This window comes from Podarcis bocagei, assembly GCF_964188305.1.
Source record: "Podarcis bocagei genome assembly, chromosome: 5".
NCBI lineage: Eukaryota > Metazoa > Chordata > Lepidosauria > Squamata > Lacertidae > Podarcis > Podarcis bocagei.
In genome coordinates, this window is record NC_138129.1 from 77,856,626 (window position 1) to 77,928,714 (window position 72,089).

The following is a 72,089-nucleotide window of genomic DNA, read 5'->3' on the forward strand; positions in this document are numbered from 1 at the left end:
TCTGAAAAAGTCGGACTAATCTTTTCAGCACTGTTTAAAGCATGGTGTTGATGACGTGTCCCAGCAACCATTTCCTTCCATCCCCCTCCCACCCCTTCTTTGTATCTTGAGCACAGCCATTGCTAAATTTCTGTATGAGCAAGTTGGCTATTTTGCTTTGAGCCCATGAAGGTTATCTTATGATTAGTGGAAATTTGTTTAGCAGACACAGAAAATGGAAGATGAAACTGCAGCAAAAGCATGGCAAACCTGAAAGGTCAATTAGTGCATAAATCTATTTAAAAAACAGAAAAGATAGAACTTACAAGCTACAATAAAAGTTATGTCTTTAAAGCTGTAGGTTATATAACAGGGTGGGAAATGTTTAATATCGATTTCCATATGTGCTTCAACAAAGCATTTACAATCTTAAATTGGTGAAATATATACACTTTAAGATATGCTACATTTTCCATAGCATTTGATTTTCATATTGTATAAATCCAAACAATTATAAAAATCAGATTATTATGCTTTTCCCACCCTGGCAGAGAATAAACATGAATTCAGAAGCACAGTGGAAGTGGAAAACAAAGAAGAAAAGAGAGAAAAGGCAGCAGAGAAAGACAGAAGAGGTGAATACAGAGCTACAGAAGTGTTTATTGAGCATGCTACAGAGGCAAGCAGCGTACACATAAGAAGAAATTAAACAACCATCAAACCTCCCAACTTTGTTAGAAAATTAATTTTTAATTGTGCCGCTTTCAAACTATACTGAAATATTACATTTCTAAAGATGTAAAAACTCAACTAATAGAAAATATACATGACCTTTTTCTACATAGATAACAGAATCTATGACTCTTGGAACTAAGTACATCAATTGCAAAAAGTATTGGTCATTTGAACAGAATCAAGACAACAGTTCGGACTGACAGAGGAACTGCTTTCAAATTAATTAATTTTTCCTGTAGATTCTGAGTCATGTTTATAGTAAAGTCAGATCCATTTCTAGATACAAAATATTTTGAAGAGATTTATTAAAACTGAATATTACAATGCAAGGTAAATTAAGACTAAAGGCACATAAACTTTGGTCCCACCTGGTTGTCAGTTTTGTTTTTGTTTTATAAAGAAAACTGCCACAAAAATTATTAATCTTCCTGCAAAAGTTTGCAATACACTTTCTTCATCCTTGAAATACATGCACCAACTCCTGAACTAGCTAGACCGGTCTGCACATGCTCAGAAATCCACAACCATATTTCAAATTGTAATTACTAACTAAAAATGGCAATATATATTTAAATGCACATAAGTCATGTCAACTTCAAAAAACATCTACAAAAAATATTCAGCCACAAACAAGACATTACTTAGTGCCAACATTTATATGATACGCCCCCAGAGTGTGTGTACAAAAAAGGTTAAGACTTAACAATGCTTTCCCCACAGAGGCTCAAAGCCCGAGGGGTAAAACAAACTAACTAACAAACCCCAAACAAAATAATCATCCTGTCTTTAAAAGAAATTATTTCTCTGCATCTTGTTAACTCTGACTTATGCCTATATCCTTGACCAAACTAAATCTGGAATACACAAGGCCATTTTACTTAATTAAAAAGGAAAGAGACAAGAGAGAAGCACAAGTCAAATGTGCTGCATCTCTCTTAAAGTAACGCAACATATTTCATAAAAAAAAAAAGATTCATGAAAGCCAATAAATTCCAAGCAGGAGAAACAAAGCTTAACCCTTTTTACACACTCCTGCCTAATACACATTTGGCATAATCCTGCAAAAGTTAGGTGCAGCGATGTCCCTCTGAAATCAATGCTTTAAAAATCAATAGATTTCAATGGGATGTAGGCAAACCTAATGTTTACTGGATTGCACCCATTAATTCCCATGTAACAATGTGCCCCAGACAACCAATTTTTTAAACTAGTAAATGCAATTCTAGCAACTCTAGGTTTTCCTTTTTTAAGGCACGTATGTTAACTAAGTTGAAAAACTATGGGATTTCCTCAGAATCCCTTTTTAAACAAAAACCTTTCATAAACATATGCAAAACCAGCAGATAATACCACTGCTTCTTCCTTGTAAATCCTTTTTTGTTTTCATTTATACATAAACAATCAAGGAATGGTAACAGCATGAAAAACAGATGTCCATCTCTGGTCCCCGCTTTCCCGAACAGTCATAGATGACAACACTAAACAACGTGATACAACCTTATTATTTTGATCTCGCACTTCAAATGGTTGATTTGGAAAAAGAAACTCTCAGATGATGATTTTCTCCAAGATTGTAATTATGCAGATCAATCAAAGCCTGGATAGCTTCTTCTACTGTTGACATCTGAAGAAGAGCCATCTTGTGATCTCTTCTGGAACAAAGCAATAAAATTAGATACCAAAACAGCACTAGAAAATTGTAACATAAACCTTGTTCTTACCAAAGGCAGCTGTTCTCTCGTTTTAAATGAAGTTTCAAAGAAAACATGCTTACTGAAAAAATTTAAATGCTTTCACAGTTCCCCCAGTATTAGCAAACAGCATGCGTAGGTCATCTTCGGATACTGATGGTCTAAACAAAAAGGGGGACAAAGGGGAGAAGAGAGAGGCGATTAGAAGCTAACGTTTGGAACTTGTATGAATCTTTCAGCCGTGTTCCCCACACTTACGGGATATTGGATAAATGAAGAGTTGCAGATGGAGGGAAAATATTCTGAAAGTTTTTTGACCCAGGCTTCTTGAAGCGATGAAGAGGTGAATTGCCAAAGTCTTTAGTCAGTCCTTGGTCATCAAGCCCTTCTCGAGGTAGCTGAACTGTCTGGTGTTTGGAAAGAGTCACGCGAATAATCTTTCCATACATTTTCTGTCCGTTCAGATGGCTCATGGCTGGAAAACAAAACCAATTATTCATTTCAGTGTTTCTTCTATTGAATTTAGTAGTGTAATTTCTAATCTGTTCAGTGTTTGGGGTGGAGCATTTGATGGCAATTTTCTTTCGATAAATTGACAAATTTAGCTATTATTGCTATCTGGAAATCTTTCAGTCTAAATTTTACTGACAGCTAATCTAAAAGCTGTGCTCATATTGCAAATGTGCCCAGCAAAGCAATAAACAAATTACTTTTTCATACGTTGCCAGACTCTAGTAAGTCATTATTATGGTCACTGAATTAATACAAATTATGATTTCAATAGGGCTTTATTTTCTTCAGACGTATGTTAAGTTTATGGGCAAGGATCCAAAAGGCCATACACATTGAGCTCCACATGCACCAGGTTTTTCAAGACCCTCACACCCACCCCCCCTTCCCAAAAGCTATGCCTTAAGATGCAGTTATATTTGATGTGACTAGGGATATATATAAGGAAGGGAGAAAGCTTCAACTTTCCACCTGTGCAAGCAAGGAAGCATTTTATGTGTACACAGGGCTCTTTGGATCCCAACCGTGGTATTCACAAAAGGAGCTCGTGTTAATAACAAGGAACTCTCTGGCCTAGCAAGTCACTCAAAAGCAAGGGGAACTTCAGGTTCAGATTTCCAAAGCAGTGTAAGAAGTTGTGATCTGAGGAAAAAAACATTCTTCCTACACAATCTCAGATTTTAGAAAGATTAGAAGCAAACGCTGAAATTTAAACATGACTTGAAGGACACCGAAAACTAACGTTTAAGTGGCAAATAAGAGAGAGGAAAAACCCACTAATCTCACCGAGCTGTGATTGGTTTCCATCAGCCATCTGTATAAGAGCACTGTCTTTCTTATTGTATAAAATCTTCACACGCTGCACATCCCCATAAACACCTTTTTAGAATCAGAGAAGTAAATCCAAAAAAAAACAACGTTTTTAAGGATAGCTGAATAGCACATTTTGACATATCAATGAAACATTCGGAACATGTCTCTCACTTCTCCCAACATTCACGCAAATGAATAAAGAAGAACAAGATTTTGAATAGGTGAATTTTGAAAAAGAAGACTTTTTTTGATAAACCCTCAAAGCTATGTGAATGATATTAAATTAAAGATCATGCAAAATAAAAAAGCATGCATTAAAAGAAAAATTTGCATCTATGGAGAGCTTTAAAAAACAGCAAAAGAAAAATAGCAAAAGATTTACTACTCAACTTTAAAGCCAAAGTGCTAGCTACAAATAAGAATTAAGGTGAAACAAATAATTAAATCAATAATAAAAGTATAGTGCTAACGATAACATACCGAAGAGGGTAAACAGACTTTGGGGCGTAACCATCTTTAGAAGGAGAGAAGAGCAAGCAGCATAAGACAAGAAGAGAGAAGAGTCGAGGAAGAGCGGAGATGAACAGATCATCCATAACGAAGGGTGGTTCCCGCAGAATGGTGAGGTGGTCATGGATCATGGTTCAAGGCGGTTAATTGGGGCAAGTTGGTCCGAGGAACATTTTGTTCAAGCACAGAAGCATGAACATAGGGGAATGGAGACAGGGGGTGTAGACAAGGTAGGCAGAGGAGAAGACAGGGAAGGGCGTGGGAATTTGGGAAGAGACAGGGAAAGGGTAGGTGAGAACAAAGGGAGAAGGATGAAATGGGGAAGGGAAACAGCAATGCAGAAGAAAAATAAGGAAGTGGGGAACAAAAAAAAATAAAATATAGGTCAGTACATAGGAAATGCAGGAATTTGGTCAGAAAATGGTTGGTTTATGTATTGTACAAGAAAACTGAGTAAAATGTAGTCACCCAAGACAAAATATGGGTAAAGTACATCCATATCAAACAGCAAATTACGTCTCATCTGAATGTGAAAAGAAAAGAAAAATCCATGCAATAGAAACTTAAAACAAAAACAAGCCCAACTCTAAACTTTAACTGCATAAGCATGGCTGGTTATGAAATGCAGGCAGGAGTTTTTCAAAATGGCACTCTGATCCAAGCAATTTAATGTGCAAGAGTGTAAATGACAAAAATGAGAAAAGCATAATGGCTCATATTTAAAAAGAAGCCAATAAAAAAATGAAACACATATTCAAAGGAGACAAATGGATACAAACTATCCCACATTTCATACCAGCTTTCACAGCAAGTCAAAGTAAAGGTACAAGATGATAAAATGCAAAACTAAAGAAAACCTCTTCGATTTCAGAGTTAAAGAAGTATTGAAGTAAAGTGTTGTTGTTTTTAGGAGAAAAGATGAATAAAAACTGTGAAGGAAAGATAAAATTATTAAGAGAGATTGAAGAGTGCTGCAGCAAGATCTTTGGGAGAACCTTCAAAGAAAAATGTGTTAGAGCTGTTCACAAATTAATACTACAAAAATGCAATGACGTGTAAGCATGAAATGAACAAGCAAATAATTAGCTCAGGCAAAACAGAACAGCAGTTTTCTTAAGAACCAATTTACAAAATGGAGCACATAGGTACTTGGAAAAATAAACTAAAAGGCATCCAGAACATGCAATATTTACCATATTTTTCTTAGGAAAAATAGGTAGCCGAATAGCAAAGGGTATTTTAAAAGATGCTGGCTACCTAGGAAAACAGAAGTATTTAACTATAACAGAAACAATTTATTGGAATCTAGTTGTAAAACAACCTTGGGTAGCATTGGGGGGGGGGCACGGATCTTAATAAATAAATAAAAATTGAAGCAAGCTCAAGATAAAGAAGCACTTAAGCAGTTTACAAAATGAAGCATGGTAAAGAAAAAAAAAGAAGGGTGAACAAGTAGGTTCACTGACCTCTTCATTTAAATTGCTAACCAGGAGGACTGTGTTGCCACCAGCTGAAACTCCAGGCATACCCACACGGCCGGCAGCTGCTGCCGCGGCGGCTGCAGCAGCATTTGGAATCCCCAATGGACTCAGCGCTCCTGGAACAGCTGCAACAGGAAGCCCTAATTTTAAAATAAAGCATATTTTACGAAACACACACAAGTCGTTCCAATATAATCTAATTTAGAAGTGTTGTGTTGGTTTTGCGCCTTTGTCCAGATCTATCCATTTGTAGGTTGACCTATGTGGAATTCCGCTTCTTTATGACAAACCAATGTTCTAAAGAATCCTGAGAGCGAAAACCTCGTTACTAGTTCACTAGCATGCGACACAGAACCTTGCATTTCCTCCCTATCAGTCCTTAGCTTACCATTTCAGTTAACACAAACACTATCCTGTAAGAAATAGCTCACTGAAGGTGTTTGTGCTTAATTTGCCCATCAGAAATCTATGGCAGCTTCAATGGCACATGAAAACAAGTCACACTAAACAAATGGGTCAAACACTTTCAAGTTCAGCTACTCAATAAGGCTTGCCTCCAACATGTCTTTAACTATAAGAAAACAAAGACAAGAGAAATACATCTGACCTGCTCCTTTGATATTTTGCAAATATCTACAGATAGTGAGGGAGGCTTATAGCCAAAATCAATCAAATAATAGCAATAATAATAAATTTATTATTGATACCCTGCGCACCCGGCTGGGTTTCCCCAGCCACTCTGGACAGCTTCCAGCGCATAGAAAAACAAAATAAAACATCAAACATTAAAAACTACCGATATAGGGCTGCCTTCAGCAAATGTCTTCTAAAAGCTGTGTGGTTCTTTATCTCCTTGACTTCTGATGGGTCTAAATCTTGAGTCTAAATCCTGTGAGGAACATCATTCCTCCTACCACTAAAATCATCACAACTTCTTGCAACAATATACAGTTAGAGAAAAGGCCCAGAGCCACAAAGCACCAAATCTCAAGTCTAGACAGTCACTCCTCTTAACACAGAAACCACAACTTGTTAAATCAAATGCTTTCTAAAAGAAAATGCTGTAGATAGGAGCAACAAGTAACACCTTGACACACCTTTCCCAGAATCCTTTATTCACAAGCTACCTGTGCTGGATGTAGAAGTCATGTGTACCTAAGGTCTTATAAGAGCTGGTTGTTCAATACAGTCTAAATATTATTCAATGCTGCAGAGATTAATTGAAAAATGTGCATGTACTATCAGCTGAACCCTTTGGAGATTAATGGGAGAACACCCTGTAGCAGCGCTGTAGCTGCTTAAGAGCTGCTAGGTGCACAATGCCATCTGCAGCACTCACCTCACCTAAGGATGTTTTAAAAATTAACAAAACAAGCTTTTTACCAACAAAACAAAACCAAACCTGGAACATTAAAGCTTCCATATAAAGAATGTGTGCTTGTTCTGAGAACAGACCCCATTTCTAGTTTTAAAAAACCCAGTTACAGCTGTTGTCATTCCTCTGCTCCATCAACTCACAAGAAAGCGGAAGTACAGTCAACTTCACCCAATGACTCACCCAGCTCTCCCTTACCAAGAGCTCTCCTGGCTCAAGGTGTAGTTTGGAAGAATATTACCACCTTCATTGTGGCTGGGTGATCCTGGAAGCTAATGTGACTTGTGAGGATGTTTAAATGGGGTAATTTAAAGGGTGGTGCTTTTTTTGGAAGACTGCTTTAAATTACTCCTAATCTTCCTCTTTAAGCACTCTGCCAATCTGTAGTGAGTGAATACAAAGCATTTTTCCCAAAAAAACTCACTCAAAGGTGATAATGATCTCAGCCTTTAGCACTATTACCCTTTTCATTTTAAAGTCGTTTTTTAAAAAAATCCCTTTTCAGCCGCTATGATTGTATGAAAGGGTGCTAAAAAAAGTCTATGGTTTTATTGCAAATTACCCTCTAAAAGTTACTCTTTTTCAACTCTCTGCCATACTCCTAATTTTATTGATTAAAATGGTTGTGTTTTTCCTTCTACTAAAGGCCAGAGAAGAGCAAACACATGCAAACATTACACAAGATATGGGCACAGCCCCCACTCCTTTTACACATAGTATTTCCGTAAGGAACTATGTGTAGGCAAAAGCTTCTGAACCACATTTCTCGCGTTATGAATTCATTTTTTAAAATTCAAACATAAAAACTTAAGAAGAACCCTACTGCTCCCAGTGGCCAACTATGGCCAACTAGAACCTTATGTGAAGTTCACAAGCAGAATGGAAGTGCAACAACACACTGTCTACTGGTGTTTCTAACAACTGGTATTCAGAGGCATGCTACCTCCACAGCATCAGAGGAAGCACACGCATTTTGCAACTACTATCATGACAGCATCTCTCCAGCCACACTGGTCTGGCGCCAACACTTTCCTTTTCTCACAGACACCAGGTTACGGCTTCCCTTTCCCCCCATGCATCTGATGAAATATGATCCAGCTGTATCAAAGCTTTATGTTAGGAAGGAATTTTTATTTTTTTTTTGAAAATTGTGCTGCTCTGGTTTGCTGATAAAGTTGTTTTTTTGTGGATGCTGTTGTTGTTTTATGTATTGATTTGCTACATGCTGATATCCATTGTTTTTAACCATGTTGAATAAATTTACTAAAGCCAATTCAACGCTAATTCTTTCTTACATCTAGGTATTACTTGTAGCATAAGGACTCACAGAGAAAACTGACAGCGATTGGCTTATTCACAGAAAATACAGGAGTGAATTCTGGTGAAAGTATCCAAATGCAGACAGAAATGACTCAAATGCATCTTCAGTTCTAAATTTGCGAACTTTTAATTCCCAACCCATCCCCTGGGTTAAATTAAGTCACCACCATCATGTTATTGCTCTTAAGATACAAAAATAGACATAGTGAACTTCTGGCATTTCTCCTCATCCAATTTTCTTTAATAGAGTACAAATTTTATATCATCAATAGAAATCAAGCACTTCTAATAGATTGAAAGTGAGTTTTTCTATTTGTAAATTGGCCATCCTTTTTAATGAGCAGTTATCCTTTTGTATAAGAAAAAATTGTATGAGGAAACACATCATACGTATACATCTGGGCCAATGATATCCATTAAACTTTAACCTTTTAATCCTGGACACTCAAAAAGACCCAGAAATAGGACCAGATTGTATATACCTCAGATGCATTAAAGAATGAAAGTTAAGAGGAAGTATGAATAGCACTGCACTAGTTCTGAATATTATGTTACATCAGGAGATAGCAGACATGGACAGCAGAGTCCCAAAGTTGTTGGGGGTTTTTTAAACTGAGGGATTGTATCTAAACTTCACACGGTCAGGAAAATCACTAGCTCATGTGCACCTAGGTATTTCTCAAGAGAACATTCTTGCTTCTATATTTAATGGGGCCTGGCTGATAAATAAAATAAATAGTATCAAATTGCATGCATAATCACCTATAGCCATACTCACAGTTCAGTGCATTTCCCCTTGAAGCAATATTCATCAGCACAAAGCAAAAAGTAAATTTAATTGTCTTTCGACAATACAATGTGTTGCCCCAATGAAGAGAAAGAGTAATATGATTTCAGCAACAAGGTTGCCCCCACCCCACTGCTTACACCACAGAGAGGTAAGCAAAAGGAAAATGAGAAATAATTCTCAACTCTGCAGCAAGAACATATATAAAGAAGTAAACATAAGAATTACATTTTCAAACCTATTAAAAATGCCTTGATATGCCACTGAGCTTCACTGTAATACATATATAGAGACTGTAAACCTGGCAGTAGATGACATGAGAGTGGCTATAACTTAACGGTAGAGTAAATGCTATACAGAGGTGGTTTAAAGTCATGTCTGAAGCAGTAAGGTTTCATCAGTTCTGTGATGGGAAGACCACATTGCTTCAGTTTTCATAAAAGAGGAACCGTAGCGATATAGGAGTTAATGCATCTGAGATTGAGGAAAAGCCAGGTGCTCTTGCTCTCAACTATGTGGGGCCAAGCAATCCCCATCCAATAATAGTAGAAAAGGCCTTACATGAAATAGCACGTGTATTAAGATTCATTTTATAGGTTCTGGGGGGTACCCAATGAATATAAAACATATGTAGTAAAGAAATGGAATAAAAGAAGCTGAAATAATGGGCAGCCCTGTTAGCTTCAGTAGCAGGTATTCAAGTTAAAAGACTGGGAGGGATACAGGTTAAAAAGGAGTGAGGAATCAGCTAATGTGAACAGAATTTGTTGAAAGGGAAGAAAAGTTTATTGAAAGTAATAATCAACAGGCATATTCTTCAGAGCTCAGGGTCTACTTTATTCAGTATTCTCATTAATGATTGCATGGATAAAAAGTTAATACAATCTGCAGATACTATCTTAGAAGACATTGTAAATAATGAGAATGGAGAGAGAAAGAAACAAAATCATACCTAGAAGAGAGGTCTCCTTGGCAAAGGCAGCAGCAATAGCAGGATCCAAAGCTGGCTGGCCATCACCAGAGGGAAGGTCAGGGCGAGTATAATCCCTACTTTTATCGTTATTATACTTTACATTCAAGTTGACCAATTTGGAAAAATCAATCCGTAAGGTACAACAGGCATTATAAATATTCTGACCATCTAACGCCTAGAAAAATAGGAAAATATTAATGAAGATCACATGACAGATGTTACAGCTGAGGTTTAAGCATATATACCCATACATCCACTGAAATTAATATAAAAATGTTTAATATGCATCACCGCATATATGGAACTGGATACTATCAAATATTATATTCAATAGTAGTTGGACATTATTAGCTAGATAATGCTGATATAGTTGGTTTAACTTTGTATTATTTTTTTATTTTACAAAAAGCGGGGATGGAAGGTAAAAAGAGAGCCAGGAAATTACAGACTGGTTAGCCTAGCTGTTCTCGAAATTTTACTAAAACCATTGGAACTAGAATTATCGTATTTTTCTGTGTATAAGACAATGGTTTTTGCTAAAAAAATAATTAGTAAAAAATTGGGGGTTGTCTTATACATGGATGGCGAATGCACAGGGACTCAGGTGGCCAGGGCTCAGGTTCAGACTCTGGCATAGGCAGCCTGGGCTTAGGTTTGGGTTCTGATGCGGGCGGTTTGGACTTGGGTTCTGGCAAGGGTGGCCTGGGTTTGGGTTTGGCTGCGGGCAGCCTGGGCGCAGGGTTGGGATCTGGCTCAGGCAGCCTGGGCTTGGGTTCAGGATCTGGCCCAGGCAGTCTCGGCCTGGGTTCTGGCCTGGGTGTCCCGGGCTTGGGTTTGGGCAGCCTGGGCTTGGGTTTGGGCTCTGATGTGCATGGCCCCGGCTCAGGTTTGGGCTCACAGCGGCCAGCCTGATGCCTATGGAAAACATGTAAGCACACTCTCCCCTCCTGCAGTTTCCAGCAACTGGTGTCAGTTACGAAGTTTAAAACAGGTATTTCCTTCCTCAAATCTAAACTTCAGTGATCATACTTTCCACTGAAACAGAGGTGAACTACAGATACCCCATTTCATTTCATCTGAGGGAAGGAATAGGTCTATCAGTGCAAGCCTTCCAGGTGAGTGAAACACCCAATGGCACAGCTGGATGACAGTAGTTTTAAGGGCAGAAACTGATCATCTTTCCATATCCAACTCCTGCAAGGCTTCAATATAATGTATATTATAAGTATGAAAAAACATGCCCCCAAAATAAGCTCGAACAGATACCATACAGGCACAAAAGCATAAAATATATGTTATGTTGTCATGTTCCCTATTAAATTGTAAAAATAAATATAGAAGTTCCTTTCCAACCTCAAAAATGAGGAAACAAGAAAAACTTGAGCTCACAAGTGACTCTAAATGAGCATCCATAAAAGCATCTCACAGCATGCATGCACATAATTAGCATCTCTTAGATGATGCAAACATTTGCCATCTGTTTTGAGACCTCAAGGAAACCAATCCAACCTATGGAACACAAGCTCTGACACTATGAATAGCTGTGGTGATAACGCTTTTCCCTGTCTCACACCTCTTCTCAAATTTCTCTCTCATCTCTCTCCCGTCTTCAACAGTATCTTATCACCACCTCAGTCAAGAAACACCAAGCAATGTCAAAGTATATGGACAGCAGGTGTACTAAAAAAATGAAATGGCACTGTCCTCCAGGCACATTGAAACCGAGAACAGAGTGACTGGATCGAGGAATGAGTTTATCTGAAAACAAAGTAACACACAACAATGTTGCAACACTTGTCAGTCTGACAATATTCCTGTGAAGAGAACTAATCAAGGCCTTTCTTTCAGAATTAATTGGCAATAAGCTGTGCTGCAACATATAGCTGATTAATCAAACTGATCACTTAAAAACTTTTTGATTAAGGAAGAGTTTCCAATTAATTGAGCAGATTAAAAGTAGGAGTAAACTAACACATGTTTCTGTTAAATCCAGATTTTAATGTATTGCTGATTATTTTTGATGGAGACATCTGATCTTATATGTAAATACAAATTACTTGCACACTTGATCTTAAAAGCCAACGTTTATCCACCATGATGGTATGCATACAAGAGCTTATTTATAACTCGGTGTGTTTTGCAAAGGCAGAAATTTTAAGGCAATGGCAACTTCAGATGCTTCAGCTACAATAACAACAGTCTGATAGGGAAATAACCCAACGTGAGCCAATGTGAAATAAAGAGAATCATTTTATGCCAGAATTCACTTTTTCAACCTGAATAGCAAGTCTGAACATCATAGGCACTTCATAGCCAACAGTGATGTTGACAAGGCTATTTTCATCAGACTCCTTAGGAAATGCTACTTCATCTAGGTGCTTGATTTTCTTAAATTGCTCTTTAAACTTCCTTATTGAGCCTTCAATTTCTTTGAAGGCCACATTCCGATTCCCTATAAAGAGCACTATCTGCAAAGTAATTTTACCATTAACCTTTATGGCAAAAAACTGAAAATTTCATTTAGCTTCTCTTCTGCAATAGTAGGTTTTTAAACTGACCCTTCAGAATGCTGGATATTTTATCACCCAAAGGCACATCATGAACCGCTTTAAAAAGCATCTTAACAATGTATTTAGATGTCTAAGGTCTGTAATCTTATACATATTTTCTTGGGAGCAAATCCAATAGAATTCAGTGGGACTTGCTTTAGAATAGACACACAAATGATTGCATTGTAAATTATCTCTTCACATTTCTGCTTCATAGCTTTACTTATCAATTCAACGAATGTTTAGATTGTTTAATGTTTATAAATGCTGACTAAGACTAGAAAGCAGGCTGTAGGATCTCCACCCTAATTTAGATTATTTTCTAAATGTAGCACATAAACAAAATTCAGGTGCTCAACCTAAATCAATGTACCAACTCCAGGCAGTTAAGCATTAGGTAGAAATATTAGATATGAAGTTCCCTGCCACAGCATTTTCTTAAAAAGGACCTCTGTCACTACTTTCCATTAGTTTATTTCTCAAAGCCTTAAGAAAACAGTTAAGAGAAACTTAGTAATTTGAAAAGCATAACATATTCATTTTGGTCCCAGGTTATTTTTGGGTGAAACAGTGATGATACTATTGATTTAGGAACAGAATGTTTACTCACAGGCAGTAAGGTCCTGATGTTCATTTAAAATCTCAAAAGTTACTTATTTTGTCCACACAAATACATTTTTGACAAAACAAGTGCTGCCAGCTATACGTAACCCTATACTTATTAATAAAGGCTAAACAGAATTAAATATACTTACTAGCTTTGCTTGTTGGGCATTTACTGGATCACCATACTGTAACAGTGCTTGAAATTGATTATTTTTTGTGAATGTAATTATTTTCAAAACTGCACCAAATTTAGAGAATATCTGTGAAAAACAATCAAAAGTACACAGGTACTCAACTTTACAAGTCACAAAACAAAACACACCCACACAAACCACTAAGATGTTACATCATGTATCTGGTTAGTTTCAGAGGGGCAGCTGCAATGGTCTGTTGCAGCAAAGAATCTTGGGGCACATTAAAAAAATGAATATTTTTGGACTAGAGGATACTTCATCAGATGCAGGAAGCATTATGCTCACTTGGCAGGTGTATACACACATGAATTTAGAGCAGGGTAAGATTTATTTATTTATTTATTTTCCTACTGAGGGTTGCATTCCCTTGGGTAATTAGTTAGGTACATTTACTCATTCATTCAATTTGTGATAAATGAATGAAACAATCTAGGCATCATACACTTTTATTCTCTTTTTTGGGTGGGTAATGTTAGAACCACAATAACCTTAAGCAACAGCCAGCGTAAAGACCCAGATACAAAACTTGAAGAATAAAATACAGCACTGGGATGACACAGCTTGAAGTTGATATCATGGGAGTCAAGCAAACCAGTCAAACCAACCCTTCATTCTTGTTAACTTTGCCGATGCCACCAAGCAAATTGTACATTAAAGCTTTTAATGCAGTAGTTTCAGAACTGGGGTTTGTTTGTTTGTTGGCATTTTACTTCCATCTAGCCACAGCATTCCCAATCCCTCCACCTGTACCTATGTGTATACACCTGCCAAAAGAATGACATATCCAAGTATAGCAACAAAAATAAACACTGCCAGGAGAGACATGAAGAGCTCATGTCAGAGCTCTTCAATGGGCAGTCAGCCAGCACCCAAAAGTCCTATTTTTTTCCACTGTGCTCATTCTAGCAAATAGGTGAATGTCAGGCATTTACAAGTGGAGCTGAACTGAATTTTCACCTTCAAACATTTTTGAGGTCTCCCATTTTCCACTTACAAAAAAGTTTAACAGGACTTCTCTCTCCTTTATGACATAATACCAACCAATCAGGGATCACAGAATGAACACATTCTATTTGTAGCCTCCTCTTACATGATGCTCCAACTTGTTTCCCACCTAAGGAACTGATCAGGTCCACCCCTGCCTAACTGTAGTAAAGCTTCAGGATCAAGTACCAGACTGAGCCCTTCGTGCAGTTACCATGATAAATGTCAAAGACATTTGGCCCATTGTTTTCTGGCCACATGAAGATGTCACAAGGCCAGTCTGCAGCCCTGATTCAGCTCTAATTGCACCAGAAGGCACATGTAGGTACACAATTCACTAAGAGCAGTCAATTGTCAACATACAATATCTGCACTCACGAAATACACCCAACCCAACACATTGTATTTTGCAATGCTGTTCTGTAGCAGTTTCATTGCAACGGTGTGGCAAATTCAGGAAGACTCAGGAATATGAAACTCATGAAAATGTGTATTTCTGAAAACATTCATGAATCTTGGACCATACGGTTCTGCTGAATTCTTACAAAAAGTTTATACTCCCTTCCACATCTGGGGGGCAAAACAAACATTCTACATAGATCCTGAAAGTGTATTTCCTGGCCAGTTTCTGTGGGTTGAATTCTGCAGTAGAACCTCCCCTTCCCTCCGCCCCTCTTTCAAATATGCTACAGAAGGTTGGAAGAATTCCCCAGAGCAGGTTTGGGGGGAAATGGAGGGACACAGAAGGAGGAGAGGGAAGGTAAGTTCCATTACACAAACTGAAGTTGTTTTCTTTACTCAATGACCATGTTTACTGACACATTTGCTTTGTTCTCTGCTCAAAAAATCCCCGTAAAAAGAAAGACTTACTTGGTGAAGAACATCAAGAGTTACAGGATAATACATGTTATCAATAATTATTCTAAGGACAGGACTCTGAGCTGGCGTTACTGCACTCTCGCTAACTGTGGTTCCACTTATGGGAGTATTTGTTGTCTGTACTGCAGTCACTGCTTGTAGAACAGCTTGAGCTCGCTACAATAAAAGAGAAGGGAAAGCATTCAAAATGAGAATATGTGAATTAGATTTAAAGATTAGTATATTCCGTAGTTGCTTCAATGTACCTTTTAAAAAAGTCAATGACAGAATGGAATTTCTAAAAATATTTTAGCTTTTATTTTTGCTCTCCATATGACAGTATGAATACTTTCATGCACAACATCTTGACACTCTTTATCTACATTAAACTGGATGTTGATAGTGTATCAGAGTGTAATAACTTAGACTAAATTTGTTAATGCATAGCAGATGTATATTTTTCTGAAATGAAATCAAGATGGAAGAGGAGAAATATGTGCTATTGCAGGACTTACCTATCACTTCTAAGCATCAGAAACAACAGTACTCTCATCAGCTGAAGAGAAGCCAGAGATGGAATAGGTATTTCAACAACAAAATACTGTACATTTTGTTGAAATAAGGTGCAGCAGTTGGCCACAAGCAAGCTCTAGAAGATTGGGGTATATTCTAGATGCACAGGAATGTAAGCTTAGCCATTTTTTTTTACTTTCTTTTTCCATTGATGGGCCCGAGACCCATTATTCCCCACCTTTCCTCTTCAGTCCAACCAGTTCCAAAGATTGGAAGGAAACCTCCAGCAAAGAAAGTACTACTGCTTGCTGTTGAACAGGAAGAAGTAAATAAGAAGACTGCCTGAGAACATAAGAGTGCAAAGGAATCCAAGCTTCTGTATTCTGAATAATCTATTTTCTCACAGGAGAACACTTCTGGATAATGTATCTCTCGGTTTTAACAAAAAGGATCCCTCCCCCATTTTGCAGTTAGTGTTTTAGGTTAACTTGACAATTCTTTGTACTATAAAACTTAACTGGAGTCAGTCAAAAATAAAGGTCAGCTTAACCAAGTGTTTGTCAGCTTTGAGTTCAAAAATGTTGATGGATTACAAATTCTATCACCCTGGTTAGTGAAATCCAGTCAAGAGGGGCTGACTGAATGGGAGCAGGGCATGGTGAATTGCATTTTTATGTGATGGAGTGGCACCTGCCACCCTTAAACAGGCAGTGGCACACCCACTCCTGAAGAAACCCACCTTGGATCCTATGGTTTACAACTATTACCTGATTGCAAATATCCCTTTCTCAGGTAAGGCAGTAGAGAGGCTGGAGGCCAAGAACTTATAGGAATTCCTGAGGGACATGAATAGTTGGATTTGTTTCCATCTGGGATCGGGTGCAGTTGTGGGACTGAATCAGCCTTGTTTGCCGTGATGGATGAAATAATAATATTTAATATTATTACCAATAATATTATTATTGGTAATAATAATATTACCAAGAGTGAATGGGGGTGTTGCTTCTCAATCTCTCAGGGCTTTTGATCCCACAGACCATGGTTTCCTCCTGGAACACCTCTGTGGTGCCTACTGAAGTCTATTATATTATTATTTCAGAAGGCATTTTAACCGATTTTATAATTTTAATGGATTTTTTCCTTTTTGTATTGGATCCTCAGAAACCACTTAAGAGACTATTGTAGTTAAACAGTGTGTAATTAGTTTGTATGAATGAATGAATGAATGAATGAATGAATATTAGGTACTATTGTTTTATTCTTTTATGAATCATCTCCCATGAGGCATCCCAAAGTATTTTGACAATGCTTATTAAAGGTGATTAAAAGTTCTATTCCCAGTTCAGCTCTAGTCATGCAAACCTAGTCCTATGCAACAATAAATGACCCTGGATGGCAATGAAAATCTACATATGCATCAAATATGTGTCCAGTCAGCCTAATGATGACTGGATGGACAGCATAATCCATGTACTGAGTCATGCAGGTGTAATCCACTGTGATGCCTTGTTACTTTTTATATATTATCTCTAAGTGTACGATCCTGCCTTTATCTGCACAAGGTAAAGATCTTGTACAGGATCCTTGCCATTTGCAGCTTATATATTGAAGGTATACGTTTTTATTTCTTTAAACTCCCCTTTAGTTTTAAACATTCACCTGTTCGCCCAGAATAACTGGGTTTAGGCTATGTGATGAACAGACCAGAAGTTTTAACACTGAAAGTCAATATTTATAACAATCTGTTTATAATTTCAGATTATATGATTTTTGCAAGTTAGGTGTGAAACATTTTGTTTGATATTTACTTTAAAATGTTACCGTTATTTCAAAGTACTATGTACTAGTTTTCTTCCCTATTCTAAGTCAATAGGCTTTATCCCTTCCAGTTAACACATGGGCTTTGCAGAGGATTTAACCTTAAGTCTTCCCTCTAGTCACTTCTTCAGCTTCAGCCTTCTGTGGTTTCAGCCCTGGTGTCCTGAATTCTTTCTCCCTGATGTCACCAGGACCTTTTGCCTCTCAGCCCTGCTCCAGCTGCTGCTTCTCCAAACTCTGAACACAATCTGCAAGTAGTGTGTCTGCACGTTAATTCTCTTCAACCAAAACCATTTAACCAAGCAAAAGCTACTCTCTGATAATTCAACAGCTCACTGATTTTTAAACCAATGAGTTTGGAAAGTCCACTAAGAACCTATCAGAGCCTGACCTTTCTGATTCCAATATCTGACATAAGAGCAATGGTCTTACACATCAACTGACAAAAAGCTCACGGGACACACACAATCACCTCTTTAGAACTGTACTTCGCTAGCTGTTTCTTGGCAGTTTGCCAACTGAAGGCAGCCTGAACACTGCATCTAAGGTCTCAGTGAAAAGTACACTGTTATCTACCAACCCAATAAATGTACATATAAATTCATTTCACATTTATGCAACTTTTACCGTTTCTGCGTATCAACTTTATACTCAACACAGTGACAGAACTCCCACTGACACAGTGGAGTGAACTTACACTTTTAAAGTCAATCAATTTATTGTATATATCCAAAGACCTTTACAATGTACAGCAGAGGCTAAGAACAATGCTGAAATCACATAACATGACCTATAAAAGGTAAAACATAAAGATTTACAGCATGAGGTTTTAAAATTAGGAAGCATTAACGTATATAGAATGGAGCTTCTTAGCTGCCAGAGCGAACTTGGTACCAGATATGTAATCTGGAGATATTTATCAGCTAGGACAGGGGTTGGCAACCTAAGGCTCATGGGCCACAAGTGGCCCATGGACCCCCGCCATCTGCTTGAGGACCCCTGCCGCCCACTCGGTCAGCTCCCATGTGCCGCGCTAAACCGGTGTGGAGCAGAGCGGGGACTGTCTTCCGCGATGCTGGCCGGCTTCCCATTGGCTGCAGGAAGCTCCTGCAGCCAATGGGAAGCTGTGCATGCCTCCTCCGCGCCGGAAGGAGTGCCGGAAATAGTGTTTGTGCATGCGTGTGTGCACACTCCGGTCCACCGCAGTGTCTGCGGGACCGTGAACTGGCCAAAGCCACAAAATCTCTGCCGACCCCTGAACTAGGAGCTCAACTGTCACCTCCTGTGGTGATCGGACTGAGAGACAGTCAAGAACAGGTGATTTTTAAAAATCTCTTGACATTGAATATAAGGGGCAAAGCAGATGGTAATGTACAGCATCCTCAACCAGACTGCATCCATAAATGCACCTGAGTTCCATGTGGAGTTCCAGGTATCTCCGCTCTAAATACGTTGAGGGTATCTTAGTCCTATGCAGCTGCAGGGAAGTCAGTGTCTCAAGGTAATGGGGCCTTGAGTGGTTGATATTGATTTAGGGGTCACTTTTAAAGTCACTCAGATGTTGACTTTAGGGGGGGGGGGTTATAGTCTTTTGAAGCAAGGTTTGACAAATGTTTATCCAAGAGTTGTATCCAATGTAGCACTAAGTTAGTCATTTAGCAGTGTACTTGTTCCTTGAGCAAAATGTTTTGTGTCATTGGAACATAGTTGTGCAAGAGAATGCATAAGCATACTGCTGGTAAATTTTGGAGAAATAGACTGCTCAAGTTTCCACTAGTGCAACTGTTGCATTGGATTCTATTGTAGTGCAGCCCTAAAACTCCTAAGAGCCCTAGAGCTAATGAATACAGAATCTTGAATATAGCCCAGAAAATCCAGAGAACTATCCATTCTGCATCTGGTAACTATGCTGGTTCTAAGTGCTCACTCACTCAAACAGGGAGTATGCACACACACAAAATCAGAAATGTGTGTGAAGTACTTTCTTAAATAATGAATCTAAAAGTAGTTAATGGCAAAATTAGTAAGTTAAGATCTTAATGAAACTTCTGTCCATGCATACAGCCCTTCACAGCAGGAGCAGACAAACCAGGAAGTCTTACATTAACTAGAGTTTCCCTTTTCAGACAAATCAGGAAACTATGGTTAACATCAGCAAAACCAGGATTGAAGTCCAACTTCAAACCATTTATTCTAAAATTTATTATTACAATTATATCCCACTTTTCCACTAAGAAACCCAATGTGGCACATGTGCTTCTCTTCTCTCTCTATTTTATAACCCTGTGAAGTAGGTTAGGTTGAGAGAGAGAATGTGTGTCAGTTGTCTAAGGTCACCCAGTGGATTTCATATGACTCCTGGTTTACCAGGACCTATCCCAACACTCCACCCACTCTTACCTTCATTATCTAGCTAGTTCTGCTGCTGTTAACCAAAGTTTAATGGTTTGGCCAAAAAGGGACACTACAGTTAATGAAATCCTGGTTTGCTCAATCGCATGAAGGGGCTGCATGAAAATGCCAAAAGGCTTGTTTATATCTCAGTTTTTTTCTTCTTAAGCTGAAATATGATAATCAGAATGCAGTCACCATTTTTAAAATTGTCCATACTTTTGTCAATACTGGTTTTTTTCTTAAATAAAGCATAGATTCATTTTGCTTGAATGTATCATTATAGAGATGCTACAAAAATGTATATAAATATTCTCATTATTATTATTATTTGTCACAGCTTAAACAACACACGTGCATATTTACGCATACCAGCATAAATAATTTTAAATAAAATATGCCAGAAAGGAATGCCACTCTTATTTCATATTTTACTTCCCATAAAACACCCCAAAGTGGTTTAACAATAAGAACACCAACAATAAAATAGACATGTTTTATGATCTAGTGGGCAGAATGTAAATAAAATGATGTCTTGTTACCACTGAAATCAATGGAACATAATCTTTTTGTTTATGTCTTAAAAACTTTATTTTATGAATATTGTTTTCCTAATACTTACACAAAACCTTTGTGGTAGCAAAATGGATTTATGTTTAAGAAGTCAATAGGAGATTCCCCCCCCCCCCGCCCCTGCCTCTGGCAATATTATAAAATCATACTGAAAAAGCTGTGCTTGGCATTATGCCACATTTCATTAAAAGCAAGATAGCTGGATATCAATAGGTAAGTCTTACTTCCCAGTAAATGTTCTTTGGACTGAAAGGAATCTTCCGGAACTCTCACTTTAGCATTGCCATTCGCTCTTTCTCAATCTTTAAAAACCCATTACACGGACACTCTTTACATCCTATATGACTGAGAGTCAAGTTTGATACAGTAACAATAATAGGAGTTCCTTCTTCTATCTACTAATATGCAAACATTTCTTTAGTTCAATATGATTGGGTTATATCAGCTACTACAATGGTGACTACAGGGCTATGAATGGGAATCCTATGTGAGGAGGGAACCAAAATATACTAAAAAGTGCAGTTTGTTAAAGTACAGTGGACCCTCTAGTTATGTACCGCTCTGGATACGTAAATTCCGGGTTTCTTCGTGCATGCGTAGAAGTGCTCTGCACGCTGCATGCATGCACAGAAGCGCTCAATCATGTCGCACACGTATGCAGAAGCAGCGCCTCTGCCTACAGATTTTTCGGGTTGCGGATGGACCCCCAGAACGAATTTACTTTGTATCTGGAGGGTCCACTGTACAAGGAAAGGAGAGCTGATGACACAGTAACGCTTTAAGATAAACAATGACATCTGTACTAGTTCACAGTGCTAGTCCATAAAGGCAATGTCCAATGAGTACAGGGCAGGATGCAGCACTTCTAAAAATTGTGTTGGCCTCCTATTATGGAATAATTAAGTTCTTCAAATTGCAGCACATTCTCTGGCTGCCACACTTAAAAGTGTCATTCAACCGGATGTTATCAGAACAGAATTCAGTAACCATCACGAAGACAGTTTGCCCTGCCCCTGTTACGTAAAATTATTTTGTAACTCTAACAGCTCATGAAGGCTTATTGCCAACAGGTCTTCCCAGAAAATACACACTTTCTAAGGATTACCACCACAGGTAACAAGCAAGTTTTTAACACCTATGGAAAACTGGCTAAAAAGTTGATTGGACAATTGTATTTCAAATGAGACATGCCCAGTCTCTAGGCAAGGCTTAACGAAGAGAAGACTAGAACAGAAAGAGTCCTAAAAAGTGTTGCTTGTTATAGCACTGTTAGTATGATCAAGGGAAAAACCACAAGAAACGAACATGAAGATATTACCATTTGACATAGCATAGGTCAGTGCAGCTTTAACATCTTTCATAGGAAATGGGAACATCAAATGCTTAAAAAGATCTTTAAAGTTAGCACCTGTAGGAGCAGTAGTTTCCCTGCTCCAGTAAGAATACAGTCTTGATCTGAAAGAATAGGTTTTAACGTCTTTAAGATCAAATGACTATATTCTCAGTTATTTCCTGGAGTGAATATGAATATATTTTGCAGTGACTGCATTATGGGAAGAGTGGATCAAATAAGGTGAGGTTACCAGTGCTATGAAATTTAAATGGATTATTTAAACATACTGGAAATAAGACTGCACATTATCCACATAAGAAGGAAACAAGTTCCTTTTATAGGTGAACTCAAGCTCTTGAGCCAAAATTAATGTCTAAGATGACTTGAGGAAAAAATATTTAGGAAGTTTAACTGTTTAACACTATTAGGCATTTGCACTATTTGCCTTTACCATAAAATAATACCAAATGCAAATCTCCTACGTTAATCAGAATGGGGGGGGGGACACTGATGATGGGGTGTTCACACACAGGGAATCAATACAACATTAACAACTATAATCTTGAGAATGGGCATGTTACCTGATTCAGTGTATTGTCGGTCTTTAACTCTTTATGGTTTGAATACTGGATATAAATGGGCTGATTACGAAGGTGAGGTGTCACAGCAGAGTAATAATTGACCATAGTGATTGCAGCTTCTTCTGTTGCCAATTCCAAAAAAGCCTATAAAAATATTAAAAATGGTTTTGTAGTATTTGCAGTATACATAACTATATTCTGTTTCTGAATTTGCCAGGTTCTTTCATAATGAGACATTTAAAACACTTGCCAAAATCATTCAGAATCCATTACACATTACAGATCTACAGATCTAACTAAGCAAGGACTAGGTCAGAATGCGCCCCAACTGTCCACAAAATGCTACAGGTTCCCTCGAGGGCAAAAGCAGCCACAGCTCTGATGTCTGTTTAAGGAAATGAGCATGTACAATTTTTTCAGACATACCCACTTGAAGCAAACTTGGAGATATTTACAATCTGACAGTTAAGGTTGTCGACTTGCTCTTATCCATGGGTTGTTGACAACCAAAACATGGCAAACAGTTTTTTAAAAAAATGGCAGAGGGGAATCCCAAGAGCAATTTTCAGAAAGAAAAGCACTTTTATGTGGGTTCTCCTCTCCAAAACACAGATGACAGGAGGACCAGTACCAGCCTGGCTGAAGGGAGAAGCATAGAGGTCTGAACAAGCAGCAGCGCTCCAAGCTCCATAACCTTAAAAAGCAAGTGACTTGTTACACCTATCAGCAGATCACTGTGGCTATTTGAAGTTTGCCAAACCTGATCCTAAATGAAAGGGAGCACTGCTCCACTATTCCAATTTCTGAGAGAAATATGCAGGATCCAGCAATATGTTGAAAGACATGGTAGCCAATTACCTTCCCCCGACCCAATAGAAAGTATTCATTTTTCCACAGGTTTCAAATTGGTAGATGACTATTTAAAAGCCTTCATATAAAAACCTCCAGTAAACTGTGTGGCTGCGAACCACAGGAGGCAATTGGGCAAAGGCTATTTTCAACAGACAGCATCCAATACTGTAGGAGAATTGATCTGGATTTATATCCCTTTACCACAGGTTATTAAAGGCATGCATGATCTCCTGACTTGGCTGTTAGAACTCCTGACCAAGAAGTCAAAAGTTTATAATGTGCCTGTCAGAAACGGCTTAAAGCAGGGAGGGGCTGACTCCTGGTCTGGGGACCTGATCCAGGCCCCCAAAAACAGTTTTTGAGCTTCCCAAGACCATGCTGATTTTGACTGCAAGAAAAGAAAAGAAGATACAGTGCTGGGCTGGATGGGAGGTTTAAATCTGCCCATCAGTTCAATCATTTGGTGAGTTGGGAAGGGATAAGAATCGCCTTCCTTAGCTAATCTGCACAAATAATGAGAGAGCTTTTAGTGGCCTTTGCAGAAGCTATTATGGTGAAGAAAACAAATGTTTCCTTTGGATCATGTACTCCTTTGGATCATTGGGTATATTTGGGGAAAGAATATGAAGGACTATTCTATTCGCCTAAAATGAGTCTTCAGGCTGGTTAAAGAGTTAAGTGCTCTTTCATTGCATCCTGTAATAACTATGTAAAAACACTATTCAGCAGAAAGCATTCCCCAGGCTTCTTGCTCAAGAACATCCTCAATAATCTTGCTCAACAAGATACATCCCATCTCATAGTTCCCAGAGTCTATTGTTTCCTGCAAACTCATGTATGTAATTTTCGATTAAGTAGCAAAACAAGATGGATAGTTGTCTCATCCTCATTCTCCAAGTTTAGCCCTTTGAACAAATAGCAGTCCCCTAAGAGTGTAACATGACAATCCAAAGCCCGGTTGCAAGGCATGACAGCCACCGCCACATCCACAGCCCCTTGGTCACACTGGCCAGGGTGGAAGGTGGGAGTGGATAGGAAAGCCACCACACCAGCACTCAAGGCTAGATCAAGGTTGATGGTGTCAAGGGATGGCAGTGGGGCCAGCTTGGGCATAGCAGTCTTGAGCTGGTTCTGTCCCTCCCACTTCCTGCACTTCCACCCGTGTTTGGCAGGCAGAACAGGGAGCTCCACACTGGCATTGTGACACTCGTGTCACTCCACAGGCAGAAGCTTGTAGGGCTGGATTACAGCCTAAGTGGGACTTATTTCTGAATGTTTAGAATTAGGCTGTGAATGTGATCCCATGTTAAGGAGGCAGGAGAAGCTCCTCAAAGGTTTTCATCTTCTTAAGTCTTTATTATCAAAGCAGAACTATAATCTTTGTTATATCAGATTTGGTAAAGCACTATCAGAATTTACAGTCTGAACAAATTAGGTTTCTTCAAATGAAATATTTTTAGGTAAGATTAGTTTTCAGACACCAAAACATATTTTTTTCACAAAACACATTGAAAGACACACTTTTTAAAAAAAAAACAAAAAACAGAAGTATAGGATGATAACTGAAGAGACACTGCGTTAACCAGTATTAGGAAGAAAAGCAACCATCAAGCCATATTTAAGAACCTGATATGCTAAGCAAAAGAGCAGCTTGGCTCTGATTGTTGAGAATCTGAAGTGCTGCTCTCCCTCCTGCTATTTAGGTGCAAGAAAATGGAGGCAGGGCAAGGAAGAACTGGTATTTACTTATCTGCCCCTTAATGATTGCCTTCCTTTAAAGTTGGCAGGAGCAGAGAAAATGAATGAGTTACAGAGATATGAAACAGAAAAAAAGACTTCTCAAGAGTTAGCTTGTATCTCCATCAGAACTCTGAGTCTTCAGAATTCTCAGCAAACAGGCAGCTCTCACACTGGGGAGTGTAGCATCAGTTAGGCTCTTCACGATGAGTTTCATTGAGCTCAATATGGATTGGGTTCAATCAAATATGGATATGATTGGGCCACAGCACAGGCCACTGCTGCTGTCCCTCTCTAAATTGATGCCCAGAAGGTGGTGACAGTAGCAGAGAATTTAAACTTAAGGCCTGTTCATTACTGTATCTGCAGAAACATCTATTGATGCAGAAACGTGGGAAAAGTAGCTCCCAGTGCCAGAAGACCACTGTATTGGTAGTCCCCCATTCTAACAAGAGAAGGCTTGGGAAAGGTGAAACTGGTAGTGTGGGGCATGGTCACACAAAAACAAGCCCTTTCTTGGTAGGCCTGAATGGGCCTGTGTACAGCTTGAAAAATGAGACTTGGGGGCAGGGGGAAGAGACACATTTGAGTCCACCATTTTGAAATCTACCACCATAATCAATTTCAAGGGGAGATTACAATGTGCATAATTCTCTCCCACTGAAATCAGTATGAGCTAGATGTAGTTACCTTTAACTGAATTGTGCTTAGGACCCAAACCTATGTACTGCAACACAACAGCAGAAGATAGGATCAAGTGAATAAAAGCAAATGTCCAACCAATGGGTACTGATGCTTAAAATCTGGCCTTTTATCTCACTCTTGTAGAAGGTGTGTGTGTGTCCATGAACACTGAATCCTGCACTTATTAACTTGAAATATTTCTCCAAGCCTGGCTAGTAGAGTAGGCTCCGTTGCTGGGATATGGCCTCAACTTAAGGCAGACAGAATATTTAGACTGATTGGTGGGTAGATGTTTTCTATACTAAAATAGTAAGACAAAATTAGAAGGTACCTGGTTCTTTCCTTTCAGCATGAGAATGTTGGTTACCTTACCAAAAGGTAAGCCTAAAGCAATAACTTCTGTTTCTGTCACTTCCCCTGGTAATTTCCTGATATGAAGAACACGAGAAGGAGCCCCATCCATTTTATCTTCACCTTTGAATTTCTTGTTGTCGTTACCATTGGCTGAAAGACATTTTTTTATAATTCATTTCATATCTGAAAGCTACCCTATTTATTATAAACTCATCAAGAAAAATACAATTTGTGCATGCATACAGTTTCCAAATCAGTATGTGAAATGAGTATTTTTTTTCTTTCAACCAACATTTTAAAAAGATTAACTGAAGTAAAATGCAGCTGCTAATGTGCTTCCTCACAAAGCCCTGCAATATTTGGCAAATCAACTTACCATGGATTTTTCCTGCAACCATTACATAATTAATTGCCTGAAGCACTGAGAAGCAAAGATAACTGTACAATAACTGATAACCATTTCAGGTTATCCTAAACTATGTGGTAGGAAACACTAATGTGCCAAGGGATAACTGGTAGTACACCTTAAAAAATAAATAAAAGCACTGGTGAGCCCAAAAGGCAATAATTCAGCAAGAAAGGAGCCTCCTCACTGTATTTCTGCATGGCTGACTGCTCTAGTCTTGGTTTTCTTTGAATTAACCTTCACTGCTCCATGGGGTAAGTAGTCCTGCTCCATCACAGTTATGGTGGGATCTGCATCATCACAGTGCAATCACAGATAATTACCTATCCTTGAAAGTAGCTCATGGGGTCTTTATATGTTACTGGTGTGGCCTGGCCTTTTTCCAGTCAGGAACCACGCAAAAAGGAGTTATGAGGGCAGACAATTCTCATTAAACTAAGAAACTTGCCTGGGCTTTGAGTGTGATATCTACGTTCAATTTTAATTGAGGTTTAAAAACAAAGTGCTTTAGCTCTCAGATGTTTCAGAAAAAATGTGTTAATTCATCCTATGTAGTCAAGCAACATGGACAACCACTGTGAAGACCCTATTTCTTTCCAAACAGACATAATGCATTGCTTCCACCTTTTGTTATCTGTTAGATAGAACAGTACACCAAAAGTTTAAGAATCCTTAAATGATACTAAAAATACTATTCAAAATTCAGGCTGCTATCCTAATGTGCTACTCAACATGAGATGGTTGATTTATGTTGTGAGCAAGGGATGTGATCACAATTAGCACAGAGAAAAAAAGCAGATATTAATAGCTACTAGAAGGTGAAATCAATTACTTGTGGGGGGGGTAGAACTGGCAATTGAGAAAAAGGCAATTAGATTAGAAACAACAAAGAATGCACCGGTGAAACAGAGAATGGTTATCATAATGTAGAGAATAGTTAACAATGCAAATGTTCCCTTATTTCCTACATTTAACAGAAATAATGTATTAAAATCGAAGTGAAGAATGCAATAATACTGTCCTACAAAACCTAGCAGCATAGCTATTATCAGGTTTTAAATTTGATCATTCATTACAATTAATTACCTGAAGCACTCAAAGGGGGATTAGACAAATTCATGGAAGATAAGGCTGTTAGTAGCTACTAGCCATGATTGCTATGTACTACCTTCTGGATCACAGGCAGTATATCTCCAGCTCTACCTACCAGTGACTGCATTAGATAAGCATTTGATCACATTCCCAACACATACATATAAATGATGAATTGCAAAAAATACTTCCTTTGAAGGAATGTACTTGTGACAATAGTTACAGCAGAATCCTATAATTTTTTTACTCATAAGGCAAGTGTGCATAGGACTCCAGTCCTAGTGATCTACACTAAACTGCAGTTTCTCTCTCACCTCTTCCTACCCCAAGTTAGCCCAACACAAATGCAAGGAGGGGCATATTCATATTGTGAATGCCACTCAAAAAGGTTGCTGCTTATACAATTTTCTTTCTCCTAAGAGCAAGGGTGGGGAACCACTTTTTAACAGGCAGGCCAGATCAAAAAGTGGCCACTTGTCTTTTAGCAGGTGGGGGGCTCTGTCAATCGCCTTATGTCATAAGGTGTTGGGGGATTCTGAGTCCGCTTGAAAGCAGCAGGCTTTGTATACCATGTCGAATTTAAACAGGGCCAGATGCAAGCCCTGTTGCAAAGAAACAATTGGAAGAACACTTGGGAGCTCCTAAGCAGAGCCAATCTAAGCAGGACTTGCATTGGGCACTGAATTTGCTTCCATGTAACTAGTTTAACTGTAAACATACAATGATTGCCAGTTAAGAAAATAGAAAAAGAGAGAGTTGTAAACAGGACCAATCACTAAAAGAGTAGTAACTTCCACTGCAGCCTTTTAGGACACTTTTTTTTAAAAAAGAGAGAGGCTAAAACTACATGTAGTGGTTTCAGGTTTTTCTACAGATAAGGGGGGAGCAAAGCTGGTAACTTAAGCAAGCAGCATTAGTGGATGGGTGGTTAACACTCCCCCTTCATGCTGGTTTTGTGATTCCACCAGTCCCCATGGATGGAAAACTATCAATCACCCACTTTGTGCCTCCCCCTTCCCAGCACAGGTGCTATAATAAACATTACAGACCCTACTTCAACTGCATTTTCTTAGAAAACGATCATTGCAAGTGGATAACTACACACCAGGGGTGTAATAATAATAATAATATTTATTTATTCATTCATTCATTCATTCATTCATTTATACATACATACATACATACATACATACATACATACATACATACATACCCTGTCCATCTGGCTGGGTTTCCCCAGCCATTCTGGGCAGCTTCCAACAGAATATTAAACTACAATAGTCCTTCAAACATTAAAAGCTTCCCTAAGCAGGGCTGTCTTCTAAAAGTCTGGTAGTTGTTTTTCTCTTTGACATCTGATGGGAGGGTGTTCCACAGGGCGCGTGCCACTACCAAGAAGGCCCTCTGCCTGGTTCCCTGTAACTTGGCTTCCTGCAGTGAGGGAACCGCCAGAAGTCCCTCGGCACTGGACCTGAGTGTCCGGGCAGAACAATGGGGGTGGAGACGCTCCTTCAGGTATACTGGGCCGAGGCCGTTTAGGGCTTTAAAGGTCAACACCAGCACTTTGAATTGTGCTCGGAAACGTAAGACACTATCCTCTTTCAGTATCCTCTCAGACTTACCTCCTAGCAATATGGGTGTAACGTTTGACACAAAACAAATGGGTTAGAATAGCACCTGCAAATTTTGCCTCCTATCTTGGTTTTTGTGAACCACCCTGAGATCTACGGGTGAAGGCCAGTATACATATTAAATAAATCACTAAATAAATATATATATATTAATTAGATAGATAGACAGGCCAGAGGCTTCCATTCTGTTAAATGAAAGCTGCTAAAAACACCCTACTGATGTGTTTTTAGTTTATTGCTGGATCTAATTTTTTAAATCTTTTAATTGTTTTACTAACTATTTTATTGTTTTACCCTTTTTGTAAACTGCTATGAGGGTTTGTTTTGTTTTTACAGTCAAGCAGTAAATAAATTTTATGAAATAAAAAAACACTCAGGAGGTACGTACAAACTGTAAGGGGGGAACGAGCAATTATCGGTTTTCTTTTCCACCTCTGCTCATGAGCTTGCTAGAATTTTATGCTTGCTGTTTTGGTATAAGCATGCACTCAGTCAACCTATATTTTAAGAAGAAAAGTTAAACCAGTTTTATTGTTTTATTTTTGCTATTTGGGTATACCTAATTACTACACACTGCTTTAAAGACCAAAGCAGACGTAGAAAACTTTATTGAGCCATATTTGATTTAGTTCCAAAAGTCCATAGTTGGGGTGGAGGGAGTCGTCTCTCAGGAGAGTTACCCAAGGCAGGGAAAACTCAATAATCACATATAAGGAGGTTAATTGCGCCGGAGTGTTTAACTGGAAATTCCTCCATTGCTACCCTGTTGGTCGCAGCAAGATTACTAAATTCTCCTCAACAGTGAGTAAACAGGACATCCTACTTGTTGAAATCTACCAAAGATTAGGAAGAATGCAGGCACAACAACTAAAAATAAGCAAACCTGAACTAACTGAGAAATATAGGCTTCAACTTGGCAAAGCTAAATACTGAGAAACTGCAACTCAGATAAGAGCTGAAACCAAAGGAGAAAGACAGACACACAAGACCAAGTTGCTGAGCCATAAACTGCTACAGCTTGTACAAGAGCACGTGCAGGAGGAACAGAAGCCCAACTTAAAAAGAGATACTGTGCCTGCAAAAGGTCCTGTTCACTCAAAAAAAGTTTTTTTGAGTTTTTGTTTGTTTGTTTTGTCTGCCAATGCAACATCTGAAAAGCATATAGTCATAAATAACCAAAGCTGTTACATATTGATGGAAGTAGATATGGGCATGATTTAATTCTTCCGCAGTCCTGCTTTCTTTTTACTCATAAAGTAATCTTTATGTAATTATGTAAAGTCATCTTTCAGACAGCACAGCCTGTCTGAAAACTTTGCTGTCATGGGTGGCTTCTGTATATTGCAAGAGGCTGACCTTACTAGACAGTATACTATGTACAACTCAGTTTACTTGATTTTCCTCTACCAATTCAAATACCAGGGAGATATGGAAAGCCAAACTCTGTACTTCAGGGTTACAGTGATTTGTAAAAGAAATAAAAATTTATTTATCGTAAAGTTACTACTCAAAGCCTATGATAGAATATTCTAGCTAAGTGGAAGCCAATTATTTATACTCATTTTCAATAAATGATTCCCAAAATTATATTTATGAAATGCTAATTTAGTATGTTAAAAACAGCCATGTATCAGCATTGGTAAACTTTTACTTCAGTTGAACCCTATGCTCAATGTAGTAAGTGGTAAGGTCATTCAATAACCAGACTATAAAGATAAAGAAACCACCTTGCAAATTGGAGTGATAATTGAAGAGTATTCACTTGCTAAAGAAGAACTGAAGAATGTAACTTGAAATCTATACAGTTTTCTGGCCTATTTAGTTAGAATAGACTTTTGCAATGACACACATTTTAAGCTATGTTTAGCTTCTTCTTAAAAGATTAGAAAGCTGCATTCTTGATGGGAAAACAGTAATGATTGTCCTTTATCACATTTTAATTCCTTGTACATTTTTATTCGATTTTATAAATAATATACACAATCATAATTTTCACCTAATTAGCAAGTGTGTCATCCACAGATATTGTAAGAATTATTTCTACCCCTTCATCTAAGTCATTGACTGATGAAAAATGTTGAAAGTGGGTAGGACAAAGCCCTACAGAAGAACCCTCCTGAAAACCTCCCTCCATTTTGATGAGGAGCCACTGATGAGCACTAAGTATGGTTTTCCAACCAGCTGTGAATCCTTCCGACAATACTATTACCTAGCCCACATTTAAGCCACATTTAACAAAATTATCAAGGGGTACTCTGTCAGTCACTTTGCTGAAATCAAGATAGATTACACCCACAGCATTCCCACCATCCATTAACCTGATTTTAAAGAGTGATAAGATTAACAAGATTTATTCTTGACAAATGCTGGGTTCTACTAAGGACTTTTAAACTGATTCCCTTCTTCTCTGTTCTAGTATCTTCCATGGTCTCAGTCAGAAGACATCAGTTGAAATACCCTCTTATACTACTAAATCTGCTTCCATGAAACACCTGTAAATTGTTTCAGGAAAGGATAATTTACATCACCACGTTTGTTTGACTGTCCAACCACAATTTTATTTTTTCCCTCCATTTATTTTGACCCAGATGGTATATCCACAAGGCTACCATGTTCACTCTCATGAATTCTCTGCAGATATGACCATCTTTGACATATAATGCTACTCTCTTTCTGTTGTACCTATTCTTTTTTGAACAATTTGTAACCTTCAATTATTACATTCAAATCACATGAGTTTCCCCACCAAGTCTGTTATACCCAGCATATTGTATTTATCTTCCTGTATTTGGAGTTCAAACTCATTTATTTTCAATATGCTGCATATTAGTGTATAGTCACTGAAAGACTTGCAAATTCTGCTCCAATCTCTCTCCTGAGATTTTAGAGTTTGCTAGTCAGCCACACAATTCCCCCTGTTCTCCTACAGCACACAGATCCCTATCTTCAGTGCTTACCTTTTGAACTTACCTATCTCCAACTGCTACAGAATTTAGTTCAAAGCTCTTGATCAGGTTCATATTTTTTCTTTTGCCAGACACTTTTTTCCAGTCCTAGTAATTTGCAGCCCATCTCCTTCCAGTAGTCCTTCTTAAGGAAGCTTGCACCAGTCCCAGAAACAGAACTTCTCCCATCAACTCTAATAACTTGAAGTATTATTCTCTCTCTTCATAGCCCTCCACATTTTATAAGTAGAAATGGCATGACCACTACTTAAGTTCCAAGTCCTTCACTTTCATCCCCAGAGCTTCATACATACATATGATAGTCATAGTTGTGCTAGGCAGTACTGTTTGATCTCACATGGTGTGCAAGAAGGAATAATCAGCAGTTTTGGTAAGTCTGACAAACCTGTCCCTCACTTCCTGAATTCACACAATGGGAAGGCAGCTTATGTCACAAGTTAACAGGTCTGGTACATTCACAAGCCACTCTGTACCTCTCAGTAGGGAGTCTTCAACCACCACCACCACACTTCTCTTCCTTTTTCTGCAGGCTATGACTGTCACCTTTGTTCTTGAAGCACTGAAGAGTATTCCTTCCCACCAAGAATATCTTTCTGTAGCTATCCAACAAGATGTTCAGAGCTGTTCTTGTTGAATTAATACTGAAAGTTATTTCTTAGCTCTATTGTTCAAACTTTGTCTTCTGATTCTCCTGCTCCGGTCTTTCTTGCAGTTTCTTCGCAACTCCGGTTGTCATCTTCTACTCTGATACTCTTTCTACTTTTGTCTTTGTTACAATGCTTCCAATTTCCTGCTCAATATCTCCTTCTATTCTCCAATGAGGTATGGAAGTATGGAAATTTGCTCCTGTTATCCTCTTTTCATCCCTTCCAACAGAGCAACAGGGTTATACGTGCAGCTAGTGTGGTCTATGGTGCTTTCAGGCAAGAAACTCACATTGCAGGCCACCGCCATTAGAGTCCTTGCTGTTCATTTTCTTGGCTCTGGTGCATGTTCTAACACCCACCTCCACTGATGAAGCAACCTTCCTTCATCAATCGTTTATTGCTTGAAAGTTACCAGAGTTCCTGTGGTGAGCTGCTTAGGAGAGAATTTTAGCCTGCTAATAAAATGAGTGGCTCCATTTAGCATGTGGTGATCCCTGGCATCATCAGCAAAGGGCGCTGGGAAAGCCTGCAGAGCAACTGTTACCTTATCAGACACCCGACCACTCATGGCAAAGAGTGAATCCAGTGTTGCTTCAGAGGTTACAAGACTGCAGTAGGCCTCACGGTGCACAGCAGAAAGACTTCTGTATTAGTGTGGAATTTCTTGATAACATTTTCACTCTCACTTTTACAAAAGGTTAAACAAATCTCTGCCTTATTAGAAAATCAAAAGTAGGACCACACAGAGAGTCTGTTCTAAGTAAGTCTAGGATCTTAACTTATTCACGATGCTGAGGATCTTTAGAGAAATGCAGGGAACTTTTCTTTCAATTTAAGGAATCTGAATGTGCAAATATTTAAACTCATATCACATGTAACAAAATCCAATATTGGAAGTGTCAATATTGTTTCTCATCCAAACAGGAACAGCAACTTTCAAGATCACAAATATACTAGAAGCAAGTCAACCACATCAAACCCCATACTTTCATTATACTTCATATATGACCGTTTAAGCCTGTGATAGCCAACATGGTACCTCCAAATGTTGCTAGACTACAACACCCATCATATCTGACCATTGCCAAAACTAACTGGGTTAACTGTGTTTTAAATAACATTGCTGTATACCAACAGCATTAGAGTGCATCATGTTGGATATTCCTGATTTAAGAGCAGAAACTAAATGCTTACCTAGTGGTAAAATCTTTAAATCACTGTAAACAAAGCCTGGTATAATTTTTAAGATGGCTATGTGCCAACAGGAGGTTTAAGAGCTAGTATTTATTTTTATTTTTGTTACAAGAAGCTTCCTAAAATCACACCACAAGTCCAAGAAAATAGTAGCCTGGCATATGTGACCAAAATATCAAGCATGAATGCAAAGGAGTGGGGGCTCTTTTTAGGCCCCTTTTGGGGCTGGGGGAAGGTCTCCTCCAGAGTAACATCTGACATGTACGGAGATTTTATTTATATATATATATATTCAAAGTGAGCTACTCTTTTGGGCATTAACACAGGACTCTTCTTTCCAATTAGTGCTGCACTAAATACTAACACTTAGATTTTAATGTCAAAAACCTTTGAAAGATGCAAAATCTTCTCCAGACCTTCTGCCTTTTATTATTATTATGTTGTAGAGATATTACGCTACTGCTACATCATTTGGAAAAAAATAACTCTTCTTCACCAAAAAATAGGAATCAAGTGCTGAATGTGATAAAGCCAAAGGTGATTGGCTACGTTACTGAGAGCAAATGAAGCAGTATTTTGACTTCCGTTTGGATGTCCATGAAGAGGGGCAAAGAACTTCCCAGCTCCCAAGGCAATCTACATTTTCAGCAAAAAGTTTGCTTCCTATCTTGATAGACTGAAGAAATACTTCCCTCTCACAACAAACATGTTTTTTTACCCTTTTACCCCACTTCATCCCAAAAAAGTCACCCAAGGATCCGCTCATGAAGGGGTTCATGAAAATATTACCAAAATTATTTCCCTTGCCCTTCCATTTCAACTTGGAACTAATTTCAATACTTAAGGTAAAGGTAATTTTAAATATATTGCTACATCATTAATTTTGATCCCTGCTTGGAATCTTATAAACAAGAAATGTGATTACAGTGCTCCATAATTAACATTTACATAACTCAAGTTTATAATTAGCAACTTACCTAGCAATTAAAAATTGCCTCCAGGCTACTGCACTGATGCAGGGATATAGCTACATGGCTCTCCTACTCTAATTCTATTTTAATATATTTATATATGATTTCAAAACATGTATTACCCACTCTTCAGCCATACCTCCCAGAGTGGCTAAATAAATAAATAAATAAAATACAATAAAATCTGACAAACCCAAATTTGATGAACAGTTAAAAGTCCAGCATAAAAAGAACACATTAATTACCATAGATTCCGGCATATAAGACGACTTTCTACCATGGAAAAGAGGTTAAAAAGTTGAGGGTCATCTTATTCACCGGGTATGGCTTCCTCCAGGCGTGGAGCCCACCGCTGCTTCGGAAGCTGCCAAAGCTGCCGCAGCAGCAGCAGTGGACGGCCCGCTCTAGTTTAGTATCGTTGGACAGCTTCACCGGGCAGCTCCCTCCTGGCGCAGAGCCCGCTGCCCACTGTCACTGCCCAGTGAAGTGTATAAGACTGCCAATTTGGGGAGTCGTCTTATATGCCCAGTTGCCTAATACGAAGGAATCTACAGTATCTACTGGCTAGTTAAGGTGACAGAAGAGAAATAATACTCAATTTCTATGACATTGTACAACTGTATCATGAAGGCTTGAGCATGGGAATTTCTCTTTCCCTCATAGTATTGGGAGACAAAGGCTCATGAAGAAATAAATAATAATAATAATAATAATAATAATAATAATAATAATAATACATATATACATATATACATACCCATCCCAGCCACTCTGGCAGGTACCCCCTTCAGACCTATCTGCAAAGCTGATACCAGTATTCAAGGGTAACTATTCACAATAAGTTCTATTATGCACTTAATACAGGGGTCAGCAACCTTTTTCAGCTGTGGGCCAGTCCACTGTCCCTCAGACCACGTGGTGGGCCAGACTATATTTTTGGGGGGAAATGGACGCATTCCTATGCCCCACAAATAACCCGGAGATGCATTTCAAATAAAAGCACACATTCTACTCATGTAAAAACACCTGGCGGGCCCTACAAATAACCCAGAGATGCATTTTAAATAAAAGGACACATTCTACTCATGTAAAATCATGCTGATTCCCGGACCGTCCACGGGCCGCATTTAGAAGACGATTGGGCCGCACCTGTCCCACAGGTTGCCTACCCCTGACTTAATACATTCTTAAGCATTGTACAATGATTAGAACAGATCTTACAAGCTGAGACATATGACACTAAAGCAGGTGTGGGGAGCTTGTGGCCCTCCAACTGTTGCTGGACTACAACTTTCATTACTCCTGTCTACTGTCCATGAGTGGGAGTCCCTTCCCTGCACTAAGGGAAGGCAGGATGAGGAGTGGCAGTGAAAATATGCAGATTCAAGTGTCAGTTACTAATAGCTATATGATGACTACAAAACAGAGTCCTTGCAGGGAAGGAGACATATGACAGTTGATCCTGGCCTGATTGCTGGAGGGGGCTTGTATTTCCCCCCTCCTCTCCTGCTACATCCAGGTATAATAGTTATGGACAGTGGTAGTACTATCAGTAGTTCAAAAAGCCACCCAAACTAATAGGATATAGCCATTCTTTTAGCAGAGGAAACTTTATAACATTTCGTTATTTGAAATGGTGTTTCACCTAGGGATGGAGAGGTAACCTGCAAAGAGGAATAGGAGACCTGGTACAAACGACACGTGTTGCTCTGACTTCCTAAAGCAACACAAACCTGTCTGAAAAAAATACGGGTGGGTGATAAATCAGGCATGTCCAAAATCCGTTTCGGGGGCCTAATACGGCCCACCAGTCCATTTAATCCAGCTCCAGTAGCAGTATATGTCCTGGGGATAAAATCCTAAAAAAAACTTCAACGACTTTGGTCGGCCTTCAGGCATGTTCACTTTTTTTAAAGTTATGCAGACTTGGACTCAGACCTGGTGTTGCACTAAATAAGAGCTCCTATCATTTAAAGAAGGGACCAAGATCCTTGGTGGAAGACGGGGGAGGTAATGTCCAGTGATTCTCCCTTTCCCCTGCAGTCCTTTATGCCTCCTCCCCACAGTATTACAGAGGGTTCCCCAACCCTCCAGAACAGATTTTTAGGGGGAAAGGTATAGGGGGGCCACAGAAGGAATTGGTGAAGACTGCCTTACCACCCCCATCCCATTCTGCCCATGTGAAAGTCCAGCTGGTGTAGTTCTGCTCTGGGCAACTCCAAATTCCATGCATCAGAATTTTATTTTTTTACAAGTACTGTATTAGGCATTTGATATTTAAAAACTTCAGTGCTCAGATCCTAAGAAGGCATAATAAACATTGTTTGTCCAGATGTTCATTCTTCTTCTGCAACATGGATACATTTTGATGCTACAATGAAAAAAGTCTCCTTTCAAAAAGCATCACTTACCAGTAACTACTATGCTGCTCATGTTAGAGTTCGGACTATTGAGTACACTGCCTGAAAGAAGCTCGTCAGATCCTCTCTAAAAAGAAAGAAACAGTAAGCACTTTGCCATTTAAAAATGCAAACACTAATATTAAGCATGTAAGTTGGAAATATCTTTTTTTAAAAAAATGAGTATCTAGGAAACCTAGTTAGAGGCCTGATTCACATCAAACAAAAGTTTAAAACAAATTATTGCTTAATGTGAATGAGCAGCACACTAGTGCAAACAACTCAAATATTCCTGAGTACTCCTCCCCTCCTCCTGCCATGACATGGACAAAACAAACCAGAGCTTGGCTTGTCATCCAAATTAAGACTCCTAGTTTGTTTCCTCCTAAACAAACCAGAAGCGATAACCAACTTCTCACTGCTTGTGGTTTTTATGGTGGGGGAAACAAAGTACGAATTCAGGTTCAGACATGGGAAATGAGAACCTCAGGAACTTTTGAGCAGCATGCAACAGCACAGAGCTTGTTCACGTTAAATCACAGTTTGTTTTAAACTATGGTTTAATTTAAATTAACTTATTCACAAAGCCTCCCAAGTGGATACTATCACTTAGAAATGAGCCCCAAAGTAAAGTGATAGCTAGTAATGTTTTTGTGACTGGCGTATGTTCTCAGTAGTCAGCCCCACTTTCACATTTCGCATCAGCTGAATTTCCAAATTGTTTTCAAAAGGAAGCCTAAGTACACCAAATACGACTGAAGTTGGTTGAAGGCACTGCACATTATGGACGTCACCTATGCATCCAGCAGCAACGCTGAATGTAAAATAACATCAAAGTGTGAAGCTGATCCTTCAAGAAGCCAACCCAATTCAGAACAGGTTCAATATTGCTCCCATGGAAAGATATGCCATTATCAGCTAATGACACTTCTCTCTTATCTTGTCAGTTTACTAATGAGCATGCTATGCACCTATTCAGGACACCTATGCCCACATCTGGATTTAATGAAAAGAAATGAGAGAGAGCTTGGTATCAATCATATATTGATTGCAGCCATCAAAATGAGTTCTGCCAGTAGTTTCATGAATGTGTTGAACAGTGCAAAGCACAATACAAAACCATGAAGGACACCATAGAATAAATGCCATGATACTGAGCTACAGTATCCCACCATCACTTTCAGTTCCTTCTTGGTGGACAGATTCTGGTATAACTCAGAACTGAGCCGGAAAACTGCTCCAGGACAAGCAATCCAAAAGTATGTAATTGGTAATGGTATCTAATGTGACTCTGAAGTTATGGAAAATCAACAAGGATGCTTTCCCCTGGCATTAATCATCCACCAAGCTGTCTCAAAAATGAAGCAGAGGTCAGAATAAAGTACATCTAGAAGATCAGGATCACTCAGGAATGCCCTAGAGCTCAGCAGCCACTACCTGCTTGATCTCTTGAAAGGCAGATTAATCACCACGCAATAACTGGGAGGGGGGGAGGAGGATCACAGGCCAAATATGAAAGCCAAGATTGATCCTCAGATCACAGGTTCACCACCCATTTCCATAAAGCCCTAGCCAGCATGGTTCATAGTTAGGAATGACAGGAGTTTTAGTCCAAACCATCTGGAGGGCACCACCTGGGGGAGTACAATCCCAAATGAGATTGAACACCGCATTAGCGGTCATACCAGTCACCTACCAACAGCACCTCCATCTTGTCTGAACGGAGTTTAGGTTGTTAAATTTCATGTAAACCACTACTGTCTTCAGACACAAATTCAGTATTCCCGTGTCATCTCATATGCATTGATAAATGAAGAAAGAGCCTAGTGATAATCCCTTACCCAAAGTTATATAGAGCATAAGGCACAAAAGGAAGTCCTAATGGACTCCAGAATACTGATGCAATGGCTCAGAGCAATACCCCCCAGCACCACCTTCTGGAACTGTCTCTCTAAGCAGGAAGCAAATTATTGAATCATGGCCCCTCCAGTTCCAATACTAGGTAGCCCCTCCAGCAGTATACTATGTTTGATGGTATCAACTGCTGAGAGATTCAGACATACTAGCAGGATCACACTTCACTTTTCCTTCTCCTAATAAAGTTCATATAAAATAACAACCAATGCAGTTTTAGTTCTGATGACAAGCCAGAAGCTATACCGAAGTCAATCTATTTCATCATCATTCAAATTATGCCTGAATTTTACAGTCACCACCCTCTAGCCATAGACAAACTTTGCAGTACAGGGAAGGTTTTATTTGAACAACAATCATGACTATATTTGGTGTCTAGAAAGAGTTCCTTTGGAAATGGCCTCAAACCCACCTCCTTCAAAATGACTGCAACTATTTCTTCTCACAAAGAGGTATTAATTACTCCCTGAATCCAGCTGGTCAACCCTCTCCTTGATCAGCATAAATGAGTCAGGAGAGACATGGAATTGAACAGACAGGCTGAATTTAGGCTGTATTCCTCGAAACACCTCCGTATCTTGAAATTTATCCCCAAAAGAGAGGAAATTTAAATTGTATTCCCTTCCTTAAGCACCATAATAGAGTAATAAATTTGGTTAGGTACTTAGCTAGTGCCAATAATACGCTGGGTACAGTCAAAGATCTGATTCTACAAATATTAATCTTATCCTTGCACCCACAAATATGTAGTATCTTAGCAGGACATTCTTGTCTCCTAGGCCTACACAGAAAATATCTGTTCTAGATTTGCCACAGTAGAGAGATTTCTTTTTATGCCATCTGTCCACATAGCTGAAACAGGGCCATAAATTCTCTCCAATTCTCTGAGCCTATCATAGTAGGTCAAGTGATGACTCACCCTTTAATCTCTTTAATTACTAGGAAAGCATAACACAGGCATTTAGATTTTTGAATAGCAAGAAGAAGAAAAACTTTGAATTCCCAAGTATTCAAAACCTTATCACCTCATTAAGCCATTAACTTTGGAATAAGAATAAGAATAGTAATATGTTAGCTAGGGCATTTCTACACGATTAAAGAACATTGCAGAAATACAGAAGGCGTTAAAAAAAATCTGTGGTGCAACCATGCTGGGAATACTGTGTCCAGTTTTGTTTGCCACACCTCAAAAAGGAAAACAGGAAAAGGTGCAGAAAAGGTAACAAAAATTATTAAAAAAACAAAGAAGGGTATCATTGGACTTTAAAGACTAACAAGTTTATTATGACTTAAGGTCCCACAAGAGTCTTTATTCTTGCTCATTTTACAGCAACAGGCTATCATGGCTCCAGAGATGGAGCAACTACTCTATGAGAAAAAGTTACAGCAGTTTTTTTTAGTTTTAGAAAAAAAGGAAGCAAACAGAGGACATAGTAAGAGGTGCATGGTGTGGAAAAAGTGGATAAAGAGAAGTTTTTGTCCATCTCACATAAATACTAGAACTCAGGGTCATCCAATTATGCTAAATGTTGGAAGATTCAGGACACACAAAAGGAAGTAATTTTTCACACTGCGCATAATTAAACTATGGAATGCACTACCATAAGACATTATGATGGCCGTCAATTTGGATAGCTTTAAAAGATTAGGCAAATTAATTTATGGAGGAAGGGACTTAAGTGGGCAGAGTGTTCTCCTGTTTATATTCTGCTTCCCATTGGTCTCTGATTGGCAGCTTTGAGAATGGGAGGTTGGACTTGATGGGCCCTTGGTCAGATCCAGCAAGGTTCTTAAGTTCTTATGAAAGGCATGAGAGTAGTCACATAACTTTGAAGGTTAAAGTAATTTTTTGTATATTACTTTGCCTCCGGAGCCATTAACTAGGAAGGAAAAGTGATTATTATTTTTTTTGTTAACCTGCTCTATAATGCTCACTGGCAGTGATCATATAGATATGAAAAAAATCATTTATAAAATAGGTTGTATCTCGTTACAGACAATTTTAAGTAAATCAATTCTTATTCATTTAAGCTGCCCTCCTAATGCTTTCTGTAGACTACCCACAACATTTCTTTGCCTAACAAAAAAGATACGATTATAGAGTTCCAAGAATTTAGGTAAGTTGTTTTCTTGAATGGAAACCTGGACCTGAAACATATTTTCATACACTTCCACAGTACAGATTTTGACCTTCCTTGGAATAAAGTTCTTGTCATTATCTCCCATGCCTCAAAAATATTTTTTTAAAAATCAAGTGGGTTGTGTGTTCCAAATATTTCCAAACAAATCTGTGTAGGTGGTTTCAAACAAAAAGTGATTCAGTCTACAAGTCAAATACGGATTTACAAAACTAATAGCCTAGTTTCACTAACAGAAATAACTGCAATAGAATATATGGTGAAGCACTGTATATTTGTACAAATATACCTGTCCCATTATAGCAAGGACCACATAAATCAGCAAAACCTATAATCAGCTACTATTCAAACAGCAATTCCTATACTGATAACTGGAATAGGCAATATACATTTTGTAAAGCAGAACTGTAAACCAGCAATTTCTTGTGCTTTTTGCAGGCAAAAAATGGAATCATCACCATAGCCAAGAAGTTGCCAGATGGAAACCCCTAAACCAAAATCAGTCTAACAAAGGCCAGCTTTCCCCCCAGCCCATACAGTCCCTCCTCTAAGACTTCGTTGCCAAGACTCATATCCAGCTCTAGCCATTTTAAACATGTTCCAAGGAGGAACAGCAATATTAGGTTGTTAGGTACACAAAAAGTACATCCTAGACTCATGCTTTTGGAAATATTCTAGAATATTCGCAAAAATCATTTAGGGCCTATAAAATTTTGTCTATAGCTCTAGTTAGAAGAGTTCATGCAAATTAAACTGTATGACTTGCCTTGAGGAAGAAAACTGTGATCACTTCAGAAAAATGTGTGCACCCAATGAATCCATACAGCCAGACAGATTTTTAACTCGCACTGCCCAATTTTCACTTTATGAAAAGCCATTTAACAACAGAGCTCCATTCAATTAATTGGTTTTTTGATGTCAGTCAGCTGGTCAGCTACAAAGCATGCCAGGAAATGTTTTGCTTCCCACTACCATTGTATTCTTATAAGTTATTAGTTAATATGTATTACTTTATTTTGAGTCATTTCCAGTTAAGAGGCGCGGTTAATGACATGCTTATTCTGCTGAAGAAGCCAGCAAGCCAGACAGTCCTTTGACCAGAACTGTGCTGATATCACCAATGATGCTTTTGACAAATTAATCTATCTCCTCAAAACTGTCAGTTCAACTCTGCAAAAGGCAAAATGCCATCTGGAAGAATGACAGTTTATATTCTTCTTAGAGGCAGTTGTGTTGAAGAATATAAGATGGGTGCTCCCAGAATTCAATTCCATTTTCAAAGTATATATGCTTAGCTATGAGAGATTCTACTCCTGTTACTGGTCCAAATATGTTCACATGCTCCCAAAAGAAAGGCATATTCATTTTATAAGCACAGCACTGTACCATAGCAAGCTTTATCTAAGTCAGGTATGGGGTAGAAGACATCTCAGGATCCACTGGTAGATGAATAATTTACAGTGGATCTAAAGGGTGTCTGGCTATCAAATATTTAAGAACAAAGGAAGCTAGGGAAAATAAGAGTGATTTGCATGTGAAAGGATTTCAAAAGCAATTCTGATACTGAAAACAAATTCCTAGACTGAATGTATGCTCAGAGGTACATTGTTGCTTAATTCTTTCTCTTACCACCACCGTTTTTCAAGCACTGATGTAGTATGGTATATGAGGATAAAGTACAAAGCACCTGGCCTTTACCCCATGTTAATCCGAACTTACAATTTTACAGGTTCCGTGTTTCAGAGCAGTAGTCTTTTAATCAAGACTACCCAAAATAAACCAGGATCTCAAATACCCCAAAATTCAAGGTTATTACTACTTGTTCTAGTATAATCTGTTCTCAGATTAGACAGTTTTGAAGATTCTTACTGCAGGTCCAGTGCAAGCATGTTTTTTATCCCTGTGAGAATTCTTTGAGATTACATGTTCCCTTTCCATTTCATGGCCTGCTTTTGCTATGATGTAACATTAGCTACATTGGTGCAAATACATAATTAACATTAACCAGAATCCTTCATAACCAGGGTTTGCAAACCCACTTCAAAGCTTGCATACAAGAGCCACCCGGTTTAACACTAATGCTACATAATTACTATTTCATACATAAGGTTAGCTCACATCATTTAATACTCCATGTAGAAGAAGGCACACAATACCAATTACCATGGTTTGGTCCTTGGTCAAACCATAGCTTGGGTTTGGATTAAATGGTAAACTGCAGTTTGTGGAGAATCCAGAACCCAGGATTAAGTAAAGAAATCATGACATATGAAGGGAAGCAGGAGGGTGCCTTGGAGGTGTCTGCTCATGCATGTAATGTCAAACCACAATTTGGCAATATCAGAATCACACATGTAATGTAATACCACAGTAAAAGCAAGCCACAAAAGAAAGGAGACATGAGTGCACAATCTACAACATATAGTGGTACCTCTGGTTGTGAACGGTATCCGTTCCAGAGGCCCGTTCACAACATGAAAAGAGTGCAACCTACAGCGGCGCATCTGCGCACATGCGGGTTGCAATTTGCCACTTCTGCGCATGCGGGTGACGTCATTTTGCACATCTGCACATGCGTGAGCTACGAAACCCGGAAGTAACCCTTTCCAGTACTTCCGGGTCGCAACATGAAAGAACGTAACATGAAGCAGACATAAGAACGTAACATGAAGCAGACATAACATGAGGCATGACTGTACTTCCAGTCTGCGGTCTAGAAACTGAGAACATTATGGCTACCTTTGGGTCAGTGATTAGAATCCTAGACCTTTGCAATGTTCATAATATAGCTAGAATCTAGATCCTTTCAGTCCTATTTTATGAACTCTGCATTAAATATATTAAAAACTCTCCAATTCTAGTTCCACTTAAGTCACACAGTCCCTACAACAATTACCCTGCAAAGGGTATATCATCACCAGTATATACACACACATATATACTGAAGGAGAGGGCAGTGGACTGTTATTGTGAGAGCATGGGTTATACCAATCCTGCAACGCAGCCCACAAAAGGGTCCAGGGAGTCATAAGGTTTTTCACTATGAGGGCAGAGAGGTCTGCCCTTGGAGAGGGAGATGTGATTTCCTAGGCCTCCAGTATGAAGTAAGGGAAAGGTACGTAGCCAGTTGTGTTCTGACAGAGCATGAACACTGGAAAGTGCAGAAAGAAAGCATTCCAGAAGAGGCTGTGGATCCACATCTCCTCCATTCCCCAGACACACACCTGGAACATGGGACAAATTACACAACTAGCAGAAAAAGGAAAAGGGAAAAAAAACCACAGGTGTGGCCGAGCATGGAAAGAGGCAGTTCATCCACTTTCAGTTATGTCCCCCACCGACCCTTACAGATTGCTCTACACATATTGAATTATCCAAGCACAGGAAATTGAACCTATGTTGCTGTAAATCTAAAATCTCTTTTGATACCCACATTTGAAATATCCTGCCTGGCCGGACAGAATGTTGCCAGACTGAGATAAATTGATCAAAAGACCTACGAAAATATAGCCAGTATAGGACTCATGAAACGTGTATTCTTTGCATACTTTAGGATTGTTATTGGAGTAGAGCAGTGTTCTTGTGTTCTTAAGAGCTGCATGGCAGACAGAAATCCAACTGGTTAAGCCCTTTCTGGGATGGAAATACAATTATGGGAAAAGCGTCATCTGTTGACATTCTGTCAGTCAGTCATTGTATTTGTGTATGGCCCCAAGAATGATTTTTTTTGGTGGGTCAATGACCCTTTATAGAAAGAAAAAGTTTCCCATCATGGCCTTATACTTACCAAACAATCAAATTCACATAGTGTTACAAGGTCATCTGACATGGTTAAAGTTTTCCCCACTATGGCAAAATGTATTCAATTTCTATTTAAGTTACAGTAATTATTTATAAATTTGTATCTATAAATATAAATTAACATACACAAGTTATTTGCAGATTGGTCCCTCTTTTGTGGGTGGGGCTGAGGAATCAATCCACGTACAGTGTACTAAGAGCAGAAAATGCTGCTGGCACCGCTGACCGAAAGTGACCGGGACAAATAGTCAACATGACAAATTAACATTTCATACCAAATTTAGGATTATTTATTAAATTCATAACCTACCTTCACACCAACTGCAACATCAGTGACAATGCTGAAAAAGAAAATAAATTTTTAAAAGGGGGAATTCACTTTTATTTCTCTTTTCTAATGAGAAAGGCATTCTCTTTGAAACCAAACATTCAATATATTTTAAATATATTGGCATTAAAATGCTTACTTGTAATAATTTAGACTTGCTCATGACATACTGAAGTAACAAGGTGGCAAGAACTACCTTGGTGCCACACATACAACCAAACTTGGATTGGTGATAATGGGAGCCAAAAAGGATAAAGAATAACTTTTGTTCATGTTTTCTTTACAACCGTAAAACCACATACAAGAGAGCAAATCTGACCTAGGCAGATCTAATCAAGCCCAACAGACCAGGCTTATAAAACTAGATGTAGAGGAAGTTCTTTTCCATGTCTCAAAACTAGAGTCTGGAGTCACTGAAGCTGAATGGTGAGGAAATCAGGATAAGCAAAAGGAAGTACAGTGGTACCTTGGTTCTCAAACTTTATTTGTTCCAGTCCATTCAACTCCCAAAACCGTTCAAAAACCAAGGTGTGGCTTCTGATTGGCTGCAGGAGCTTCCTGCACTCAATTGGAAGCCGCACCGGACGTTCGGCTTTTGAAAAACATCTGCAAACTGGAACACTTACTTCCGGGTTTGTGGTGTTCGGGAGCCAATTTATTCGACAACTAAGCCATTCGAGAACCAAGGTACCACTGTACTTCTTTACACAGTACGTAGTTAACACTATGCTACTATGAAATGTGATGATTACTTCAGAAAGGTATTAGAAAAGTTAATGGGGGGGAAAGGCTATCATGGCTACATAATGGCTATACAGTGGACGCACGGGTTGTGAACATGATCTGTGCGGTATGCACGTTCACAACCCGCAGCATTCGCAACCCGCGTCTGCGCACGCGCGGGTTGCGATTCAGTGCTTCTGCGCATGCGTGACCGCTGAAACCCGGAAGTAACCTGTTCCAGTACTTCCGGGTTTCGGCAGTCCGTAACCTGAAAAACGCAACCTGAAGCGTCTGTAACCCGAGGTATGACTGTATGCTACCTCCAGCATTTGAGGCAGCACACCTCTGAATACTAGTTGCTGGGGAACAAGAGTGAAATAGGAGTACTGCCCTCATGTTGCAGGCATCTGATTGGCCAATGTGAGAAAAGGATGATGGACTAGATAGGGCTTTGGCCTAATCCAACAGGACTCCTCTTATGTCCTTAATGTCAACAAAGAGTTGCACAGGCAATTCAGCAAATGTATTTTAGCAAGGCAGGGCAAGAAACTTCATAAAGCCTAGAACTAGATCCCAGCACTGAATGTGGATGTAGCAAATAGCTGCTCAAGAGAATACAACTTGTGCGTATAATAATCTTGCCCGCTGCCCATCCACCGGCTTGGTTTCGAGTTACATGCAAGCCTGGGCCACAGAAGTTGACTAACTTTCCCAAGTCTTAGCAGGGCTCGTCATGCTCCTGTTATGATCGCCAACCATCTTGCTGTTATCTTATTTCTTTTATATGTATAACAAAAGCCAGTGAAACCATTTTATCATGTACACAAGAGCTGCCCAGCTTCATTTCAAAAGCAGATTCAAGTCTGGCGAAGGCAGTAAAAAAATAATAATCAGCCCTCTATTTACGCTGTCACTGAGCAGGGCCCAGAAAGCGGGACTTCCCAGCTTCCAATAAAAAGAGGGCCTTGCCTGTGATACGTCCGCAAGCTGCCCACCCAAGCTCCTCACCACCAATGGAGGGAGGCCCTTTGCCTTGTTTCCATATGGCTGACGCCTGCAATCCCTGCCTTCCTTTCCTTCAGCTTGGTCTGCCTTGTCTCCAGCAAACACAAAGGCATCTTTTTTTTCCACCTTGGGAGGTTGGGAGAAAAGAGGTGGCATGTACACACACAAGGCCCCAATGGAAACAAAAGAGCCTCCTTCCTCCTGCTTCCTTTGCCCCAAATGGGGGGCATCGCTGCTGCTGCTGCTCCTCTGTCACCCTAACCCAAATGAAACAATGGGGAGGGGTGAGCTCGGGAGGGACGGGACGAGGGAGGAGACAAGGGAAGGGAAGAAAAGGGCGTTCCCCATGGGGAAAGGGGCCAGTAACGTGTGAACGCGAGGATGCCACGGGTCGCGGAGATGTAACAGGGGAAAGAAGGGGGGCCTCTTCCCACAGGGGCCTTGTCTAGCCCAGCATCCCAGCGGGGATGCCTCCTTCCAGAGGCCCAGGCCTCTGTCAAAAGGCAAGACCGGCCCCCCAACCACCGCCCCTCACCCGGGGCAGTGACAGCCGCCTGGCCAGGCGCCTCCCCCCGGGGAGAGGAAAACACCCACACACGCCCCTCTTCTCCCCTCCTCCCGGGACCCCCAGGCTTTCCTCACGCCCCGAGCCCGGCAGGCGGGAAGGAAGGAGCTCGGGAAGCGCCCCTGACACGTAAGGGATGCCCCCCTCGAAAAAGGGGGAGAAGGGAGGCGGGAGAGGCGGCGGCGGCAACAACTCTCTCCTCCCTCTCTTCCTCCCGGTGGCGGCAGTGGCGGCGTCGGTCCCTCACTCCTTCCCTCACTCACCCGTCCATCGCCGAACAGGACAAAGCGCTGGCGACCAGGGCAGGGAGCCGCGCAGGTAGCGAGCAGCGAGAGAGCGAGGGGAGCGAGAAAATGGCGGCCGGGCCCCAACGGAAACCGCCGAAGGTTGCCGAGCGCTCTATCTAGCAGGCTCCGCTCTCCCGCGGAACTCCTTTGTTCTCAGTGGGCATGCGCGAGAGGCCTCGGGCATGCGCAGTCCGCGCGGCTGAGGGCTTTTGTGTATGTATATTTCTTGCCCTCAGAAGGCAAACGGGGGTGGGGGGAGGTGGCGAGAGAAATGGGACGCGCGCACACACACAAAAAGAAAAAAAAGAGCGGGATTTGTCTTTCTTTCCCTGCGTTGGGCTTTGAAGCACGAGTTAAAAGGGGGAGGGGGAACCTGGGGGGGGGGTTGAGGCACAATTTCCGAATGAAATTATTTAGGATCCCTGCACCCTGGAGTTTCATCTCTGTGTATATTGATATGCATCTCTTTGTTAATAATGATTATTTGCACGGGGAGAGACTCCATAAATTGTCTGACTTTGACCTGAGGGGGAAAGAAACCCTCTCATACACTGGGCCTCCCCCCCCCCTTTTGCCTACTTCAAGAACTATTTCCCCCCCTAACTTTTCTGTTGATTTTGCCTCTCAGTGTGTGAATAGATACAGCATTGACATTAGTGGGGTTTACTTCCAGAAAGACAAGTTAGGAATGGGAAATAATAATAATAATAATAATTAAAAAGGTATGGGTAGCAAGATTGCCACCAAAGTTACAGGTTGAGACTGTGCACACGACGTCTCCATTTTCACTTAAATTTCGTTTTTGCAAATATAGCAGTAAAACAAAAGACAGGAAAATCATCAGCTGACATGAACAATAAAAAAATACTCCTTTGGTCCTGATTTAAAAGTATAAATTAATATAGGCAGCCCATATGTCTGAACAGGTAGCCAGATGAGATTGGTGTAGAAATGGCAAGGAGAAATTCAGAGCACTGAGTAGATGTTGGGTATTTTTCCTTTCAGCCTTGCTGCATAAGTATCTTTGCATCCATAAGGGCTCACAGGATCCATTTACGTTGCGCATCTGTTAGTGCGCACGCCACAGGAATGCAACTCCAAGACTGCATGTGCCAGAGATTAGAGACTTCCTACTTAAGTGATAAAACATGGAAAGCAGTAGTGATGCTGCAAGCCTCAAATTTCCCAGGGACAAAAACGTCCCTCAAACAGGCTGGCTCCGTGGCAGCGCCTTGCTTTGACAAATAAGAATAGGGGTCGTTCTTCCTTAGCTTCGGCCTTTTTATTATAAATATATATTCCTTTGTATATTAATAAAACAGGATGGACCAGAAAGGCAAAAAAAGTAAATCCACAGCCCATACAAATATAATTAATTAACTAATTACCTTTCTCTTACTCCCAATACAGTAATAATATTCAAGCAGGCAGGCCTTCAGTGTACTTGACACATATGTGTGTGTCTCATCCTCTGGTTACATATTTTTAAACCCTTCTACCCCCACGGCCTGCACAAATATCTTGGGGGGTCACATGGTTACTATGCCTGTGTTCAGAGTGCACTATATTCAGCTTTCTGACATTTCCTTATCTCTTTGTTTCCACATTTTATTTGATCTCCCGCACAACATAAAATCCACAGCTAGAACCTGAGTGGAAGTTTAGTGCTAATTCCCATATTGTTTACGGGGGGGGGGGGAGTCCATTTGCAGCCCTGGAAACCCATAACATTACATGAGTTTTGCTCCCGCAACAAAGAAACTGGGCATACTGCATAGTGAATCACAAGGAAACAAAAATATGCATGTCCGGAATGGGTTGGGGAACAGCAACACATCCAAGGCTGTTTGTTTTTTTGTGTCACACCATGTGTACTGGTGTGAATGAAATCTAGGGCAGCATGGAAATATATTGATCAAAAATCCACAGTTCCATAACACAGCAGGTAATACAGTGTAAAAGAAACATTAGAAATTGGGACAGAAGCACTTGCATTATAACAAGTAAAACTAACACAATAAACTCAAAATCGAAATGCAGCCTTAATCTCTTCAGAAACTGAAGCTTGTCAACAATGCCAACAAAGTCTGGTAGCATTCCAACAGAGGCTCCAAAATAAGGACAGTCCCTCAAAACATATCCTTGGAAATAGAACACAGTTCAAAAAACTGGTTTCACTTTTCACTCATTTCAAAACAGCTTTCCTCTATCCTTTGGAGTCTTCAGTTCTCTGTTAGATGACTAAATAAGAAATGGGCAAAGAAATATTCAGAATCTCTGGGCTCTGCGAAATGTGAACACCTGCAAATTTCCAAGGATTCAAGAATATATGCACAATGTCTCTGTTGGATGTTTGTTCCCAATAACCTGCTGGGTGACTGCACAGTCAGGAGTTCAGCAAAGCGATTAAACTTCCCACAGCAGACAAAGTGTAGCAGAGTTTTACTCAGTAAACATGAAATACACCATACACACACTATATACAGTTGCTTCAAGAATGCTTCTCTCTCTGAGCCCAGAGAGGGTTTTCAGCTATCAGAGTCCTTGCTTAAAGTTCCCGGCAAGTCCATAGTTGCCAAAGTCCTACAACTTCAGTCTTCCCAGTTCTCCAACAATCCTCCACATGTTCCCACTACTCTCCACAACCAGAATGCTGTAATTGGAGCTTCTGATATAGGCCAGTCAGCACAACAACAGGGATAAGACAGTCAGGAGTGCTCTGCAGCTGCATCCTGGGGGAAAATATTTTGTACTAACTTGTGGGAAAATAACTCATTCCTTAACAGCCTCCTCTTCCACTTGAATCAGCTTTGAGTCTGTACAGTCAGACATCGTTCCTATCAGCAAATCACAACCATAGTTCCTTGATGTGTACTAACAGTGGAAGGGATAAGTGCATCTCCTTCAGAAGTGGTAAGCCCTAAGTTCCAAGGTTATTGTATTCATTTACAAGGCCTTAACAAATCAGGTCCAGCGTACTGTACCTCAAGAACCACCTGGCCGTGAGGAAAAATTGTGACTAGGGTAATCGCCCAGAGTATCTTTTGTTCTAGAAACAAAGCAATGTCCATAACCAAGTGTAAATCGTAAAGTGAGACGGTCTTTGGAGAAGAAAGCTTCAGAAGATATAATCACCCCATAATACAGGAGTTGCCTGTGAGGTGCTCTACAGAAGTCATTGGACTATAGCTCCCACCAGTCTCAACCAGCATGGACAATAGAGATGACGAGAGTCCACCATGTGGAGAGCACCACCCTCCATAATGCGAGGACAGCACTTTGCCTCCATGCAACAGGTTGTGCAGTGATAAACATGGAATATAATTTGTTTTTATGTCGTAGGTGTATATGATCATATGATGTCCTCCTGATGGCAGTGAAAGTAGTTGCGCCATTATGCACAATATAATTGCAATGTTTAGCCCAGTCTACACATATAATGTGCCTTACAAAATACTGTGGTTTAACTGGATTGTGGATCATAGTCCATTTATGCATTAAAAGCTATCCTAAGCATAAGCAGAAACTATAGTATTTCATAACATATTATCTGAAACAATAACAGATTTTACACAATTTAGTCTGTATCTCAGCCAACATCAAGATATTTAAGAAATAGAGTAAACATCTAGAACTCTGTAAAGAAGTAGGATAACTAAAAGTATGATAGCTGTAGGGTCCACAAGGATTTTGAAAATTTTGTTTGTTTTTTTCACAGTATACCATAACAGTGTGATCCTGTGCACACATTTGTTAGTAAGCTCCATTGAGCATAGTAAAATTAATCTAAACATGCATGCATAAGATCAGCCTGCCACAGTTTGGAATTTCATATCACTTACTCTGGAGTAGCCCCACTGACCACAATAAAGATGATTAGGCTACAATCACTTGCAAACTTACCCAGGAGTAAACACAGTGGGACTTTTGTATAAATGTGGTTAGAACTGGGCTTTTAGAAAGTTAGTGATTTGTGGATCATAGCCCTAATTCTTAAGTGGGCATATTTGCATTTTAAATGTATCACGTAATTTGTTCAGGTTCAGGGAAACACATTAAAGACAGAGTCATTAGCAAAGTTGAGTTAAATGTGCTGGTTTAAACATGTTCAAATTAGATGAGGTCTAATGGGATCTTTCATGTTAACAGCTACAAAATGGATGTCACCTACTAGAAATATTTGATTTTCTGAAACACTCACACTTTCCTTTTTCTTCATCCAAGAGGAAAAGACTCTTCAACCCTGTATAGACAACCACATGTCATAAGTGATATAAAAATACTACATATCTTCAGATGTCGCCAGTTCTCTGGTACAATTTTCTGCTTCTGTCATTCTGGGTGTGGTATGGAAAGAGAAGACAGTCCAATTCAAAGGTGCAGATAAAAAGTAAACTCTGTTCTCTTTGCTCAATACCAGAGACAGGGATGAAATACTGATGGGATGCTGAGTGTGCCTTGTGAAACCTACTGAATTTCTTTGCCTCTAGCTTATCTCCCCACAAGCTCCCAGAGCTTGCATACCAGGAGAGGGGGACCTTTTCAGCTCCGCTATATACCTAAAGATCTTGTACGCAAAGCCGACATGTTGTGAGTACAGGAAAGGGTTGCGCACAGATAAGTCTGCTGCAAGATACTGAGCTTACCGGAGAATAAATTCATGTCATATCTGCAGTGGAAAATGGAATGGGTAGAAGCTAAGTATTGGACATGGGGAAAAAAAGGGAACTCTTAAGGAAACCATGACCCCCTCTCCTCCTCCAGGAATATCCACAAGCACATGCAAGTATTTTCTCTCATGCCATTTGTAAAGTATGCACATATGTCCTGCTTTAGTAAATAATTTATAGAAATTATAATGTGCCTTTAAAATGATGGTAAATTCTACATTCCTTCACTTGATGGTTCGAGACCCGTATGAAGCATACAGTCGCTGAATAAAGGAGTTGGATGTGAAGATCAATGATGATTATTAGCCTGGATTTAAGGAGTTAATGCACATCACATTGCTATCTCTGAACATTAAGCTACAACCGAGAAAACATATGGAGTAAGAATTTCTGGACATGTGTGTTCATCCATCTCCTTTAAACCTCATTGCTCAGTACTCATAATCTCAGCCCAACTAGGGGTTTTATCAGTTTTGTCCCAGTAGTCAATTGGCACAATTGACAAGCTAGACGGTTTGCTCCATTAACAAAGCCTTTTTTATTTATTTGATTTGCTGGCCCTGTAAACCAGGGATCAGCAAACTTTTTCAGCAGGGGGCCGGTTCATTGTCCCTCAGATCTTGTGGGGGGCCAGACTATATTTTGAAAAATAAAATAAAATAATGAATTCCTATGCCCCACAAATAACCCAGAGATGCATTTTAAATAAAAGCACACATTCTTCTCATGTAAAAACACCAGGCAGGCCCCACAAATAACCCAGAGATGCATTTTAAATAAAAAGACACATTCTACTCATGTAAAAACACGCTGATTCTCGGACCGTCCACGGGCCAGATTTAAAAGGCGATTGGGCCGGATCCGGCCCCTGGGCCTTAGTTTGCCTACCCATGCTGTAAACTAACCATTTCCAAAAGTCAGCTTTGGTTTTGACTTGCCTTACTGGACCCAGCTGTGCTGCTGCTTAAAGGAGACGTTACAGGTGAAAGCCTCCATAAAGGTCTTCTTCTTTCAACGTTCAGATCAGAAGCTCTCTTGTTAGTGCAAGGGATCTGAAATGTCAAAACAAGTCCTATAGGCTATCCTCTGGCATTTTCTTTCTTAGCAGGTTATGGTTTATTTCCCTGAAATAAAAACAAGCCATTCTCTGGGACAATAGGCCGCCTGCCCTTGTCTATCTACAGGTCAAAGCATGTAACATTTAACTGTTCATCTTCCACCTTCTCAGGCTTCTGGAGGGTGGGTGAAGATATCCATTCCTTTGCCACCAAGGCTATTTCCTTCCCACTGGTTTCAAATATTATTATTTTTAACAAATAGAACTGGGAAACAATCCAATCCTCTGCAGTGTGAAAGGAGCCCCAGGACATTGTTTTCAGCCTTCCCTTCCCAGTACAGATGCTTAAATTCAAATTCTCATTTCTCAGTCCCCTAGATTGGTTTTTCTTTGTCTCACACATAAAAAGCTCTCGGTGACAGCCTAGATGTCTGTGTTACTTTTGTTCACGACCAAAATTCTCAGAGGTGTTCTCAGAGAAGCAGATGGCTGGACAGAATGCCACTGAGCACAAAACCCCCCACTCTCTTAAAGAAGGAGCCAGTGGTGGGATGCTTTGTGACTGTTCCGAAGCCAAACAATTGAGGAATCCATTTCATCTGGAGATCTCAAAGCCCATGTACAAATGTTGGCTCCGTTTGCGGCGCCCCTGGGGAAATGGCAGAAGCTTTCAGAGAAAAACAACTATTTTGGAGAATTCCCAGTCTCCAGCCTTCCTACCATCTGAAGTGGCTAGCAAGCCAGCAGAGTTCCAAAAATGCTATCAATAAGACCCAATTGTTCCCCGTGGTCAGCCTTCTGTGTTCCATCGCCAGCATAGAAAACTGCCATGGCATACAGTATGAGTTGACTGGACCATGTAGGCTGAATGGAGGATCACCTCCAATCCAAATTACAAGGACTATCCCCATGCATACTATGAAGCTGCCTGATTGCACTTCCCCTATTGAACTTCAGTAGAGGGGATACCACAAATGCAAACCCTTTCGTCTTTGTAGAGATGCATCTTCCATTTTAGTGACCGAGGAAAGGAAGTTCTGTCTATGAACCTGTGATTTCCCTATATAAAATGTTTGCAGGCTATAACAGCTACAAGAATGGCTAACCCCCCCCTCTCACACACACACACCTGGCTGGCCATGCCCCACCCCACCCCTAGCTTTACACCATATCAGCAATGTATCTAATAATACAATGCCATCCACAAAGAGAGTCACCCTTGTTGGAATGGGAGATGCCCTCTCTCGGTCCCACCCTCCTCACAGGCACACTTGGTAGGGATGCGGGAGAGGGCCTTCTTGGTGGCTGCTCCCAGACAACTTTGGAACTCCCTGCCTAGATGAGTTAGACTGGCTCTCTCCTTATTGTCCTTCCGCCGGTAGGTGAAGCCTTTCTTATAGCAACAGGATTTTGGAAACTGGTTGTTTTTAATGAAAGGGCTGGTGTCATGCTGTTTTTATTGGAATTATCTGTATTTTTTAATAGATCTCTCTCTCTCTCTCTCTCTCTCTCTCTCTCTCTCACACACACACACACACACTTTTAATTCGATTAATGTTTATTTTATTTTTTTAATGTTGGTTCTTTAGCTGTCTTGCTTTTAGCTGTTCTTCTTTTATCTGTAAGTTGCCTTGGATCCCTGTCAGGGACAAAGGTGGAGTGATGATGATGGTGTTGATATAATGAGCACAAACATGTTTTGGCTCCTGGAGAGGAGATCTGTCCCTGTTCCTTTTAGTTTAGGGCAATGCAGTAACTAAGCCATGGTTTGGCTTCAAATGTTATCTGAACATGGGACTATGGTTAAGCTCTCACCTCTTCAACCTAGATCTGTAACCATAGTTTCTTCTACCAATCATCGTTAAAGAGCAGAGAATTTAACCACAATCCAACATTTGGATGACACGCAAAGCCAAACTCTGACTTAGCTGGTGCTCAGCACCAAACTAAAAGGACCTGAGAGGATCAAAGAAGGTACAGTCTCCACCCTGGGAGCTGGTACAATGTGCAAAGCCATGTTTTGGCTTAGTGCTACATGCAAATGAGGATGACTCTCCGCATGTAGAATAAAGTGATGTTTAAAAGTGTTTTTGGAAAATAATTCATATAAGCTGCAGGCATTCCACATCAGATCAACGTGTGTTCACCCATCATTAGAGTCAGTGTTGTGTCATGGAAAGAAGAAACACCTTGGTTCAAATGCCTTAACCTTGGGAAAGTCACAGCGGATGCATCTGCATGCAACAATAAGCCAGATTTTTTGGGCTTATCGTGACTTACTGTGAACAAGCAGCTCATACTTCCCTGGTGTAACTGTGATAACAAACCCAGAAGTTTTGGCTCCCTACTCCATCTGAATCTGAGATCGTGGCTTCTTTCTCAGCAAGCCACAAACACTAGCTGGCCTTAAACACAATTCATTGTTGACTTACAGATTCTGACCACAATAACCCAGAAACCCTGGTTTGCTGAGATCTGTGAACACAGCCTCTGTTTTGGAACATTCTGCCTCTGCCTGCTGCAAAGTTAAAATGGGATGATGACTTGTATGACACCTTGCTTCCTTGGCATAAGAGCGGAATAAAAATGTAATAGCTAATATTATCTGGCCTGTTCTCAGGCAGCTCCTAATTGTAATTTCTGGAGATGGTGTCCCATATGTGAAAAGGACGTGCCATGCTAATGAGCTATAACCAAATTCAGACAAAGAGGACTATATTTTAAAGTGTCATTATTCTCATTCTCAGTATGAATAGTGGCTAAGCCCACAGCACTCCCATTTAACCACAATGCAATTATTATCACAATGCTGGTTTTGTGGATTCTCTTCCACATTCTGCAAATCATCAAAGACAATCAATGTCAGTGAAGGAACGATCACCTCTCAGCAATGTGAACGTATTCAAAGGGGAAATCCTTTAAGGTGTAAAAAGAGAGAGAGAGAGAGAGAGAGAGAGAGAGAGAGAGAGAAGAAACTCAACTTCAAAGAGGATACCCAAGCAATGTGACTGTGTCTGAAGAAGGAAATAATCAAAGGCAATGAGACTGTTTCCTCTGCAGAGTGAAAATCCTCAAAGGGGGATTCCCTCTGGAATGAGGATCTTTGAAGGTGAAATCCCTTCAGTGATGTACAAACTTTCAAAGCTGGGGGGGGGGTGAATCTCAAAAGTTCTTACTATTCAATATTCCTCATGGAGGAAATGACAGCATTGTCAGCCTAGAAAAGACGGCCTTTCCTTCTGTTTTCCCCTTGCAGGAGAAGATTGAGATTTAAAAAGGTTTGTAATCAACAGAGCCAAACGATTGCCTAGTAGATAAGCAACATGTTTAGGCTGGGAAACATTGGCTGCCATCCCAAATGCATTTGTACCAGCCGAGCTCCACTAGATTGAACAATATATTCCAGCTAATAGAATGAATTCCACAATAGCAATGGAATTGGGCAGAGGAATGAATGCACTGCTCTAACATTCCAAGGACTTTTAATAAAATATTTCAACGGTCCCGTCTTCTTTAATTATTTCTGAGGCACACTTTCCTCACGTGCCCAAAATACCTCACAGACATCATTTTAAGGAGGTTAGGACGGGGACTCTGAAATGACCAGCACAATTCTGTTTTTCTGCTGCTGCACTTCTAAACTGTTCGGATCCCTAAACTACACCTGCAAAACTTATGCCTTGAATTACCAGGTGCTGGGGACAAATATGGTTGAGTTGTTGGACTTAATGATCTGAAGCACCTGGATGGCAACAAGGTGCCTGCCTAGGTCAGGGTTGGGGAACCTTTGGCCCTCCAGATACCATTGGACTCCCACTTCCCATAAGCACCATCAGTATAGCCAATGGTCAGGAGTGATGGAATTTGCAGTCCAGGAATATCTGGAGGATCACAGGGTCTTCACCCCTAGTCTTAATGGATATTTGGTCTGATCCAGCAGACCAGTCATGCTTGATTGGGGTCATGCAGCCTCTCAGGGGGTGACTTACAAATCTTCCAAGAGAAGGGGCATGTTCAGAACTTAGGAGGAGAGCCAATGAGAGCCTACCAGGATTTTAGACAGTCGCTATACTCTTGCAATGGTCCCTGGCAGCTAGCAGAGGAGAGTTTGGTATATATGCTTGGTCCACCATGAGGATAAAATCCCAGATCCTAGGTTGCTCTCCATGACTGTCAGGATGTTGTCAACGGCTCCTGGCTGGTTGCCCAGGAAAGTATAAAGACAAGGGAAAGTTTCCTACAGTCCTTTTTTATTTCAATCTTTACAGAGACAGGCTATAGAACCCAGCCTCTTTGATAATGGTGTTGTCCCAAGTGAATCTCCACCCTACCCCCCGTCTCTCCCACTTCGTCGTCATCATCTCTTCTATGGGTGCTGCAAAGTGCCCTTTGTCTTTGAGCTCTTTGCTCTCCTACTTTTAAGGCTCACCGGGTTCTGGGAGATGGAGGGTCTGGAATGCTTTCTAATGACAACGCATCAGCTGGGTGTTGTTCTGGCTGTCCCATGATTTCCCAGCTTTCTCCCTCATCTGCCTCTGAGCTGTGACCTCCCTCAAACCCCTGTTGTAAATCTATACTGTCTTCCTCCTCCCTGGAAGGCTCAGGATGGGGAGCGGGTCTCCACCATTCCTCCCCTGCCCAGTCCCTGACAATGACCCCTGTAAAAAGGGGGTCACAAAACCAAGAGGAATCAAACATGAATGCCTCCTTTCTGCTTAGGGTAGAAGAAGAAGAAGAAGAAGAAGAAGAAGAAGAAGAAGAAGAAGAAGACACCACGTATTTGCAATGAAACAAGGGTTCATCCAGACTTGCGGTTGTCTTGTGCCTAGAAAGCAAAGGTCCAAGCAGTTTTGTGCCTGATACCCTCTCCAGTCTAATAACCTCCAGTTATTTCCTCAGCCATCTCAATCAGTTTAGTCTTCTGTTAGCCATCTCATCCTCAACATTAAGAGCAGCAAAGCAACTCTGTGTCTGTATTGCTTCACGGACCTTACATTCACCTCAGCATCAATTTAGATATGCCCCCTTCACTTTGTCCTTTGAAGGTGTTCCCCTTCTGGTCTTCCTCTGGCATCAGCATTGCACTCACAGTGTCCAATGAGTTTTCCCTGTAGGGACAGTTAATTCATTCCTCTTCATAAAAACCTTTTAAGTAGACAGATGGAGCAATAGTGCACCAATGAATCGGCAATAAGCTGAATACATCTGGAGACGTTCATATATTTTGGTATAGCAGATCTGCTCTGGGGAAGCGTAGCTTGTATGATTAACTGTTGGAGTAAGTTCATTGGTCCCCTTAAAGGAACATAAATACCTGTGGAATGCCCCGCTGAGACAAGTGGTTCTAGGAAAGCACACTTCAATATGTTAGACTGTGTCATAGTTAGCAAAACATCAAAGCCAAGAAAGCCACTGTTTTTCTAGAATTATTAATTTTAGAACCTGGGGCTGCAACACAACAAATGCAAATTATAATCGTGAGAACAACTGACAACATTCCTAGACCTCTTGTTGCATATAATCCTTGGAATGGGTTTCCTGAGCCCCCTGTCCTGGCAAAATCTAGAATCCCACTGAAGGACGAGTGGGGCAAGCGGGGGTGCAATGGTGGGAAGGGGCCAGCTGGCCCTGCTTTGCTTTCCCCTTCCCACATTTAGCAGTGAGGCTGTGTATACACTTACATACCTTTAGAGGACATTTACAGAACATTCTTTTCCTCAAAGAATTCTGGGCTCTGTGAGGGGTAAACTGCAGTGCCCAGAATTCTTTGAGGGAAAGAATCCGCTTTAAAAATATAGTGTGATAGAGCCCTGAGGTGGTAAGATCAGTGCTTTTTTCTGGGAGGATGCAGGGGTACGCATACCCCATAACATTTTTTGAATCTAAGTTTAGCCTCATTGAGGGGCAGTATTTCAATAGGAGCAGGAAAACTGAGAGTATCCCTGAACATTTTTTTTTTTTTAAAGCACTGGGTAAAATGAACCATATTACTTCTGGCTGCATGAGGGCATCAATTTGTTTGCTACAGTTTTAAATGCTTCCCTATTTAATTAAAAGGAAAACCAAACAAAAACAAAAGCCCACACTTCCACCCAAGTAGAAGCAAGAGTACTGTCTGAGCCAGCACCTTTCTCCTGTGTTGGGTTTGTGTGTTTCAAACTTGCAGGGAGCTTTTGTAGAATTATAGAATTGGAAGGGACCCCAAGGATAATCTAGTCCAACCCCCTGCGATGCAGGAATATGCGACTGTCCCTTATGGGGATCAAACCTGCAACCTTGGCATTATCGGCACCACGCTCTAACCAACTGAGCTACATTTCGCTGCAAAAATGAGAGACGGCGTTCCAAAGGTGATGTATATCCCTTCAAACTAATGTGGCACAGTCTACTACCTCATTCTGGCAAATGGGTAAATCAGGCTCAAGAAATAAGCATGCAGATGGCAAAATTTTCATTGAAGAAATGTGCGTAGTATCGGGTCCGTGGGTGTGGGTGAAATAGGCCCTATTGATAACCAATTAATATGAGACATCTGTGATCCAGTTTGCAAAACACTGTTGCTCTCGCTAGCCCGCTTATGGTTTGGAAAGCAAGGGATGAAGGGATATCAATTAGGACAGGCATAGGCAAACTCGGCCCTCCAGATGTTTTGAGACTACAGTTCCCATCATCCCTGACCACTGGTCCTGTTAGCTAGGGATGATGGGAGTTGTAGTCTCAAAACATCTGGAGGGCCGAGTTTGCCTATGCCTGAATTAGGAGAAAGCCAGGTTCATATTTTGGATTTGTTCTTTTATCACTGCAGATATGCACCATGCCTGCAGATCAATTTCACATATGGATTTTGGCGCGATTCACAACGCTCAGATCACAACGCTCAGATCCTTCAAACCCACATTCGGAGGCCATGGTAATGTATCAATGAATTACAAAACTACAAACACTGCAACAATTTCAGGAGCAATTCTCCCCCCCACCCCACACACATCTGCACTCCTTGCTTTCCTTTCATTATGTTTGCTGATTCTATAATAATTCTTCATCTAATGACACATTTATAACAAGGTTAGGATTTGTCGGAGTTAACAAGATAATGGCATTAATGTATTGGAAACAGTTTACTGGGATGGCAAACCAATGCAAGTATTTAGTTAGAGATTATGTCACAGAGATAAGGATAGTGTGGGCCGACTCTCCAATGCGCTTCCCTAAACGATGAGCTGAATAGCAATAGTGAAACAATGTAATGCTTCTATAAGTCATGAACTCATTTCACCAGAGATTATAAATTCAAAATTTGATCTTAAGTATGCTCGCTGGGAGCATAATTCCACTGAAATCAATAGAACTTGGTTCCGAGTATGTGTGTGGAAGACCGGGGTGTTAGCTTTGCAGCTCACCTTGTAAGTATGGCTGCCAGCTGATTAAAGATTTTTAATCAATTATCCCTCTTGCTTTTAACCAATTAATTAACTGATTAATTTACAGATGTAAATTATTACTTCCCAGAGCCACTAGGCTGATGAACATTTTGTATTAATTATCCATGTCGAGCCTTATGCTTAATTACTTAATCTAGAATTATAGGACTGGGAAGAATGAGAAGGTCATCCGTTCCGATCCCTTGACTGGAGGCAAGGCAGGATCTTTCGCACTTCGGTCCACTACAGATTGATACTCGAGACCACAAGCTGTCACAGGCAGAGAGCAGAAGGGGACGAGGTACGCCTTACCAAAGCTATCTGTAGAGCAGGGATGGTCAGTTTATACTAGCCTTGTTCAACCTGGTACCCCTTCCAGATGCCTTGGACTACAACTCCCATCAGCCCCAGCTGGCAAGAATGACAGGAATGATAGAATCATAGAATGGTAGAGGTGGAAGGGACCCCAAGGGTCAACTAGTGCAACCTTCTGCAATGCAGGAATTTCAACTAAAGCATCCATGACAAATGGCCATCCAACCTCTGTTTAAAAACCTCCAAGGAAGGAAAGTCCACCACTTTCTGACGGACACGGTTCCACTGTCAAACAACTCTTACTGTCAGAAAGTTATTCTGCTGGAATAACATCTAGAGGGCACCACTTTGGGTAAGACTGGGTTATACAATCAACAGAGACAGGTGGCAAAACCTTGATCTAGCTTCCCAAACTTCTGATAACCAAGGCACAGGATTCTTCTTAAAATCTAAAAATGGACACATCCTTTACTTCTGAAAGGGTTCTCCTTTTAGGGTGCATATGCAGAAAAATCACCAGTTCTTAGAGTAGCTACTCACACTTATTTTTTGGCATAAGTTGCTGGGCGTGGCTCTTGATTAGAAGGAAGCAAATATGAGAGTAGTCTGTCAGAAGCTGCTGGATCTGTAGGCATCTGCCCCATGAACTCCGCAGTCTTCTTAGACCCTCGCCACTGGATACTTCTGGGCAGGAATTAGCATAAAGGACTTCCTGCTCCAATTGAGCTTTGTTTGAACTACATGGTCTGTCTGAGCTCTTGTGTGGTCCGATATTCTTTGTGACTTCTGGTTTGCTCCTTGCTCCTGCTTCCTAGTTTGTCCTTCATTCCTGCCTCCTGGCTTTTCTGTGGTTCCTGGATTCTGAATCACTTCAGATTGCTGGGCCTGGCCCAGTCACATGTGTACTTTGAGGGCAGTTAATTCTGCTGCACTGGGAGCGATGGAAACTTAAAGATTTTTACACCCATCACGCCCATTGCAAAGATTGAACGATATGACTACATACAGAGAGAACAGCCTCCAATTAGAGGGAGTTGAGTCCAGAACAAAATACTGTGACACACACAGCCTTCTCTCTAGATGTTTGCTTTGGAGTTACAGGAGCCTTAATGAAGTAATGTAGTTCTCTTGGTGCTGTTTGGGAACTTAAGGTGCCAGTAGGCTCACATCAGACGATCTGGCAACAGAGACCAAAGAATAGTGACCTTCTGCGCCATCAGAGCAGCTCTAGAGCAGATGGAACTATTATTTACTCTTCTAAATGCCGCCCAGATAATGCCCAGACATGAGATGGGTACCACAGCTTGTGTACTAGGTGACCTGGGGAGCCAATCAGGGCCTGGGTGGCCGACCTACTAGCGCCATTGCTTGGTTCTTCAGTCCAAGCAACTTAAAAACACATGGGAAGCTCTGCTGGGCCAAGCCAGAGGCCTCTCTAGCCCATCATCTTGTTCTCTCAGTGGCCAACCAGGGGAAAGCCCACGAGCAGGACCTCAGCTTATAAGAGGGAGTAGCTGCTTTCGAGGCTCCTGTGCCTTGCTTTACTTTTTCTTCTCATGGACTCTCAGCTTCCGGATCCAGACCATCTGCCAGACTTGGCTGTATAACTTACCTATGCCTCTTGATTGACCATTCTGCACCCTTGATGTCTGCCTGACCTAGACTGTCTTCTTGCCTGTGGCTCTTCCAGCTGATTACTTTCAGGAGAGATCCCCGCAAAGCCCTGACAAGGAATTACTGAGAGAGAAGATCTTCCTTTAAAAGCAGTTTCACACTCCTATCTTTTAAAGAGACCTAGTTTCCGCCCAATGAGTAGCAGTAACTTTTTTTCCTGCCTCAAGCAGTTCTTTTGGATGGTGTACATCAAATCACAGCTTTTCTTCATTCTTCTTAATGGGTAGCGAAGAGTTCAGAATATTTTAGGTTCAGAGACTGATGTAGTCTTGCTCTGACCTTTCTCGGCATGCGAAATGCCCTCCAGTGCTTTGCGCTCGAGTGTGGCGGCAGACACATCAGAAATTTCCATCGATCTCACGGAGACTGGTAACACGTCTGATTTACCCCATAGGATACAAATAACGATACATATAAGGCGCGAAATGAAGTCTAAGGCTACCTGTCACAATGGTGAGCATATCCGTATCAGCAGCTAAACAAAATACATTTGAACTTATTAGATCCCTGTCTGTTTGCACAAATGTACACTGGCAATATAGCCGATGCTTTGTACTTCAGGGTGAACCAACAGAGGCATTAGCTTTCCCCCCATATTTCCAACTTGGGGCTATACCACTGCTGACTCCAACCCCACCACAATCTCCCCACATTGACCTCCTAGAGTGTCCCCCACCCCAAGCTTGCTTTTCACCTTCCCAACCCCATTTCTGAAGCCACCTATCTCTTCTATTCTGCAGCCAGGCTTTGTACCCATTTTCATGCCTCCTCTCTCGCATTTTGTGCACCATCTCCATGGTGACTTCCTGCATCTTCTTCCACCTGCACATCGTGTAACCTTTGGCTCCTGTTTCATACCCTGACTTCATGCAAATCCAGGATTGTGGTGATTCGCACTACAAATCCTCCAGTGGGGGCTGTGTGATGACATGCTTACATTTTTCCAAGGGGGAGGGATCCTTTCCATTGTCTATCACATCCCAGTCTCCAGACACCTTTGATCAGGGGTGGCTAGCCTGATGTTGCTGGACTACAACTCCCATCATCCCTGACCATTGAACATGCAGGTGGCAAGAGTTATCCTCCAACGGCATCTGGAGGATCATAGGTTAGCCACCCTGGCCTTACAACAGCTTTTCCCTAACCTGGTGCCTTTCATATATTTTGGACTACAACAATCAGCCACAGATGGCATGGTCAATGGTTAGGGATGATGGATATTGTAGTCCGAAACAGCTGGAGAATATCAGATTGGGAAAAGCTGATATTCTAAGCCAGAGAGTACTAGTATAACTGTGTAAGGCAAAGGTAAAGGGACACCTGACCATTAGGTCCAGTCATGACCGACTCTGGGATTGCGGCGCTCATCTTGCTTTATTGGCCGAGGGACTAGCGTACAGCTTCTGGGTCATGTGGCCAGCATGACTAAGCCACTTCTGGTGAACCAGAGCAGCGCACAGAAACACCGTTTACCTTCCCGTCGGAGCAGTACCTATTTATTTACTTGCACTTTGACGTGCTTTTGAACTGCTAGGTTGGCAGGAGCAGGGACCGAGCAACGGGAGCTCACCCCGTCGTGGGGATTTGAACCGCTGATCTTCTGATCAGCAAGTCCTAGGCTCTGTGGTTTAACCCACAGTGCCACCCGCGTCCCAGTATAACTGTGAGTCATCAACAATTTAGTTCAGGGATCCTGCAGGCTCCAAACTTGCCCAAGGACCAGCTGAAAAAGAGAACACTTTGAAGCCCACTCATAGGAAGAAGACTTGCTACAGGATTTTATCATTGAGGGCATGGATTCAAGCACCTTAAGCAAAGAACCAGAACCCACAGCTTCCCTACCTGCCCAATCTTTTTCACCCCCTGTAATTTCTGAGCAGACAAGCATACCAGGTTGTGGAAGGGAGGCATCTAAGGTTCAAACCAGGGCCTGCTTTAAAAAACATTGAATCCTGAAACCAGTCTGAGCACCCACCAGATTTGTTTTGCTATTTAAATACTCAGTTTTGCTCAGGCTGCTGTCCAAACGATTCAGGAGCTCTCCCAGGTCCTGAATAGGTCGACCACTTCCTGCTCTCTCGGTTTGGCTCCCTGAGATTGGCTATCTGTTGCCTAAATACACTGCTTTCTGAAACCAGGCAATCAAGTCCCAACTGAACCCTATTCAAGCCAGAGACCGATGGGCTGTCATGGTCAAATGCGACATGGCATGAGAGTTCCATGATGCAGTCTCTGGATGTCTTTTCCTATTATTCAGAGGGGGAAATGCATACTCTGCCATAGTAACTGCTTCACCTGGAAGGTAGGTGAGCTGTGCCATTGTCAAGTACCAGCATGTCACAGGAAGCTAGATCTGAATAGATTTGTAGCTGGAATCCTGACTGTGCAAGAAGTCTGTACTCCCTTTCTTCTTGTCTGCAAAGCAGCTTCCAAGTGCCATGACTGTCCTGAAATCACAGTACAAGTGTCCACTGGGGTGTGAAAATGCTGCCTATGAATACTAAGCACATGGAAAACTTAGCTGCTTTCGGGCCAGAGGATGCTGAACAATGAAGGTCGCATTGCATTGGCTTCAAGCTTTCCAAACATCCATACAGCTTTTAACCCTATCAAGTCTGAGCAAAGGAGCAACAATATAAGTTATTCCCCTGCTCCCTCTATTATAGGAATGGTACCCGCAAGCATTGCCACAGAATCCAGCAACTGGGTCATTCTGGAAATCCCATTTATGGATGTTGTTTTCTTGATCAAGGTCTATCAGTGCTGTCTGCCTGCTGGTAGGAGGAATTCGTCACATTTTAAAGTCTCAAATAATAGCAGCTCCAATAAAAACAGGGAACAAAACTTAATAATTCAAGCATTAAAACAGCATCTTGCTCATTCAAAAATGCTATTTCCAAACAAATACTTTTTTGCCAGTCCCCGGAAGACCATTAGAGAGAAAGTCTGGCTCCTCTAGCAGGGAATACCATGGCGGTGTGTAACTTATGGAAGATCTCTGTGCCTTGAAGCCACTTTATAAGCCTCAGTGGTTTGAGGTATTTGAAGGCCATATAGCCTTGAAGAGATCCAAGTGGGAGCAGGCATTAGCTTAAGTACTCTGGACCAAGCCTCTGCAGAGCTTTTTATATGTCTCCATCACACAAGGAAGTTGTATTCTAGAAGTGTGTGCATAGCTGAGAATTAACAGCTCCTTCCCACCCAAAAGCACACATATGTAGATTTGGTTCATGTTACTTATATAGCATCCAGACTGAAATTGGGAGGAGTTAACTTTCTTCTCCATTCCTTGGATGAAATAATTATTCAATTGATTAATCCTGAACTACGCAATAATGGGAAGGGTGGCGCTGTGGATTAAACCACAGAGCCTAGGACTTGCTGATCTGAAGGTTGGTGGTTTGAATCCTCGCAACGGGGTGAGTTCCCGTTGCTCGGTCCCTGCTCCTGCCAACCTAGCAGTTTGAAAGCATGTCAAAGTGCAAGTAGATAAAGTGCAAGTAGATAAATAGGTACCACTCTGGCGGGAAGGTAAACTGCATTTCCGTGCGCTGCTCTGGTTTGCCAGAAGCGGCTTAGTCATGCTGGCCACATGACCCAGAAGCTGTACGCCGGCTCCCTCGGCCAATAAAGCGAGATGAGCACCGCAACCCCAGAGTCGGTCATGACTGGACCAGAGGTCCCTTTACCTTTTTATGCAATGTTTATTTCGCAGAAATACATAAAGCATGGTCTAGTTTGCATTGATATAATGCAAATAGAGATCTAGGAAGTGACCATTGATTGCATTACTTATTTTTAAAAATATCCTTGTTGTTTAGTTGTTTAGTCGTGTCCGACTCTTCGTGACCCCATGGAGCAGAGCACGCCAGGCACTTCTGTCTCCCACTGCCTCCCGCAGTTTGGTCAAACTCATGCTGGTAGCTTTGAGAACACTGTCCAGCCATCTTGTCCTCTGTCGTCCCCTTCTCCTTGTGCCCTCCATCTTTCCCAACCAACTTTCTTTTACTTATTCGTCTTTCAAAAGAAGGTGGCTACAATAAAAATGTTAAGAAAATGTTTCTCCCCCACCCTCCACCCCTAGATATTGGAATGGTATTTCTGTCCCCAGGCCTAAATGAAGGACATTATAAAGACCTTAGGCTTCTAATTTACATTGTGGTTTAGTTTATTCTGTCTAATGTATTTCTGTGTGAAGGAGTGGGTGTGTTCACAGAATGCCTTGTTTCTTATCATTAAAAAAAATATGATTATGATTTAGCAATATATTAATTAATATTAAATCAAATTTCTCCCCTTTCACTAGGCAAGGCACACTGCAGAGAGGAGGTCATACCATTGGTGTAGAGCTACTACACAAAAAGCCCACACACATTGCCCCTGGCGCCTCACCAAAGGTTGTCCCCTGCTTACAGCTTCATCTCACTTAGGATTCAGCCTCTGTGTATCCAAACTTTCCCTTGGTCTTTTAGCCACATTCCTCTGCCTCTGCAAAATGCTACCTTTCATTTGCACGCTTTGAGGTACTGAGAGAGAGAGAGAGAGAGAGAGAGAATGGGGTGGAGGGGGCAGAAGGAGCTGTGATCATTTCTCCACTCCCATTGCCAGATACATTTATACAGGTAGCTAACAGTCACTCACTGTAAACATTAGGCAGAGAGACAGAGAGAGAGAGACAGAGACAGAGAGAGAGAGAGAGAGAGCAAGCACGATTTGCACCTGTATAAAGTGCTCTGAGCCAAAAGAAGATTGAAATGCCTTTTTTTTTTCATTCACTACAGCTGCATCATCTGAAGAAAATAACAAGTTTCCTGAGCCAAATGGGGAACTTTCCTAAAGTATCTACTATACTATCAAACAGATTGACGTGCTCCTGGTTCATACTGTGACATGCCAATAATCTAATTATATTGCTTGCCAGACATCCCTAGCAGAATGTTATTCATTGCTAATGTACTTTAGACTGGGAAAAAACCAAGAGATCTGAAAAGGCGCTACAGTGACTCTGTTATTTTATCTGAGATATGCCTTTAATATGCTTTTACACGGATGACCGAGAGCTGGTATTTGGCTCTGTTCAACTTTTAACCAGTGACAGAAAATAACACAGAAGAGAGTTAGAGCTGAAGTTGGGAAAGTGTGTTCTAACTGTGCCTCCTTTACATAAACTATGGCTCTTTAGGAGAGCTACAGCAATGTGACTAATGACCATTTGAAAACTTAGAAGTCCCTGGTTCAAATCATATCTTTGCTCTGTTGCAAATCATGTGACGGTGGCCACACTCTGGGAACAACTTTGACTGGCCAGCTAAACCAGGTGAAGATGGCCGATGGGTCTCAAACCCTCAGTGAGTTAGGGATTTCCCCTGAATGAGAAAACAGGTTTTGATGGATTGAGTGGGCGAGACCAACCGTGGGTCCAACAGTCAAGAAGGAAGCTTCTGCTTCTACACTGTCGCTGTAGAAGGAAACGAGGGCTCGTCAACTCAGGAAGGTAGTCCATTTAGGAGAAGGAAAACTCAGATCCCAAACCTCTAGTGCCTTGTGGAATACCTTCAGGAGAAGAAAAGGCTAAGGAGTAGAAGAAGAGAAGAAGAAGAGTTTGGATTTGATATCCCGCTTTATCACTACCCAAAGGAGTCTCAAAGTGGCTAACATTCTCTTTTCCCTTCCTCCCCCACAACAAACACTCTGTGAGGTGAGTGAGGCTGAGAGACTTCAGAGAAGTGTGACTAGCCCAAGGTCACCCAGCAGCTGCATGTGGAGGAGCGGAGATGCGAACCCGGTTCCCCAGATTACGAGTCCACCGCTCTTAACCACTACACCACACTGGCTCTCTTGTGTAAACCCTACACATCCCCGGAGTGGAGTCCCTAAGGTGGTTGGATGGTGCCTTGTAACTCCTGCAGCCAAGCTGGTGCCAAACATATTGCTCGCTTTCCTTTGGACCACATCAGTGAGGCTAAGGGTTGGGCTGGGGTCTTGTCATCTGGGCAGCCCAGGACCGCCATACACACTGCCTAGGCTCGCACTCCACGGAGGTCACTTTGGTGTTGCTAATGCAGCAGTCTGACTTCACCCCCGGAGGCACACTCCATTGTCTCTCGAGACACACGGATGCCAACAACAACAACTTGTTAAAATGCTACATATTGTTATTTGGAAAGTCTCCCTCTTCTATATAACATTATTGTTTCCAACTTGGCATTTGAACATGAAATTATGTTTGCATTTTATTTGTAATTCTGCCAAATGTGCCCTTTGGTCTGTGCAGTTAACAAAGGAAGGCTGCAATCATCTAACCCTGCAGTGGGTAAACCGCAAGCCTGCGGCCCAAATACGATATTTCAGCCACTGTGCAGACACAAGAACCCATGGTTCTGCCCACTCCTACTTTTTTGCCACTGGCATGCGGCTATTGGAAGATTTCTCATGAGGGAATGTGTCTCTTGGGCAGAAAAAGCTTTGTAACCACCAGGGACTTACCAGGGAGTAAGTCCCACTGACTCCTTCATGGGTCACTGCCTTGTCGTGGCAAAGGGGCTTGAATAACTCAGAGAAGCTATGAACTATGCCGAGCAGGGCACCCAAGATGGACAGGTCATAGTGGAGAGTTTTGACCAAATGTGATCCACCTGGAGGAGGAACTGGCAAGCCACTCCAGTATCCCTGCCAAGAAAACTCCATGGACAAAGACAACAGGCATATAAAAGTTATGACGCTGGAAGATGAGCCCCTCAGGTCGGAAGGCGTCCAACATGCTACTGAGGAAGAGCGGAGGACAAGTACAAGTAGATTCAGAGCTGATGAAGTGTCTGGGCTAAAGCCGAAAGGATGCTCAGTTGCGGATATGCCTGGAAGCGAAAGGAAAGTCCAATGCTGTAAAGAAAAATATTGCATAGGAGGCAGTGGAAGATAGAAGTGCCTGGCGTGCCCTGGTCCATGGGGTCACGAAGAGTCGGACACGACTAAATGACTAAACAACAACAAAGTCCCACTGAATTCAGCAAGACTTGTTTCGGAATGGACATATACAGGGCTGCACCACTATTCCCCCCTTCCCAGATCACTAAAAGAGAAATCCTGGCTTCTCATTATCAAATCTACGAGCAAAGCCTTTCATGTGACGGAAAGCAAGTCATCGTCAACTGGCTGTTAAAAATACACACAAAAAGGCCTTTCCTTCAAAACAGCGTGCTCAATGAATTCCTGCAAAGAGAAAGAAAAAGCGGATACAAAACACGCCAAGTGCTCCTGCCCTATTATAACTCATGGTATAATGTTCCAATCAAAGGAACGACATAAAAAAAAAAAGGCTTGAAATGTGCAATTAGTAACGTTTTAGTTTTCTCATGTCTCAAATAAGTAGAAGGGACTCCTGTCTTCATTTTCCTATTAGGCTTTTTCTATAGAGTCAAAGGAACATAACTAGCAAATTATTTAGCTGTACAGATTATAGACATTAAACTACCACTGTTAGATCCCTCATATCAGGCGTGGGTAACCTTTGCCCACCCACCCCCACCCCAAGATGTTGCTGAAACCCAACTCCCATCATCCCTGGTCATTGGCCATGCTTGCGGGAGCTGATGGGCTATGTATTTTAGTAACATTTGGTGAGCCAAAGGTTCCCCAAACCTGCCTCACACATTGCATAGGAACTTCTGGTGACAGCCCACAGACGAAGGGTGATGCCTGGTAGCACAAGGCCTGGCAAAACCTTTATGGGAGAAGAGAACAAGAACTTATGCATGCTCCTCATCTGCGCCCAGCTGATGCACCAGAGGTTCACACATTATTCACACAGCATCTCCAGAGCTTCCCATGGACTCACCTGAACTTCCGCTCTAATTTATTGTGGATATAAAATTTTTAAAATTCCTCCCAGTAGCACCTTAGAGACCAACTAAGTTTGTTATTGGTATGAGCTTTCGTGTGCACGCACACTTCTTCAGATACCAGATTATTGTGGATATGACTTTCTGCTTCCAAACTCTACCACCTTCTGAGGACTTCCGGGTTGGCGCCATCGCCGAATGGCGGACTCCCTCCGAGCTCCGGAGGGAGTCTGCTCGGCAGGGGCTGGGTCCTACCGCGCCGGCGACGCGGGGACCCTTAAAAACCACGGGCACGGAGCCCGTGGACATGGGGACTCGGCTGGTACCGTTAGCGCCCTCCCTACTCGTGAAGGAGCCTTTTTAAAGGCTACGGATCGGGTGCCGGGGAGCGGCGTGGTGCTGTGAGTCTATCGCTTCCCCTGCCGAGCGCAGCCGCATGCCATTCGTCGGAGAGCGCTGGCTTCTTCCATTGGAAATTCGGACATTTAACAACAACCCGTGAGTAATTGGGTAACCGGGTATAAAAGGAGAAAAAAAAGGATTTTTTTTTTCGGATTCGGCGCGAGCGGGGGGATCTAAAAAGGAAGTCAGTCCCCCCCCCCCTGATTGTAAACACGCTAAAACAAGGACTGGGAAACCAAGATCAATTCAGAAGTTTATTGCTGACAAAAATGATCAATTCCACGATGGGATATTATAAGAATTGTGCTGGAGGAGAAAAGTCGAAGAGGGAAAAGGCAACACCCCCCCCCCCTGGGAACCGGGGCGATTCGGAGAACCTGGTGGAGAGAGACGGAGAATTTGACAGCTGTCAAAGTAGCTGTCAAATCTTGAGAACATAAAGAG

The 72,089-nt window shown here is 41.0% G+C and overlaps 1 protein-coding gene across 5 annotated transcripts; it reads right to left on the bottom strand.

Moving 5' to 3' along the window:
• Nucleotides 1–1,093: 1,093 nt before the first annotated feature.
• Nucleotides 1,094–48,398, bottom strand: PTBP2 (polypyrimidine tract binding protein 2). 5 transcript variants are annotated; one of them, XM_081194059.1, is made up of 14 exons: nucleotides 48,245–48,398; nucleotides 45,671–45,701; nucleotides 37,520–37,595; nucleotides 26,179–26,351; nucleotides 22,575–22,718; nucleotides 15,378–15,542; nucleotides 13,479–13,589; nucleotides 10,154–10,349; nucleotides 5,705–5,844; nucleotides 4,209–4,242; nucleotides 3,702–3,794; nucleotides 2,664–2,880; nucleotides 2,489–2,566; nucleotides 1,094–2,363 (listed from the first exon to the last, which is right to left on the bottom strand). In XM_081194059.1, exons 1-14 carry the CDS (start codon nucleotides 48,250–48,252, stop codon nucleotides 2,234–2,236), a joined length of 1,596 nt encoding a protein of 531 aa, XP_081050185.1. In that variant the 5' UTR covers nucleotides 48,253–48,398; the 3' UTR covers nucleotides 1,094–2,233. The 5 variants fall into 5 exon arrangements, with proteins under 5 accessions (XP_081050185.1, XP_081050184.1, XP_081050183.1 ...); XM_081194058.1 differs by having other exon boundaries at nucleotides 1,094–2,366; XM_081194057.1 differs by having other exon boundaries at nucleotides 5,705–5,859.
• Nucleotides 48,399–72,089: the final 23,691 nt, after the last annotated feature.

What these genes read in the sequence shown, in the direction of transcription:
- PTBP2 (XM_081194056.1), bottom strand. An exon ending in GAGCAGCATAGTAGTTACTG is followed by an intron (nt 26,352 to 37,519) that starts GTAAGTGATGCT and finishes AATGTCTTTCAG; the next exon opens with CCAATGGTAACGACAACAAG. An exon ending in AAGTCTGTTTACCCTCTTCG is followed by an intron (nt 3,795 to 4,208) that starts GTATGTTATCGT and finishes GATTCTAAAAAG; the next exon opens with GTGTTTATGGGGATGTGCAG.